This window comes from Chenopodium album, chromosome 8 (genome assembly GCF_948465745.1).
Source record: "Chenopodium album chromosome 8, dcCheAlbu1.1, whole genome shotgun sequence".
NCBI classification, from domain to species: Eukaryota; Viridiplantae; Streptophyta; class Magnoliopsida; order Caryophyllales; family Amaranthaceae; genus Chenopodium; species Chenopodium album.
Window position 1 is genome coordinate 63,642,758 of NC_137841.1, and position 72,089 is coordinate 63,714,846.

Sequence of the window (72,089 nt, forward strand, 5' to 3'; positions counted from 1 at the left end):
TGAGTCGTGGTTAGGGGTGTACATAAACAGGACCGGACCTGAAAACCGACCTGACCCGGACCTGTTTGGACCGGACCTGACCCGGACCTGTAGATTCAGGTCCGGTCCCGGTCCTTGAAAATCAAGGTTCCCGGTCCCGGTCCGGATCAGGTCCAAACCCGGGGTTTTCAGGTCTGGACCTGAAACCCGGTAAAAATGCCTTTTTTATTAAAAAAAAAAAAAAAAAAAAAAAAAAAAAAAAAAAAAAATCCAAATTTCAAAACAAGTCTGTTCATTTTTGTAACCCACTTACCCACTAACCCTAACTCACTCCTCACTCACGCACTCTCTCTCTCAGCCGACACCACACCAACACTCACTCCCTCACGCAGCAGATCTGCACAGACACCAGTCGCCACCGCCCAGACACCAGTCGCCACCGCCCACCAGACCAGCAGCACGGAAACCTCTACACGCTGCATCAGCCAGACTACCATCTTCGTCCACCTGCACGAACTCCTTCACGGTGGGATTTGTAACTTCTTTTTTTTTTTTAATTAAATCGAATTATATTTGAATTGGGTATTTTGTATTTGAAATGTTGAATTAAATGTGAGGCATTCATATGTTTATTCATGTTTCAATTGCTTATAATGATTGTTTGATGTTTGCATGTTGAATTTCTGTTTTTTAGTTCATTTTTTTCGAATTCATGTTTTTTTTTTAGTTTTTTATTTATTTAAAGTAACTGTTTTTGAATTTTTTTAGTTCAATTGTTTCGAATTCATGTTGAATTTTGGTTTCTTTTGATTTGTGAGTTTAAAATCTGTTTATATTGTGAATTTGCTGGGAGTAGATTGATAAATCAGGGATAGGCTACTCTACTTGTTGTATAACTTATGGAACAGTTTAAAATCTGTTTATATTTTCAGAATATATGCAGTGTAGTATTCTGTGAATTTGTTGTAAATTTGTTGGACAGTGTACTAATCAAATGGTGTATTGCACGGTTTATACCACATGCTAGTGTATTGTATATTTTGTATGTATTCTGTTTATTTTATGAATTCAATTTGAATTGTAATTGAATTCTATCATTTTATATGTTTAGGATCAACAAGAACCACGGATTATACTCATTAGTGTGAATCACGCAATCAAAGGGAAAGCAACTCGCCAAAATTCAAGTTGTCTTTGGATAATTAATGTATTTCTAGTATTTGAGACTTAGAGACTTTATGTAATTTAATGAATTAATTGTTATATTTGAGACTTAGAGATTTTATGTAGTTTTTGTTATTGATATTTTCAGATTTTATGTAAACAGGTCCATAAATAGGTCTATAATCAGGTCCAACAGATTATTTATTTTCTTTTAAAAAAAAAAAAAAAAAAACACACAAAACAGGTCTGTTCAGGTCTGGACCTGACCCGGACCTGATTGCTCAGGTCTGGACCTGACCCGGACCTGCTAAATCAGGTCCGGTCCCCGGTCCTCAAAATTGGCTGATTCAGGTCCCGGTCCTAACAGGTCCGGTCCAGGTCCGGTCCGGTTTTGGACCGGTGTACAGCCCTAGTCGTGGTAGGGCACACCAGGGAAAAAAAAAGTTAGTTAAATTATATTTAATTAAAAAACAAAGTGCATTATTGTGTTGGTTGGAGCGTTTCCTCGTGCATCAAAAATCATGGGTTCTAATCTATTACCCAACCATTTATTTTATATTTATCTCTCTCTCTCTCTTTGTTTTTTTTTGGTTTTTTTTTTTTTGGGTCCTTTTTAATTTTTTTTTTATTTCTTTCTCTCTTTTCTTTATTTATTTTTTACTCTTAATGTCCTATTCCAAATAACAATAAAGCTTGAAGAATCATTAAGGCCCTGTTCAGATTGACTGAACTGAGCTAACTGAACTGAACTGAACTGAACTTATTAGAGTTCAACTGAACTAAAGTAAATATTTTATAGGAGAAGGGAATTAGGAGCTGAATTGAACTGAACTGAACTGAACTGAAGTTATTAAAGCTAAACTGAACTGAACTTATGAGAGCTGAATTGAAATGAAAATAATCGTATCAGAACAGACCCTAAGTTTAATTGTAATATTTCTTTTAACATGCTAAGTGCACACCTGGATTAGTAGTTACAAATCCTTGTAACGGTATTTTGGATCATGCTATTTAATTTAATACGCAAAATCTATCTAGTGATTTTGAACCAAACCTATAATATTTTAAAAGATCTTAAAAAAATGAACAGGGTCATTGGTTTAAATATAATCCTTGAATTGGGGGGTAATGTTTAATGGATTTTGGAATAAAAAAGGTTTGATAAACACGATTATTAAGTAATAATTTTGAATCTTAGTCATAGAAAAAATTTAAGACTTGATAAAAGGGTTTCAATGGTACAGTGCCCTACCATTGTCAAAATCTTGGCTTCGCCACTGGTATGTTATATCATCAAATTAAAATATGGAAGAAATTGTCCTATCAATCATAATAAGCTAATTAACAAAGCTCCTTAACACCCCTACATCAAACAACATAACCCCTAGTATCGTAATCCCCTTCTATCCTAAACTCTAGTTTTAGAATTGAATTAATAATTTGGATTATAATTAAAGTGATTGGATTTTATTAAAGTCCCAAAAAATAAATTAGAAGTGCAAAAAAGTAGGGCTCGGACATTTTTGAATATCGGATCGGATCCGATCTGAGAATTCGAAAATTTTGGATCGAAATTTTTGCGATCCATACCCGATCCGAAGAAACGGGTATTCGAAATTTTCTGATCAGATATTTTCGGATATCTGGTCTGTCTAATTTTAATTATTTTTAAAAGAAAAATTGAAAATATAGTATATTTTCGGATATCCGTATTCGATTTTTTTCCCGAATATCTGAATTATCCGAAACAAAAAAAAACTGGACTTAAAATTTAAGAAAATTGACTTAAAATAATAAAAATTACTCCATCCGTCACAAATTACTCGTAACATTTTGACATTTTGCACTATTCACACATTTCACTTTGACCATATTTTGTAATATGAAAGACAATGTAATCATGTAATATGTGGTTGGGTCTATTTAAAATTTTAATGTATAGTTTTTTAATATAAATTTTTTATAAGTATATAATAAAAGATATTAACAGCCAAAATGTGTATCGGTAAGCGTATTTATTCCAAATATTGCAAGTAAATTGGGAAGAAAAATTTCTTATTCATTGTGCCATTATTACCTAGCTGACCTACTTCGTATATTCAAAATTTCTCTGACTCTTCTCTCTGTCGAAAAAGGAGTTCAACACTTCAACTACATGCATTAACTCAACTACATGGCTCTCAAGAGAAAAATAGAATAGAAGAAGGAAGTAGCAGCAGCTCTGCCGATTCAATTGTTTTTTTTTTTTTTTCTGCGAATTTTTATAAGTTTATTACTCCGTATTATTTATAATTCGATTTTGATAACGAGCGCCCCGGGGCGTTAGATAACGATAAATTATATTGGTTGAAATAGTATTAGATTAGGAATTCAGGACAAAATCACGCGTCATTCGGTGTAATTAATGTTAATTTTACTCTAAAATTTGCACTTTAATTCTCTTATCTAACACCCGGGGGCGCTCATTAGCTTTTACCTTTATAATTTATGTTTTTGTTTGTTGGTGACTTGGTGTAGATTGTAACAGTGAATCACTTCGTCTAAATTGTTTAAGTAAATTTAGGTTGTGTTTGGGATTATGAATTTCAGAATATTATTTATGTTTGATTCATTCAACTTCTCCATCATGTTAATTATGAAGTAATGTTCGATTCAATTCTTGCAATCTTGGGCTTTTAATAAAGTAATGTTCGATTTTACTGCTAGGTTTCATTCATTGCTGAATTGAAAGGAATTCTCCATGCACAGAAGGTGTTCGGTGAAATGGCTGAACGAAATGTTGCACTTTTTTGTGTGTTCTTCTAATTTCTGGGTCTGAACTTTTCTGGGCATTTTTCTTGTCCACAAAATTTGTTCAACTATGTCTGATTCTTCTCCTTTTCTCACAAAATTCATTCAATTTTCTAAGATTTAGCTCAATCACTTTCTGGGTTGCTCGTTTTGTTGATTTCGTGGGTTCCCATCTTCTGGGTTTTTCTGGGTTTTTTGGGTCTTTAATTCTTCAACTACATTCTGGGTTTCTTAGACTATTGTTAAATGCGTTTAATGTAGCTAAGAAGGTTTGCTGTCTTTTGTCAAGAACATCTAAAAAGCAAGTATTCATCTCTGATTTTCGGTGGCTGTATGTTAATTTGTGATTTTCCTTGTTAGGCCTTGTGTACAACTAATTTGTAAGAGTACTACTTGTTGTATTCTCCATGATATGTTACATCAATTTAAAGAATGACTTAGCTTCGGTAAATGAGTTTAAGAAAACAGTCCTAAGCGCAAGAAGAGAGACCAGAACTCTCTGCCTTTCACTCTTAGGGCCTGTTCTCATTGACTGAACTCAGCTGAGCTGAACTGAACTGAAATGAAATGAATATTTTATAAGAGAAGGAAATTAGGAGCTGAGCTGAACTGAACTGAATTTCAACGTAAGAGAACAAGCCCTTAGAGGGAACGTGCCCCTATCCCCCCCGCCCATCGTCCTGATCTAGCAAACTCAATTTAAGGAAGCAAGACCTATTATGCAACTCGAAAGGTAGCTCCTGACTCGAGGGGGTATATAATGACTTACTACATCCGTTAACTTTTATTTGCAACTTTAGGGTATTATTTGTGAGATATAAAATATTCCAAAGTTGCAAATAAAAGTTAACGGAGGTAATATATTAGATAGCTCACTCCCTTCACCACGTGGGCTAGAGGCCTCGTCCTATTGATATTGATACCAAGAAGACTACACCTATAGTTGATCACGTCTCTTTTAAGTGTTTCAAAACCCCCGTCCAACGAATACATATGATCAAGGTTTGCAATGGTTGCGTTCCGATTTTAATTCCCTATTGCTCTGCTTCACAATGCTTACATGGCTTAGAATGAAAACTCATCAAAATGTTTAGAACATTGCAGACATGTAAGAGTACTACTTGTTGTATTCTAAGAATTTTGATGATGACAAATTGTAGTTGTTCCTTTGTTCAACAATACTCATATATCTTTTGTGCTTGGCAGGGTGCTACTCAACTCAAACACCTGAGGATGTTAAGATTGCTTCCGTATTTCAACAGGATCCTGTTCCCAAAACGCCTAAGGCCCCTGCAGACTTTGGGGCTAGCAGCGAAGCCAGTTCTAGTAGACAGTGGTGGAGCCAGGATTTTAACAATGGTAGGGCACCTACTACTAGAACACTTTTATCATGCTCTTAAATACATTTTTAGTAACTTTTTTTTAAGAGAAAAAATTCTAGTAGGGCACATGACCTATAGTGGCTCCGCCACTGCTAGTAGGTCATGCAGTAGGGCACGTACAGTCCAGAAAGACCTAAATAGTATCACATCCTAACCTTGTAAAGTGCGAATCTAATCAAGTCTTGCTTTTAGACAATATATATATATATATATATATATATATATATATATATATATATTTATTTATAGTGCAAATTCAAAGCAATGATAAAATTATGTAATTATTAATGTCTAGGAAGAAACAAATGAATTTGAACAAAGAGAACCATCATATAACAAGTCTAAATCATCACTTAGCCAACTATACACATAAAGTTTCAAACTTTCTACACAAATCACACTATGCCACTCCAGTTAATAGGGGAAAAAATCAATACAAAACCAATAATTAACATCACACCTATAGTTGGTTTTACATAACAAATTTATAACTAAATGCCAAGGTTTTAATATATGGTGAGTAATAATAATAGTAGCTAAATTGTAATATACTTATACTATAATATTTATGCTTTTAAGAAATGGAAAACCTTCTTCTCCTAGGCTTTGTAAGATCAACTTCATCTTCCAAATGAGAAGTATCTTTAGACCCATGTTTGAAAGGGTTAAACTTCCCTAGTGTCTTAGACATCGACGAAAAGAACGTTTTCTTTGGCATACCGGCGCTAGTACTTGTTTTAGAGGTTGTTGCTTTATTTTTTTGTATGTCCGAAATGTACATCTTCATCTTCATCAACTCCGACTTTAAGGCCTCATTCTCCTTGGCTAAGGAGACATCAGCTTGTAATTGGCCTCGTGTTGCTACTGCTTCAGGTAATCCCCCGTCATTGGCTCCACTCCTTAGTTTTAGCTGATCGTAGTAGAGAGCGTGCAGGACCATTTGGACTGGGAGTCGCTTGTTCTGTGAGGCGTGTACTCGGGCATCATAGGAGAGCTTTAGAGGGTCCATTGAGCTACACACTTTCTCTCGTTCAATCTCGTCTAGATTTGGATGAGACTACATTGAACAACAACCATAATCAAAATACATACACAGGTAATAGTTTAAATCAATAAAAATTAACAAAAGGTGAAGAGAATAAGGCCGAAAGATGATGTGATGGAAAATAAGTTTCAGCATTATCTATGAAAATCGTAACATGTTATGGTTCTTAGCATTTAGATCCAAGGATAATTACCTTTAAATAGATGTCAATTGCTCTATAAAGGTCATCATCATTTCTCCTAGCCTCCTTAGGAACAAGATTAGCAATGGCATTAAACTTGGAAATACTAAGTGCTGCATAAGTTGCAATTTCACCAAGATAAGAATCCACTGTCCTAGCAACTCTCTGCATGGAAGCAGAGCAAGCCTCTCTGAAGTTACCCCCATTGAAGACATCCACACTCTTCTCCCTCGAAACGAATCCCGAGATCACCTTCCTTACACTCTCAAGGTCAAAAAGGCTCTCCCCATCATAAGTGAAGGACAACACCAGAAGATCATCCACTGTTACATGTTCTAAGATAGCTGATATCCTCTTTTCGAGCTCGTTCTTGCAGATTGTAGATGCTTTAAGGTAAATCGCGCATCTAAGAAGAGAACACAGGAAGTGGACAGGGAATGCTGCTTTCTCAGAGGGGAAGAGGGAGATGATAGACTCAAGGAGTTCGCGCTGTTGGATTCTCAACTCAGAGTTTGCAGGGTCTGAGAATTTGATCCCGTTTCCTGAGTGATCTCTGACTAAGTCCCTAAGAGATTTCTCGGCGTATGTGATGATTGCACTTGATATGGTTAGAGATTTTGCCCCGCGTAATCTCATAGCTGTAATAACTTTCTGAAATGAGGCTACATCGAGGATTGATAACTCGTCTGTCCACCAATTTGGTGGTGTACGGCTAGGAAAGTTAGCCTCATTGCACGCCTGAAATCACACAAAACAAAACAAAAATATACAGATTTAATCATGGATTTAAGTAAATGAACAACAAATTTAGGTAATATCAGATAATAACACATAACCTATGAGCCTGATCCGACTAAATTTGACATAATTTAAGTAAAGATCGCGAAAGTCTACTAAAGTAGATACTCGTACACATTAAGAAACACACTTTAAACTCGAGAAATTAGACTAACAGACGACCAATCTGTATGACATGTTATGATATGATGGTGCAGATCTTATACTTTTCTATCCAATATTATACCGCGATAGAAATACTATAAATATAGTTCTTAATCAAGCTAACTGAGGTTATTGTTCTTGACAACATAGTCTACTAATACGAAGTATAATTTAACACGACTAAGTAGGGGAAGTTATGTCGAACCTTAGCACTGATAACATCGACACTTCTCTGAACGATATTGAGGTCGAGAGCCATAGGAAGAAGATCTTCACAAGACTTCAGAACAATGACAGCTCCAGAGAGGTTAGTCAAGGCTACTTGACAAAGGAAGTCCTCAGTTCGACTAGCAAGGTTGTTCTCACAAGACTTGTCTGTCATCTGCAGATACTCTGCAGCACACCTGAGTGATGCTACATTGTGAACTGTTATCTCAAAATTTACGCCGTAACAGAATTTTGCAGCCTTCTCAAACGCCTCAGCTCCTCCAGGGATATTCGACAAATCGATTCTTCCTAGGTCTGACTCCTTAGACTCCAATATTAGTTTTCGTACGTAGTTGCTCTTTGCTACTAACATGAACTGTCATCCCACAAAAACATAGGCAATTAGACCTTGTTATATATTTCTATAATAAGCTTATTTATTATGATCTGAACAGAACAAAAGCAGAGATCAGAGAATATAATCATTTAGAATTTAAAGCAGTATCAACTATTGACCTTTCTAGTTTGTTTAACTGCACAAAATATATTATGTCAGATTCGAAATTTTTTGTTGATTGTTCTCGTATGGCTTTGCAACGGACAACAATATTTTTTATTCGAAACCATCTAAGCAATCAGATTAAGTCTATATGATTAATCTGTACAATAGATTGTGCAAATTATTAGTAAATGAAACAAATTGGAAATTATTGTAAAATTGTTTAGCTAATTTAATATTCTTACACTTTAAAATCTTATATAGGCGTATAGCGTATCAATAACAACATAGCTAATCACACTATGTTCATACACCTTAAACTCTTGTAGCCTATCAATCAGAAGTTATTTTACTCGAGAATTTAGTAAGGCGAAAAGAACAAAGTATATGATCGATCAGAAGTACTTCTATGATCCGCCTATTAGTACCTTGTGAAGAGAAAAAGAAGCTTCTCCAACATCAACAACGATATCAGTAGGAATATCTTGAGAGAATACCCTGTCATCACAGTAAATCAAAGCCAATTAGCCTAAGTTATAAAAAAACAACCCTACACATGTATTTTTTTTTTTTTTTTGGAGGAGATCAAAATACCATTGGCCAGTCCTTTGCATAGCAGGAGAGACCGTCCTCTCCATAGTAAGAGAACGTCGTCGAGGATTACTTGAGGATGGCGTACTCATGATTTTGTTTCACACTTGATGATTAGCTGAAAATGAAATTACATCAGAAGATTTAGGCATCATCTATGTTAACAAGGAAATACACCATTAATCATATAATTGTTACATAATATCCTACGAACATAGGTTACAAGATGCTGCCTTAAATACTTGCATAAATACACCGTTAGTAACCAAATTTGTTATAGGAAAACATAACGAGGAACTCTATGAAACAGTACATTTTACAAAAAGTTACTCGAATGGCCGAAATTCTAACCTTAAAACATCGATTTAAACCTATCTAGCACAGATCTTAACTAAAGGCTTATTAAACTCTAGCAATTATACATAGATTTTCAAGTATGCATTGAGTCCCAAAAGTTGAGCTTTTACAAATGAAGGGTTATATAATTACCTAAATCTTTAGCATAAACTTGTACAAATGAATGGGAAGAAACATATTTGTCAACTACTAAATAAAAAAAATGTAAATTATCTACTACAATGGGTACAAACATAAAACATAATCAAATATGATTACATTATTAATGTATGAACAATGAGCTAAAAAATGATAAATTAGCATAATATAAACAAGATTAAAACATAAATTACAAAAAAGAGGGAGAAGTTCACCTTGATAAGATGATTAGCTGGAATTTGCAAAGGATGAAGAATAGATGGAAGCTTGGAATTTAGGAGGAAAGGGAGAGTAGCACACTAGTTTTTATGCAAGTTAATTGAATAGTACTCCGTATTTATTTTTATTTGGTGGGGGCAATTCTTGTGTGGACGATATACGTTCTTGCATGGACCAACCTACGTATCCAATCTATATTTACAAACTCACAAAGTCACAATACTAAATTACTAAGTTAATTACACACTACTCATTTATTTTATTTGTAAATAATATTATACATCTTTCATTTTTTAAATTTTTTTTATTTAAGCTAACAATATAAGAAGTAGAGGAACCTACCTTAGGCAAAAATCTATTGTAGATAATTTAAGAAGTATAGTTAACACTCCGTGTAGTTGGTTTATTTAAATAAATAAATTACTCAGTGTGGTTGGTAGGAGATTTATATATGATATGATAAGAAGGTCATGAATCGAGATCTATTATGAAAAACTGTATCTAACTATACTTCCTTTGAATATTCAAGTGCATTGCAAATTTATGCCATAGTCCTATGTTCAGTTTCAAATAAGAGAAATAGACATTATATGAGATGATCTAATAATGAAACAATCACCATTCAAATTTCAATTAAAGTACTTAATTTTGAATCCAACAAAAAACTATCTTCATCTTATTTCTTATATAAACTATCTTCCCAATGTTATAACTTATAAGGAAATACTTAGAAAGTTAGAATATTACTGGTAATTTAGTAAGATAGTTTATCAAATTAAAGTTCATATTTGTTTTTATATTAATATTAGAAATTGATAAACATAAAAAACGATCACAATCACAGTGGTTCATTTTCCATCAATACTACAACAAATATGAAATTTTGTTTCTTAAATTTAACAAGGGGTACATGCGTTCGTCAAGAGAAATATAACAATGTTTAGGGCTTTAGGCTATGAAAATGCCACGTCATAATTCCAGCATAAGAGTAGAAAACAATCATCCTCAGGACAAGTCACATGTTAAGCTGACAATGGGACCCATTTTTAATATTTAGGAGAGTGGCTTTCTTAAGAAAGAAACTGGTTTAAGGGAGTAGCTTAATCTAAGTAAGCAAAACAAATATGACACGTGGCATAAATTTTAGCCAATCAACTAAGATATCCATCCAATCATTTTTATCTTGAAGATATCCTAAATTGTTTGCTTAATTTTTTATTTAGGGTACATAGATCTATTTGGAATAGAAACAAAATAAACTATACAAAAAAAATTTTGTATGCGGCTGGCCACATGGTGCAACAAAGGTTACTTGTTGGGTGTTACTTGTTTTGTCAGGGGTTACTGGTTTTGTCAGGGTTACTTGTAGGTATTACTTGTATTATAGGGTTACTTGTATGTGTGGTACTGGTTTTAGTCATGAGTTACGTTATTTGTAGGTGTTACTGGTTTTGTCAGGGGTACTTGTAGGTGTTACTTGTATTCTAGGGTTACTTGTATGAGTGTTACTGGTTTTGGTCAAGGTTACTTATAGGGTGTTACTGGTTTGGTATGGGGTTTTGGTATGGAGTTACTTGTAGGAGTTACTCAGAATACAAGTAACCCCACGATATAAGTAACACATACAAATAACCTCATAATACAAGTAACCCCTACAAGTAACCCATATAAGTAATCCTAAAATACTAGTAACTCTAAAATACAAGTAACCCCTGTCGCACTGAAAATCCTCTTAATAAACTAATACGCAGTATTACTTATATGACTTATGAGTAAAATAAGCATTTGTGGAGTTATGCGTTTTTTAATTAGTAATAATTTAAAAATATATGACAAAATTGTGGTGTAGCACTTTGGAATTTAAAGATTTGGCATGGATTTCATAACATCGATCATAGGTGATAACTGATAAGGCGAGAGCCGCATCATTGATATCCCCAACTAATTTAAGAATATAATTTTAGGTCAGACCTCGTACTCTAATATACATCCGGCCACTCTTTAGTCTTTACTACTCTATTTATAAGCGTATAGAACCATGCATTTCCGACTTACCATTGGAGCAAGTTTTCTCAAACTACCTAAAAGGGTGTTAACGTATTTTACTGAGTAGGAATACATACTAAGATAGGAGACCATGGCCATGTTTGGTAATTGGCTTTTTAATGGCTTTTTGGTTAGCTTTTGGCTTTTTTAGGTGGTCAAATAGCAAAAAAATGTGTTTGGTAATTGACTTTTTAGTCAGCGAAAAAGCTGGCTTTTAAGCCAAAATGAAAAAGCTGTTTTGAGTAGCTTTTTTTGTTGACTTTTGGCTTGTTGGCCCACAAATTATCTAATAAACAGCCAACAACCAACAATTAATTTACCAAACACTTTTATAAAACAGCCAATTTCAAAAGCCATTATAAACAGCCAAACATTTCAGCTGGCCAAACAAGCCAAGTGAACCAGCCAACAGCCAACAGCCAACCGCCAACAGCCATTTGCCAAACAAGGCCATAACTAGCCCAAAATATGCTATCTCCCAAACTAATGCCTAGAAAAATATCGTATTAAATTATGTAACAATTCACTAGTAATGGGGTCAAACCTTATTAGGTTACTTATGACTTGGTACTCTTATAAGCTAATCTACACTATTCAAACATTCATACTTTCTCCGTTCTTTTTTTATTCCACCATGAGAGATTTCACGCTTGTCAATGCATTACTTTAGCTATTAATATCTTCATAAAAATTTGATAATTAAAAAGTAGATTTCGAGACGAATCTAACTAGATCTTACATGACTATGTTTTTCCCGATGGATAAATCACAAATGATAAGATGGTCAAAGAAGAATAAGTGAATAGTGTAAAAGTCCTAATGGTGCAATAAAATAAATACGGAGGAAGTATATAAATTTACTAGACCAACCCACACTAATCTACCCTACTTTCTTTTTCTTGTTTAATGTAGTGAAAATGAAACATGACTATTTCTTGTTATTTTCCATTCTTATCTAAATTCCTCTAATTGACAAACAATGGACCATTTGCTAGCTAATTTTGACAATTCCTAAAATGCATGGACTTAAAGAATAATTGGAGGCTTGCAAATTGCATTAAATTGCATGATTACGATTGTTATCCAATGAACGAGTCAAATATGTTGGGGTTGATTGATACATACATTGTAGTTTATACTCTCTTGTGCTTTTCAGGTAAATCCCCTTAATAAATTAAAAGTCAATATAACTGTATAATTATTATTGGTTTATCCACTTGGTTATGGAGTAATTGGAATTGTGTGTTCTTATTTAATTATTATGGTTATTTTAGTAAAGAAAATGACTTTATTAAACCGATACCCGCACTAGCTAGTCAACTAACCCAACTATATAAGAAACGTAATTTAAAGCCAAAGTATTATTTTGAAAGTAGCATAGCTTTTTTACACTTAACAAAGAAAAACGAAGGACAAATAAAAGTAGAGTTGTCAAAAAAAAAAAAAAAAAAAAAAAAAAAAAAAGAAAAAAGAGTGGATTATAATGGCCCAAACTTGATCTAAAATTGCCTGGCTTGAACATAAAATTCTGTGTCCAACTCCGTGGTTAGGAGAAAAGTAACTTTAAAGAAAAAAAAGAAAAAAAATATTTTTAAGCTATATTGGCCTAAAAGATCTGTTTCAAAAATCAATCATATTACTTCCTCTGTTTTTTTAGTTGTATTACTTTTGATTTTACGAACTCATACACAATTTCGGGATAAAGAGAGGTCGAGAGAACAAAATAAATGAGATATATGTGGTAAGATAAAGATAAGAGTGAATTTATTAGTTAAAAAAGAAAGTGATGCAACTAATTTAAAACTTTCTTTTTGAGAAAATGATGCAACTCATAAGAAAAAAAAAGAAGGAAGTATATTGTTGTTTTATATCATATTGTTGCTAATTTTTTGATAAGCTAATAATCACTTATATAATACTTCCTTCGTCTCACAATACATGAAAAGTTAAACTTTTTATTTATTTTTTTTTATTATTATTTATCTATTAGATTTAACTATAATTTTTTTTTTGACAAAGGATAAAAGGACAGAACCTAAAACAAATTACTGTTAAAGCAAATGAGATGGACAGCAGCTTCCCCTGCAATTTGGTGCGCCCTGTAAACGCGTGCCCGATCAGCTTTATAAATACTACACTAGTGGAAGGTAGACCCTACCCGTTGGATTCGTTGCACCAGCCATAAATACCGGATATCCCCTCGTCCATCGCCGCGCAGAAGAGTGACCAGATTGTAAGAATCTGTAAACAGATGAAATGATTGAATGCCTGCATTTAAAGCCCATTGCAAGGCATAGTAACAGGCTAAGGCTTCCGAGTGAAGAGAAGAGGAGCAAAACCCAAAATTACTCCCACCAACAATCCTATCATCCAGAGGATCTGTATTGTCGAGACACCAACCCATTCTTGCTTGTTGTGTGTCTTTGAACCAAAAACCATCTACCTGAATCGTTAAGAATGATGAGCCTGAGTGGTTGTGCCCTAAATGGGCTACATGAAACCCAGGCGGGGGCAAACTCGGGAGATTAGCAGGAGAGAGAGAAAGCTCCCTCCCTGTGTCCACGTCCATATAGATAGTATGAGAGTGAAGAATATCCACTAGTTGCAGATCAAAGGGTCTTGTGACAGAAGTGTCAGGATTGAAAACCCTGTTATTTCTAAATAACAAAAGACCCCATAGAGTACCAACAAAGGTGATAATACTGGGACTGAAAAGTCCATCCTGACTAATGAAAAGTCGGATATAGTCTTGGATCCAATCTGAAAGAGAAAGATGTCCATGTAATTCTGAATGGATGCCCAAGACACCACTCCTCCAAGCTGTTCTTGCAATAGTGCAATCTCGAAACAGATGGTTGAAATCTTCCTGTTGTGTACTGCATTGATAACAGGACGCATCCTGTATGGGAACCCCCCTGCGTTGAAGCTCACTTTTGACCGCTAGACCGTTGTGGAATAACTTCCATAAAAATAGTTTCCACTTTGGCTGTAACTGCAGGGACCAAAGGATTTTCCAAAACGGACTTACTGAATAAGAAGTAAGCGGCTGAGAAGGTCAGAGGGAGTAAACGGACTATAATTTTTTTACTAATATAATAAAAATATAAATATGTGCATATGCGTGTAATATTTGACGATATTTACAGGAGAGAAGGTCAGAGGGAGTAATGAAACAAGATCAATTAGCCTAGAGCGAGGAAGCACATACTAGTACTATCTACACCTTTTGCGGCAAATAAATTATGAGTACTTTGTATTTACAACAAACGACAAATCCTATAATAGCCCAATAATCTTATCCTAAATAGTCTTGCTTAAATAGTATAGTATCTGCATTGCCAGAGTGGAAAATTGTCATAAGTTCTTAGCCAAGTAAAATAAGGAGCAAAATTGCAAATTGCCCGACCATGCAAAACTTAGATGTGTGATCTTTTGTTCCCCTCGTGTCTACTTCATTCGTTCCCCATTTTTCAAGTAATATAACTGACGACCCCTTAAAATTGATGCTTATTATTATGTTGAACCAATTAATTTACCTTTGCATGTGGTATTCGAGATTTAATTTCAAATTTAACTTTGTTCAACAAAATTAGTGGTGACAGCGGAAAAAGCTTTTAACATTTGAGTAGCGTTTAATGTCAATTTAGATGTTGAATGTCATTATTAAATGTCTACTTTTGGAGTTGGAACATTAAAATTAATAATGCTTGTCAAAAGCTAATACTTTAACTGCTAGCTCATCAAACGCTTTTACAACTTTCAACCAGCGATTTGAATTGGTCAAACACTAACCTTTACTGACCTCAAGAGCTAGTGCGGACTAAACCTAATTTACATCATAGTCTTTTATATATATACGTTAATAAGAAATGTTCAAGCTCTAATTGCTTCTTTGTATACTTGTAGCAATAGGACTCGACCATCATTAGACACTTTTTCTTCCCCTATTTATCATTGATAGAAAAGAAATAGGATGATGTGAGTAGAGCTATGCACAACACCACAAAATTATATGGTTAGTTGGTCCCATAATATTATTGCTAAAATGTTACCATAACTTCAATTTCAATTCATAATCTCTATATAAGACTTGTCGGAAAATAAACAAGCAATAGTAATTTTACAACTAAACTAGCTAGCTTTATGGCTTTCAATACCTAACAACATTATTAGTTGAAACTCATTATTGGAGATAATGGTGGTTTGGAGTCTAGCTATTGTCACTAATATAATGGCCTCACAACTCAAAAAATTATTTGGAAAAAGGAGATTTCAATGTTTTAATGGTTGTTCTTTTATGTAATTTGCATCTAAAATCAACTTTCATCATATTTTGCTTTATGTAGTGAGATCTAATGATCTATCATTGTTTGTGATAAAGTTTCCACCATGGTATCAATAATGTGTGTAACATTAAGGTGACTTGGATGCGACAGAATAGTAAGTATTTGTGGAAAATTTAAAAACGTGACTAATTAGCAAATCTCTTTAATTGGTAGATTCTAGAGCTAAATAATTACAAATAAATATTAGAATATATAGTTAAGAAATTTCATAAAATTTGCTCCAAACTACATTACTCACATCACTTTTCATATAAAGCCCTCCTAAATTAGATGACATACTAGTTAATGCTGGAATTTTTAAGTAAACCATAAAAATTTGATGACTGGTATCATCTTGCAAAAAATTTCCTGATAAGTTGAAATTGAAATATTAGCTTATTACTCCTTTCGTCCCTTAATTAGATGCATAGTTTCCTTTTTAAGAGTTTCAAAATTAGATGTATATTTCCTTTTTTAGAAAGTGATTTTTAACAAATTATCCTTATTCTCTAACTTTATTCTCCAAAATATCCTTAAATTGTCCCTAAATCAGTGTGATGTGGCACTATTGTATTTACTTTTGGTTTTGGCATTTAATGGTTGCACATAAACATTTAATTCTCTCTCCTCCGCATTCCCCATTTAAACACATGCAATTCATGTGCAGCTGTAGGCGTCGCTCAAAGTGCGCCTACGTTAAAGCATGTGTGAATATGCTTGACACTCATAGGAAGTGAGAATTGACATATACGATTAGGGACAAGGAAAGTAGGAAGCCGCCAACAAGTTTTTAAGGAACTTGTAAACCGTTCACGGATCATAAAAGGCAACCACGAATAAGGGACAACGATAGGCAACAAAGATTGACCCGTGAAGGTTACACCCCATTCATAATCCATGAGATTACTAACTCCATATGGTTCGGAACCACGAAAGGAGGATCAGGGATGATGGTACGAAGTGAGCCATGGAGTCACATTCGCCCGTATTGGCCTCTACTCGATTCTTATAGTGAAAAGTGATTCCTGCGATCTCAAAGGCAAGCAAATAAAATACTCAATTTGCTCCAACTATTATTAAGCTAAATTGGTTTAATATTAATGCAACATATTATTCTAAAATATAAGTGATCACTTGATTAAACAACAAGATTAAAGGGAACCTAAACCGGTTGTCCAAATTATCTTATTAGGCGTTATTTTCAATTACATATTCCCTTTAAAATGCAATATGGTGATCAAATAGAATAAACATCAATATCGGAAGCAATTTAACAATAATAGCGTTAGTAAAATCAAATATAAAATAACCTAATCATGATATTAGCAATATAAAAATAAAATAAGTAATTAAATTAATTAATTACTCACATTCCGCGCGTTCCTTTAAATTGCTACATCATGAATAAACTGTTAGTAACTTCAATAAAATAATATAAAGCGAATGAAAATTAAATTAAATTAATATAGATTTTATTTGGTCCAAACCCTCAGTTATTTGTACCTTTCACGCCTTGATTTAAGGACGGAAACTCGGGTTAAGTATAGAATCCTTGGAGTGCTTAAGGGAAGAATGGTGTAATTAGGAATATAGGTTTAAGGCTTAGAATATGAGAGAAAAAGAAGAGAATGATTTTTTGTGTAAAAGAGAGAAAGAGGGAAGGATTTGATGCCCCGAACTGCAGAAAGGAGGGGGGTATTTGTAGGGAAAATGAGTAGAGGGAACACGCGGAACCCTAAAAAGATTAAAACCCTAAAAAATAACACCGTGACACGGAAAAGAGCACCGTGACACTGCCTGGCACCGTAAGACGGGGGAAGGCACCGTCAGAAGGGGGAAAATCCCATGACGCGGGGAAGATTGGAGTGACGCAGGACATATTTGACTTACGGGAAGTGAAAACGCGTGAAGGGTTTACGCGGAAAAGACACGAGAAAATTCCGTGAAACGGCACACGTATCGTGACACGACAGTGTACACCGTGGCACGGTACAGTACACCGTGTCACGGTATGGGAAAACGCGGAAATTACACGGAAAAAGCACCGTGACATGGTGAGAAATACCGTGTCACGACAGCAGGTACCGTGTCACGGCAAAAGGTACCGTTCCACTGTGGAATTTGACGCGAAAAAGATTCAAAAATGGCACTGTGACACGATGTACAGTACCGAGTTACGGCACCAGGCACCGTCAGACGAGGCACAATCCTGTGACACGGTGCTTTTACACTGTGCGCGGTGATTCCAATTTTTTACCCGTTTTTAAAATCATCATAACTTTTGATCCATAACTTGGAATAAGGCACATAATATATCATTGGAAATATTATCAAGTATACTTTCCAACCCAATTGGAATAAGGTCAAAATTATTTGTAGATTGTAAGAGATGGTCGTTTTAGTGGAAGGGTGTCGGTTTTGAGCCGAGTTTAGTGTTTTGCTCATATCTTTTTCGTTATAGCTCGGAATTGGGCTTATGATATATATTTGGAAAGTTTATTAAAAGGACTATCCAATCAAATAACAATTGGATCAAAATTATAAGACAAAAAATCAGTTTCTCTCGGTTTTGCGATGTGGACACGAAAAGTGGATAACAAGCTATGGTTTAGGGAAATGAGCTAGGAAATGGATTGGTTTATGAAATATATTGGATAGAAAATGGATTTAAGCACTCCAAAGATTAAATACTCAACCCGACCAATAATGGCGGTGAAAGGTGTTCATCATCGGGTTTGGTTTTGGGGAGACATTTTTAGGTGTCTACAGCAGCATATTAAATGAATTTGATTGATTATTTTATTTTTCATAAACAAATGTCATTGATCCTTTTTTTTTTCCTTAAAGGATTGCTGACATGTACAAGTATTTAATTTATTTTTGTTTAATTTTCTTTTATTCAAAGAAATCTACAAATGTCTTTTAATATCCTTTGTACTTCCCAGTCATGGGTTTTAAGAATACTCCAAATTCCTTAATTTTCGTGTAATATTAGAAGTAGCTAGGTATCTAATTAATTGACAGATGGAGTAAGAAATAATTTGTCAAGAAACATAAAAACATGAAATAATCTAGGTGTTGTTTGTTTGATATAAAAATTTGAGAATTTGTATTTCATAGGAATTCATTACCTCCAACCAATTCCTAAGAATTGCCTAAAATTTTTTTGTTGGTATGTAGGAAGTTCTAAATCATGAGAATATCGAGGGGGAGGTTGAGTAATTAACTTCCCATGCTTTGTGGGAAGTCACAATTCCCATGAATGTGCAATTATCACATCTACAATTTTTATTGTCAACCAAACAACTTATCCATTTTTCAAATTTCCATGATTTTTCCCTTCCCTTATTTTCTTTGTGTAACCAAACAAGCCCCTAGGGGCTAGGGATGCCTCGGCTATCCTCTACATAATTCCATGATAAAAAAAAGGTATGTTAAGATTCTAAACTAAATTACAAACCTAATCTTTACCTGAATACAAAATAAGCCATGCTCGAGTTTTGATTAAAAAAATGAGCTTATTTGACCAAGTTTGAGGTTTGACTACATAAAATATCTATTCTGTTTATTTGGTAAAAAAATATTTTTAAATGAGTTGATTGAGTCAAATAAGATAATTGGAAAAAGCTAAGAAAATGGAGCTTTTTAGATTAGTTTATTAAGTAATCGATGTCAAATGACAATTTTATATTAATATGTTACTCTAATTCACATTCTTGCCCTCCCACTTTTTTACCCTAGTCAAGTAAAAACAAATTGCTTATGTCCTAAATTGTCTTTTCATGTGTTCAAGTAACATACAACTATAACTAATAAGGTAATTTTATCAAACAACTTTACATAATACGGAGCGCAAACTTTTATATGCGACTGGTCGTACCGTGCGGCCAACCACAATATATATATTTTTTATTTTACTTCTTTCTTTTCTCTGTCTCCTCTTTTCTTCTTCTCCTCCTCTAAGATCTATCCTCTCCTCTCATCTCTCCTTTAATATTCCCTTTCAAACTTTCTCTCTCTAACGTGGTTCGTTCGTCAGTGGTTCATTCGTTGGTAGTGGTGGTTTTTGGTGGTTTCGTGAGTGGTGTTTTTAAGGCCAAATTCAACCATGAAAACTCTAGCTCTAGACAATTTTTCAAGGTCGAATTGGCCTTTTTCAGCCATATTTGAAGTGAAATTCGAAGTCATTGTTAATTTTTAAGGTATTTGTTCGATTTTTTTTTTATTTTACGGTTGGTAGTGGTGGTTTTTGGTGGTTTGGTTGGATCTGGATTTGTGTTGTGGTTTCGGTGAATTGTAGTGGTGGCTTAGAGTTTAAGACTTTGTTGATTAGAGGTTACTTAAGGGGTTACTAGATGAATTACTTGAGGGGTTACTTAAGTGGGGTTACTAGAGGGGTTATTTTAGGGGTTACTTATAAGTGGGGTTCCTAGAGGGGTTACTGATGTGGCACCTTGCCACACCGTGTGGCAGGGGGCACCCAAAACCCGCTAAATACGGAGTAAGCTCTTACCAATTAGTTATTAGTTAAAACAGTTAATGTAACCAGCTAGTTTACTAGCTAATGCTAACAGATCAAACTAATCAGCTAATTGTTAATTATCAAACAAAGCCTTAGAGTAATTATAAACATGCAATGTATGTATCCTGCTCTTTTATAGCAAGGATAGTATACACAGTGACCATATTGAGATTTTCATCGCAGTCTTATGGAGTCTTTGGATCACAAGGAATACAAGGGTGTTCAAGTTTGAAGTTGGAGGTTTACTAGCATTTTTGAGAAATTTTGAGTCTTCTTGTAATTCTCGAAAAATATTCCAGAAGCCGGGAGGAATTTATGAGGGGGAGGAGAACCTTGGGAATAGGCATACAGGACCCCCACTAGGCTTTCTACGATTTGAGTTGGGCTTCGAAGGGAGTATAGGGTGGAATAGGAATGAGGATGTGCTGATTGAGATAGACGGGTCCTGACAGAAGCATACGGGAAATGCAGGGTTTAGATGGAGCTACTCTGTAGATGGTTCAAATTTTGAGGATGGGGGTGGGTCGTATGGAAAAACTAATTCAGTGGTGCAGTTAGAATTCCAAGCATGCGAGCAAGCGCTCACTTGGGCACGTCAGAAGAATTTTGAGAAGGTAAAGATCTACACTGACTCTGCAACACTAGTACAGAGATTGAAGAGTCCTGATCATAAGGATATTGGACTCATGTGGATAGTAAAGGAAATATGAAGACTATGAAGCAGTTTAGGGGGTGTCTCATTTGGAAGGTCGGGAAAGAACAAGTGGCAAAGCCCACTTGCTAGCCAACGGGTGCAGAACCAATTTGTTATCCCTTTGTAATCTTTAGTTTTAGTTTCTTCTTGTCAAAAAAAAAAAAAAAAAAAAAAAATTCAACGAATGATATTCTTGAGTGTGTTGTGTGAGTGTGTGACAATAAGTTAATAAGTCGAAAGCAGGACTACGGGAAATCTTGAAGCAAGAAAATTCTATAAAGATCAATCTGTAAACTAAGTATACCATAAAAATCCTGAAAAGGAACAATATCAAGGAGAGACCTGAAGATCTGGCACAAGAACTTCATTAAAGTCCTTTTTTTTTTAAACATTCATTAAAGTCTTTTTTATCTTGGGATTTGTAATTATGCAGAAATCTCAAAAAATACTTTAAACTAGTAGGAAACTTACCGAAGCTAGGAACTCTAAAGGGCCGTTTGGTTGGGGGTAATCATCAAACGGAAAGGGAATCAATTTGTTGCTGTTTGTTACCCCTATTTTTTCATTCCCTTTCCCCCTTCCATTCCCCCAAATCCTTCTAAGTCCATTCCCCACCCCCCTAGGTATTCCCATTCCCATTCCCTACCACCACCACATCACCACCTTCCTACCTACCCAACCACCGTCCTACCCGATCGTCGCCGCCTCTCGCCGACTCTCCCCTGCATCGAAATTGTCAATCTATTCGCACGTCACCGATCTCTCGATAAACTTCATCGCTGCCCCTTTCGCACCTCCCTCAACCCTCGTAGGAGGTTGTCGCACCTCAAACGGCGAGGGAGAATGGTTTCTAGGGTTTATTCGGGGCTGAGGGTAGTTTTTCAGGGTTGAGGGAGGTTTTGCGAGGGGCGGGGTTCAACCGGTAAAGGGGGAGGGAGGTGCGGCGAGTGGTTTGGTGGCTGGAAACGGTGGAGAGTGAAGGTTTGAGGTGGATGTGTGGTGGTGGGACTGGTGGTCCTTAATCCCCTTGTTTTTAAAGACCAAACAACATAGAAAATTTTGGGTATCTTCATTTCATTCTTTGTCTTTCCCTTTGTTCACTCCATTCCGATTACCCCGTGTGAACCAAACAGCCCCTAAGTTCATATCCGTTTCCCACTAATTTTTTCCATTTCATGTACTCGTACCACTTTATTTTATTGGTTTATGTTAACTATATTTTAAATCATTTTCATGCTTGAATATAAATTTAAATATTGGCAGAAATACAATCATATTCCTTTCATGAACTTAGGGCTTGTTCGCATTTATTGAACTGAACTGAACAGATTAGAGCTGAAATGAATGTTTTATGAGAGAAGGAAATTAGGAGTTGAATTGAATTGAACTAAAATGAACTGAACTAATTGAAGCTGAAATGAAAATAAATTAAGCTAAAGTGAATATGCCTTTAATTTTCTAGTTTTCATGCTTTCTTATCAAGAGCAAATCAAAAATTTAAATTTAAGGATTTTTTGTAAATAACCACCCCTAAATGTACTCTATGTTAAATTAACCACCCATTTTTTTTAAAATTAAAAAAATACCACCCCTAATTTACAAAACCTTTAGATTTTACCACCCCTCTTATATTCCGGCCGGTTTTATGATTGAGGGTCCATGTGTACCTATCCTATTGGTCTAAAATAACAAAATTTAAACTTTTTTTTTTTTAAAAAAAAAAGCAACCATCCTCTCTCCTGCCACCGGGACAACCACCCTCCTGTTGGACCACCCACATCAACCAGCACCACCCTCGTTCTCCCCCTCCGCCTTCACTACATCTGTCCAACACAACCTCCTTGTCGGCAACCAATCTTCCCCCAATTGTTGGCAAACTAAATCGCCTAAAAACCCCAGCCTCGGGCCCTCCTCCACCCTTTCACTCGCCTGAAAACCGTAACATATCCCTAATCCCTCGCCTAAAACTCGTATCCCCACCCTTCGCCTGAAAAAGAAACCCTAAGCCACCCTCCACAGCCCTGTAATCCCCTAATAGCCTGAAACTCCTCACCTGAAACCCTAACTCCGAAACTATCCTAAAACAAGGAGGGGGTTGAAATTGTTGAGGGGGAAAGGAAGGGGGCCGAAAATAAGGTCGGAAAAAGAAAGGAGTGCTAGAGACGGGAAAAGAAGGGAGTGCTAGAGACGGGAAAGGGAAGAGAGGTGCCGGAGATGGCAGGGCTGCTGCGCCACCGGAGGTGGCATGGATGAGTTTCATTTTTTTTTTGTAGCTTTTTTTTTTTTATTATAAAATACTAACTCAAAAATTGGCCGGAAAACTGGTCGGAATAGTGGTAGGGGTGGTAAAACCTACTGGTTTTGTAAATTAGGGGTGGTATTTTTTAATTTAAAAAAAAATGGGTGGTTAAATCAACATAGGGTACAATTAGGGGTGGTTATTTACAAAAAATCCTAAATTTAAATAAAAAGTGAAATATCAAATTTGTGGTTAGTTTCTCATATTTTCTTTTGCCTAGGCATCTTAAGAAATATTTAATTTACTATAATATCTTCCAAATCTTAGATATTAAGAACAAAATTAATTTTAAAAATACAATATTTCCCTCTCAATATCAATAAGACATGCATTTAGCAACTAGATATAGAAAATTAAGCAACTTAATTATTAAAAAGATATTATTGTATATCATATAAGTAAGACATGCATTTAGCAACTAGATATAGAAAATTAAGCAACTTAATTATTAAAAAGATATTATTGTATATCATATAAGTAGTCAGGTACAATCTAAATTAATTATACTTACATTAAAATTTTAAAAAATATGGACTTTTATCACACTTTTTTAGAGAATAAATTGTAAAAATACTATTGAATTATAAATTATTGTAATTTTTTTTAAAAAAATACTTCTTTCATTATTTAAATATTGCACTACTTGTCTTTTAAGGAAATATCACAAATATTGCACCACATGTCTTTTAAGGAAATATCACCTTTAAAAAAAAATAATAATTTGTGTTCACAAATTAAATACTAAATATAACTTTACTTTTAACAATTTTGTATTTTTAATTTTCTCTCTTATTCTTTTTTCCACTAGTACTAAAAAAAATTGTACTCAACCCTTATGGTGCATTAAAAAATGAATAGAAATACTCCCTCCATTTTTAAATACTCCCTTTCCTTCCATGACTCTCTCACTCACTTCTTAATTATTTATTCAACTCAAGCTTTTTTCTTTTTTTATTTTAAAAAAAATGGATGAAGAAATGAGATGAAAATGAAAATTGAAGATGATTTTAAAGATTGATGATGAAGCAACCTTTCACTGCATCGGAAAAAAACACCCTTTCACCTTCAGTCCTATCACTCTGTCACAGTGTCATGCTTTTAGGAGATGTCCACGGTACTGCTTGAGGAGTATCAGGGTCTGTCCACGTACTGCTTTAACGTGGACGAAGCTGGAGTCGTAGATGCACTGTAGGAGAGTCATAGATGCACTTTAGGAGATTTGTCGAGGTGTCAGGTGGCCAAAGAAGTCGGTTGCCTTGAAGCTGAAGGAGGTAGCCTTTAGGAGATGTCCACGTACTGCTTTAGGAGTATCAGGGTCTGTCCACGTACTGCTTTAACGTGGACGAAGCTGGAGTCGTAGATGCACTATAGGAGAGTCGTAGATGCACTTTAGGAGATTTGTCGAGGTAAATGCTGACTCCGACGAGAACAGTCGTCCAACGTTTAGATGCAATGTAGGAGAGTCGTAGATGCACTTTAGGAGATTTGCCGAGGTGTCTAGTGGCTAAAGAAGTCGGTTTCCTGGAAGTTGAAGGAGGTTGCCTTTAGGAGATGTCCATGTACAGCTTTAGGAGTATCAGGGTCTGTCCATGTACTGCTTTAACGTGGACGAAGCTGGAGTCGTAGATGCACTGTAGGAGAGTCGTAGATGCACTTTAGGAGATTTGTCGAGGTGTCAGGTGGCCAAAGGAGGTTGATTTGAAGAAGGAGGTTGCCTGAAAGCTGAAGAATGTAATGCTTTCGTGGGTTTTTTGCTTTTATTGTTTTCGTCGCTCCCTTTCGGCCGACACGGTACTCCTTGGAAGACGGAGACTCGGATTGGGCAAATGCCGAGCAAATGTTGAATCCGACGAGAACAGTCGTCCGACGTTTAGATGCACTGTAGGAGAGTCGTAGATGCACTTTAGGAGATTTATCGAGGTGTCAAGTGGCTAAAGACGAGAACAGTCGTCCGACGTTTAGATGCATTGTAGGAGAGTTGTAGATGCACTTTAGGAGATTTGTCGAGGTGTTAGGTGGCCAAAGAAGTCGGTTGTCTGGAAGTTGAAGGAGGTTGCCTTTAGGAGATGTCCACGTACTGCTTTAGGAGTATCAGGGTATGTCCATGTACTGCTGGAGTCGTAGCCAGGTCTGGTGGTTGAGTTGATCGCATGACAGATGGTTCGTTGTCGAGGTGTCAGGTGGCCAAAGAAGTCGGAGCGCCCTAATGAAGCGAAAGATAAGTCCAAGTGGTGTAGATACCACAATGACTATGTGAAGGAGTTATGTCTTCGATAAGTGCAATTACTAGATATATCAAGGATCACTATTATGGAGATAATAAGTTTATTCTATAGGGTCGTCAATGTTTGGTGCTAGATATGACAATTGATCTTTGGGCTAGCTTAATGGCCCAAAGGCTTATAGAATGGATCCTACAAGGTCACACATAAGAGTATTGGGTTAAACAAGTTAGAGGCCCATTATTGGGCCTCATGAGTACATGACATACCATGTTGATAATTGGGCTTGGATAGTTAGAAGAGTCTAATGGGTTTTGGACTTGACATGGTTTTATTTCTTAATATGATCTACAAATATAAACTATGCCTAGGGTTGCATGATACAACAATTGACATACAGTGAATTGTCACACAAGCAACCAATTTTCCTAAAAACCCTAACTCTCTCTCTCTCTACTCGGCCCTCTCTCTATCCTCCCTGTCCGTACAACCCTCCTCCCCGGGTGGCGCGTGTGGTGGCGCGTGGGTGGTGTTGTGGTGTGTTCATGGCTCAAATCTCCGTTGAAGGTTGATTGAAGTGTTCAGTCACAACTAGCTAGCATTAGTGGAGGTTTAATCCATGCTCGTAAACTAAGTAGAGGAATCACGCTTGGGGTTCTTTATCTCCCATTGTTCTTGCTCGATCGCATGTGAAATCACGCTTCAAAGGTACGATTATATGTTCTTATGTGTTATGCATTAGATCTTGGGATTAGGTACTGTATGAATATGATTCATGTTTATTTCCGCTGCGTAGTACCTATAATTCCCTACAGTGGTATCAGTTAGCCTATTGCATTTACGCATATTGACTATAATTCTTTGATAGTCCACAATTTTAATTCAATTAAGAGGGAGATTAATTTAATTATGGTTCAATTATTATATTTAATGTGATTAAACTTTTGGAATCGATTAAATGTGATTTAATTATGCTCAAAATAGCCATGAAGAGACCGAATTTTAGCCCTAATATGTTCGAAATTTTCGAACACCCTAACCCTAAATTTCGAATTTTTCGAAAATCCTAGCCCTAAAATATGATTTTTGTGCTTGATTTTGATTTAATTCGATTTATTTTATGATTCATAATTTTAATTGGATTGATTTATTCATAAAAGCGTTTTGTGTATGATCATCAATTTAATTTTAAAAGTTAGAATTAAATTGGGATTAATTTTATGAAGAACTCTAATTTTAAGATTGAATGTGATTTAATTTTAATCTTTTGGACTGATTTAATTTAATTATGATAAATGTTATTTTAATTAAATTAAAACACAAAAAAAATGTTTTAGGTGTCGGCAACCGCGGCTGGGTGGCGCAGCCATGGCGGCTGCCGACCAGGTGGCAGTCCGAGAGGGAGGGAGGAAGGGCAGGTGGTCTGGGGCGGCTGTGGGCGGCAGCGTGCAAGCGTTGCACGACTGCTGCCACGGCTGCCAGAGCAGCTGCTCGTTACTGCCTTACGGCAGTGGCTGCTGTTATGGAAGCCAGCCACCGTGGCTAGCTTCGGCTGGCCAACCACGGTGGCCGATGGTGGTGGCTTGCGGTATTTTTTCAAAAAAAAAATTTTAATTATCTTATTTTAAAAATTATTTCAAGATAATTGTGAATTATTTTGGGATAAAATCAGTTTTATTTTGGATAAGATAGAATATTTTGAAAATATGATTTTTTATTTTAAAAGATAAAATTGGTTTTATTTGGATAAAATCTTTTATTTTAGGATAAAATCAAATATTCAAGAGTTGTTATATTTGATATTATCCATATTTAAAGTTGTTAAATTGGTAATTATCCTAATTAAAGTGGTTAATTATGGATAATATTGACTAGGATATTCTGAGCATATTCCAAAAGGATAATAATTGATTTAAATAATGTGATTATCCCATAATTATTTTCGGATAATAATTGATTTAAAATTTTGTGATTGGCTAGTAATTAGGATAGAATTTCCTAACATTGTTAGGATAATCTTTGAGGATAAATATGATTTATCTTTTAAGATTAAAATAAGATTTGATTCTATCTCATGACTAATTTAGAATATATGATATTTTATTGATGGTCATGAATAATATATGATATTATCTAATTGCATTAATTAAAATATGAGATATTTTGGTGCCATGTTTCCTTAATTATGAACATTCGATGTTGTAGTTTAGGAAAGCATGATGAGTGATTTATTATGTGGCAATTTTATAATATATGATGTTATTTATTGCTATATAATGACTAGTATGGCCTAGTAGATTACTAAATACGATCTGCGCATCGTGATGTATTTTTGTAATCTTAATACGGTCTACGTACCGATAAAGTATTTTTGTAATTTTGTTTCATTTTATCTAAGTAGTAGATAGAATAGAGTAAAATTACAGGTTGTAGTTAATCCAAGAAACCCATGAAGTGAAGGCCCAAAGGAGCAAGGTGGATGAGATCCATGAAGGTTCAAGTGGGAGTTTTTTGCTTTATTAGTTTTCTTAGGATTATTAGGGGCCATGCTATGTCTTGTTTATGCATTCAGTATTTTATGCATGTTAGATTTTATTGATGTTTTGTGATGATGCGCTAGAGTTCACTATTTAATCATAACATAATGAATCTAGGTCCCAGAAGTATTGAGGTAGCTTTTCCAATCAAAAACCCGATGAAATCTTTGATATTTATGATGGGTCATGCCAAAGCAGGGTGTCATATTATATCTTAGGGGAGTGGGGGTAAAACAAATTTTACACTTTTGATTGGTTATACTCAACAAGGTTACCTAAAGAGTTTAGAAACTTGAAGCTAAGGGTAATAATTAAACATGTGATGGTTAATTATTCAATCAAGAATTACAAAGAGTTGTAATCAGTAAAGAGTTTACTCACCTTGAAAATGTAATGGTTGATGGTAGGGCCAAAGTCCGGTCAATTATTGCACAAATAAAGGATCTTGGAATCATTCTATTCAATAGGGATCAATTAAATTGAATGAATGTTTTAAAGTTACCAGTTTTATAATCGTTTATGGTACTTTAAAATTTTTATTAAACATAATTGAATTTTGCGTTTACTTACAAGTAACATGTCGTTCTAATTTTATTATTATATATTATCTCCTCGATTGAAAATAAAGTTGAGAAACGTTCTCAAAAGTTTAAAAGATAATCCATAAACCTATATTTCAATTTTGCTAAGATGGTTCTAAAAGGCAAGTTTTAGAAATCCATGTCACATGTCTAAGGTTGGTTTTATTCAAAATGTTTGAGTAAAATGCCAACACATCTTCATTTTGAAAAGCGTTTCAAGGGATATAATGAGATGGGAGGTACAAACCTTCTAAAAGACAAGTATAAAAGTCCAATAACATCTCTTATCTTCAATATGATTGAATATAAGAAAGTGATTGGAAACCTCTATGATCAAAAGTTGATCAAATGACACTATTCTTCATCCACTTTATATAAGAGTTAAATAGTTGATTAAACTCTATTATAAATAATGATTGAATAGACTTAGCAAAATCATGAAAAACGCTTAAAGTAGTTAAGCAAAGCATCATTTTGAACCAAAGAGAAGTGTTCTAAGTTGCTCAAATGGAAAGGTTTAGGAATATATGAGGATTGCATTAAGAAGTTATGGGCCAAGAAATGCTAACAAGTTGCTACTTCTCAAACCTAGAACTACTTACATGCTAAAAGTTGTTATGAACAACAAATGTTTCAAATTAAATGGACTAATTCCAATTGATTAGAAACTACCTCATATAGTTGGAAGGTAAAAGAATGGAAATGTTCCAATTTAAGAAGTATATTATAGAAATTGATTTAGCACATTGCTACTTCTTGGACATATGATGTCTTGTTTAATTCTCTCTCATTGAGAATGAGGTTGAACTAAATGAAAAAGTATGGCTAAAGGAGAAATAAATCTACAAGTTTAGAAGCAAATGTTGCTACTTCACAAGTAGAATCTACGAGTCTGGAAGCAAAAGTTGCAACTTTACAAGTAGAACCTATATTTCACCTTACCTTGTTATTGGCTAGAATTAAATAAATGTTATTCATTCTTGCCATTATCAAAACACCATTCAATGTTAGTAATGACTATGCATCGAAGATTCAAAAACGTGGAATAAATGTTATTATATGCTTCATTGAGTCATAATGTGTTTTGAGATTGCTAAATAGGTTCAAAGTTCTATATGATAGAAATTATTAAACCATTTCTATATATAAATTGTCTCTAATATGTCAATTAATTCGAATGAAAAATGAACATTGCATGCGAAAGATCCAAAGGGATGGACTTTCAATATCATTGGATTATGAATCCATTGATATATGTAAATATCATTCTAATTTGAAAGTATTGACAAAGTCACCATTTAGAGAAATGATGATGAGAGCTCAAGGTCGAATACATATCGATGTAAGAAAACCAAAGGTTCAAAGGTTAGAGATGGACAATGAAACTTCATTTGTGATATGATCACATGTGCTTAGTTGAAGCATAAGAGTGAAAATTTTGAAAATGTTCAAAACGTTCAGTATGAAGTTCAGTGATACTTGACAAGATAATGATTACATTACAATGTGATTGTAATTGTGAAAATTTAAGTCAAGACATATACTTGGAAACACATTCAAAGTATTGCGATATGATCGTAATAATGAAAATTTAAGCCAAGACCTTGATCAACATCCAAGAGTTGTGAAATCGTTTTACAACATACTCCGAAAGAAAACCTTGTGAAGTGTTTATGAAGGGAGCTATCAATCTATATAAGATATATTTTGATAATGGATGAAAATTACCTATCTTCCAACCATTGTTCAAGGGATATACTTTTAAGATAAGCTACAAAACTAAACAAACTATATATGTCAAATCAAGTGTAGCAAAGACTCCATATATGATATGGATAAGAAGAGTTATCATAAAGTCTTTCTACAAAGCAAGGAATAAATATTGTATTAAAGCGTTTAATGCACGATCTATTCCTACACAAATCATACTTAGCACAAAATGTTTGTTGCTCAAGTAGATGCCCTTATGGAAATTGTTCCAAAAGGTCAAGTGGGAGTAGTATAAATATCAAAAGAGTTTGAGAAAAGCAACAAACAAACATGGTTCAAACCATGATTGGTTCACCCTATGCTAAAAATGTCTCCTGAAAAAGGCAAGTGGGAGTACAAGAATCTCGAAAAGTTCGAGAGCCTTGAAAGAGTTCAAGAAAAATGATTTCGAAAATCTTGAAGAAATTCAAGAAGTAATCGAATAAAAGCAACAATATGAGCATGATTCACCTCATGTTACAAATGAGAACGCGTGGTCTCATTAAGTGTAATGGGAACAATAACCATGTGTCAAAGGTAGTACATTCCAAGTGCACATCCTCAAATTGTCGTTTCTCATTGAAACTAAACAAAGTTATTGTATAAGTTTCAATTGTTGCATCGAAACCCACAATGATGACTAGCATACGTAAAACTTAGCCAAAGAAATATGATTTCCTATTGACTAAGAGTTCTAAAATATTCATTTTGGAACATGATGATTATGCAAGTAACAAATATGATTTGACAAGTTATGACTCCAAGTGGTTTAAAAACCAGGAAATCTGAAATAGATTCTAAGTCTGTAAGCAAGTGTATGACACTTGAATAATTTGCCTAATTGGGTGAGACCCATTATAAGCAAAACAGACAAGAAAGAAAAATGGTTTCTAAGTAAGCAAAGACTTGTTAAAGGATTCAACTAATTCATAGTATGACTATGACTACGATGAAAACTTTACATTAGTCAGTCATGATGCAAAGATCTATTAAAGATATTTTAGTGATTACTACCTTATAAGATTTGGTAGATGGACTTCAAAACACTTTCTTGAAATTTTTCATGAAAGAAGATTTGTATATGATACAATCAAAAGTTTGAAGATCCAATAATCCTAGGGATGCATAGCATCATGGAGTTAGTGTTCTTAATTTTGTGAGTAAATCAAATCGTTTGATGTTCTCGTAAAATGAAGAAAAGGTCTTGTGTGTACAAGATGTTTAGTGGGAGCTATGAAGTCTTCCTGGTCTAATATAAAGAGCAAGTTATTCATTGCTTGAAGAGTCAAGTGGTGGGTAGCGCATTTTGTATGAAAAACCTTGAAGAGAATGATGAGTACATTTGGGATTCAAAATCTATAGAGATAGGTTTTGATTGATGTTTGAGTTTGGTTAAGAAACTTATATTGATAAGATTCTTATAAGGTTCAACATTATATTGAAGGGAGTTTCAATCCCATGTAACATGGCACATTGCTTAATGATTCAATACTTTGAGAAAGGTTGATGAGACTAAGGTTTTGAGTGATGATCCTTATGCAATACGCAAAGGATGCATAATGCATGCCATAGACTATACTCGTCTATTTGATTCACGTGTTTTTAGAACAAGTGATAATAGGTTTCAATCGAAATCCAATGTGATGTTGGAATACAAATTAGAAATTCCAAAATTCCTAGTAAAGGGATTAAAGAAGATTCTTAGTGTATGGAGATGAATATTATTAAAATTTAGAAATTGCAAAATTCATGTTTATGAGAATGCCTCATGAACTCTTCTTACAAAACCCCTTCCATTTCCAAAGCATGAGAAACATGCTAATGAAACTGGATTGAGGCAAATGATGTAATTAGAAGTTGTATTTGTTTTTGGAGAAAAACAAGTTACATATGTAATACATTCATTTGCAGAATTATGTTTATCAATTGAAACAAAGTTTCAATCTTATTTAATCGTGGTTTCAAGATTAAATAAAATGTCCAAAATAAGTATGAATTGATGGGCTCATCAGGTTGATGACCTGTTGAATGAAACCCCACAGGTGAACTAAATTCATATATTATTTAAGTTCCTAGTTCGGAATCATTAAACTGGACATAAATGATTTCAATTCATGGACTAGCATGTAAGATTGATTGGATAGCGCAGTTTCATGGGCTATAGGAGCGTAGTGAAGCTTGGTCAATCACATGGATATGCATGATCGAACTATTAACCTACTTTGAAGTTCAAGTATAGAACTTCCGGATATATTAGTGGATTCCTTTGACATGAGTGGAATATTGATTTCATTTAATGGATGTTATGGCTGTGGTACACTCAAACGTCTGCCCGTAACTGGAGATTATAAAGGGTGTTTCCCGGTTATTTCAGAAGTTAAGTGGGAGCTTTGGTTGCCACAAGATTGGATAGAGTCTACCTATTTAATTAGGAATGTGTCTTGGCCCCTTGAAGAGGGAGAATTCAGAAAATGCATGGCCGTGATCAAATGGATTACATAGTAACCATTTGTTTTGTGATTCTCACTCAGTTTTCAAGAAAAGATTTGTAGACTAATATGATCACGACATGAGATGCAATCATATTATCAAATCGACACACATTGACTAAAGGAATTTGAATATTGCGCACTTGTCTCAGACAAGTGGGAGATTGAAGGAGTTATGACTTCAATAAGTGCAATTACTAGATATATCAAGGATCACTATTATGGAGATAATAAGTTCATTCTATAGTGTCGTCAATGTTTGGTGCTAGATATGACAATTGATCTTTGGGCTAGCTTAATGGCCCAAAGCCTTATAGAATGGATCCTACAAGGTCACACATAAGAGTATTGGGTTAAACAAGTTAGAGGCCCATTATTAGGCCTCATGAGTACATGACATACCATGTTGATAATTGGGCTTGGATAGTTAGAAGAGTCTAATGGGTTTTGGACTTGACATTGTTTTATTTCTAGATATGATCTACAAATATAAACTATGCCTAGGGTTGCATGATACAACAATTGACATACAGTGAATTGTCACACAAGCAACCAGTTTTCCTAAAAACCCTAACTCTCTCTCTCTCTACTCGGCCCTCTCTCTATCCTCCCTGTCCGTACGGCCCTCCTCCCCGGGTGGCGCGTGTGGTGGCGCGTGGGTGGTGTTGTGGTGTGTTCGTGGCTCAAATCTCCGTTGAAGGTTGATTGAAGTGTTCAGTCACAACTAACTAGCATTAGTGGAGGTTTAATCCATGCTCGTGGACTAAGTAGAGGAATCACGCTTGGGGTTCTTTATCTCCCATTGTTCTTGCTCGATCGCATGTGGAATCACGCTTCAAAGGTACAATTATATGTTCTTTATGTGTTATGCATTAGATATTGGGATTAGGTACTGTATGAATATGATTCATGTTTATTTCCACTACGTAGTACCTATAATTCCCTACACTATGGCCACTTGACGGAAGAATGTAATGCTCTGAAGAAGGAGGTTGCCTGGCAGCTCAAGAATGTAATGCTTTCGTGGCTTTTTTGCTTTTATTGTTTTCGTCGCTCCCATTCGGCCGACACGGTACTCTTTGGAAGACGGAGACTCGGATTGGGCAAATGTCGGGAAAATGCTGACTCCGACGAGAACAGTCGTTCGACGTTTAGATGCACCGTAGGAGAGTCGTAGATGGTGCAGATACCACACCGACTATGGCCACATGACGGAAGAATGTAATGCTCTGAAGAAGGAGGTTTCCTGGCAGCTCAAGAATGTAATGCTTTCTTGGCTTTTTTGCTTTTATTGTTGCCTGGCAGGAGATGTCCACGTATTGCTTTAGGAGTATCAGGGTCTTTCCACGTACTGCTTTAACGTGGACGAAGCTGGAGTTGTAGATGCACTGTAAGAGAGTCGTAGATGCACTTTAGGAGATTTGTCGAGGTAAATGCCGACTACGACGAGAACAATCGTCCGACGTTTAGATGTACTGTAGGAGAGTCGTAGATGCACTTTAGGAGATTTGTCGAGGTGTCTAGTGGCCAAAGAAGTCGGTTGCCTGGAAGTTGAAGGAGGTTGCCTTTAGGAGATGTCAACGTACTGCTTTAGGAGTATCAGGGTCTGTCCATGTACTGCTTTAACGTGGACGAAGCTGGAGTCGTAGATGCACTGTAGGAGAGTCGTAGATGCACTTTAGGAGCTTTGTCGAGGTGTCAGGTGGCCAAAGGAGGTTGCTTTGAAGAAGGAGGTTGCCTGAAAGCTGAAGAATGTAATGCTTTCGTGGCTTTTTTGCTTTTATTGTTTTTGCGCTCCCTTTCTGCCGACACGATACTCCTTGGAAGACGGAGACTCGGATTGGGCAAATGTCGAGCAAATGCTGACTCCGACGAGAACAGTCGTCCGACGTTTAGATGCACTGTAGGAGATTCGTAAATGCACTTTAGGAGATTTGTCGAGGTGTCAGGTGGCTAAAGACGAGAACAGTCGTCCGACGTTTAGATGCACTGTAGGAGAGTCGTAGATGCACTTTAGGAGATTTGTTGAGGTGTTAGGTGGCCAAAGAAGTCGGTTGCCTGGAAGTTGAAGTAGGTTGCGTTTAGGAGATGTCCACGTACTGCTTTAGGAGTATCAGGGTCTGTCCATGTACTGCTGGAGTCGTAGCCAGGTCTGGTGGTTGAGTTGATCGCATGACAAATGGTTCGTTGTCGAGGTGTCAGGTGGCCAAAGATTTCGGAGCGCCCTAATGAAGCGAAAGATAAGTCCAAGTGGTGCAGATACCACAACGACTATGGCCACTTGATGGAAGAATGTAATGCTCTGAAGAAGGAGGTTGACTGGCAGCTCAAGAATGTAATGCTTTCGTGGCTTTTTTGCTTTTATTGTTTTCGTCGCTCCCTTTCGGCCGACACGATACTCTTTGGAAGACGGAGATTCGGATTGGGCAAATGTCGGGCAAATGCTGACTCCGACGAGAACAGTCGTCCGACGTTTAGATGCACTGTAGGAGAGTCGTAGATGGTGCAGATACCACAACGACTATGGCCACTTGACGGAAGAATGTAATGCTCTGAAGAAGGAGGTTGCGTGGCAGCTCAAGAATGTAATGCTTTCGTAGCTTTTTTGCTTTTATTGTTTTCGTCGCTCCCTTTCGGCCGACACGGTACTCTTTGGAAGACGGAGACTCGGATTGGGCAAATGTCGGGCAAATGTTGACTCCGACGAGAGCAGTCGTCCGACGTTTAGATGCACTGTAGGAGAGTTGTAGATGCACTTTAGGAGATTTGTCGAGGTGTCTAGTGACCAAAGAAGTCGGTTGCCTGGAATTTGAAGGAGGTTGCCTTTAGGAGATGTCCACGTACTACTTTAGGAGTATCAGGGTCTGTCCACGTACTGCTTTAACGTGGAAGACGGAGACTCGGATTAGGCAAATGTCGGGCAAATGCTGACTTCGACGAGAATAGTCGTCCGACGTTTAGATGCACTGTAGGAGAGTCGTAGATGCACTTTAGGAGATTTGTCGAGGTGTCTAGTTGTCCGACGTTTTCCCTCAATCACCCCTTCCGAAAACGTCGGACAACTGTTCTCGTCGGGCAAATATCAAATGGCGGTACGGTGAGCCCTTTTGGGTAAGCGCGGGTACTCGTTGAGCCCTTTTAGGTTCCGCTCACCAAGTACCGCCGTTGGACATTTGCTCGACAAGAACAGTCGTCTGACGTTTTCCCTAAAGCAGCCAGGTCTGGTGGTTGAGTTGATCGCATGACAGATGGTTCGCATGGAAATTGGAGGCATCATCCCTACCAGAATGGTTCGCATGGAAATTTAGAGTATTTGTTTAGTTAGTTATGATAGGATATATTTTGGGTTAAATATATTTTTTTACTAGATTATATGATATATCATAAGATATAGTTCGTTGGAGATTTGGGAAGATTGCCATGTATTATAAATATTCATGTGAGTAGCTAATAATATTGTGAGCTTGATTTCTAGAAATTCTACAGGTTGAAAGCAACACAAGACGGCGTCGTATGGTTGCCTTGGTCGTTTGTTATGATCTCCACGGTGCCGTGCCGCCAAACAGCCACGCATGAGTAGGTGGTCCCCAAGTCTATTCCGACGGCCGGATGCTTTCCCTTTCCTTCCATGACTTTCTCACTCACTTCCTAATTATTTATTCAACTCAAGCTTTTTTCTTTTTTTTTTAATTTTAAAAAAAATGGATGAAGAAATGAGATGAAAATGAAAATTGAAGATGATTTTAAAGATTGATGATGAAGCAACCTTTCACTGCATCGAAAAAAAACACCCTTTCACCTTCAGTCCTATCACTCTGTCACAGTGTCACTTAATTCTTTAATTTTGTTTTTTCTTTGATTATTTCATTTTCCCTCTTTTTAACATGTACTGTACAGTGTAGTAGTGTACCGTTTTTTCTACATTTAGCATTACTCCCTCTAATTTAAAATACAAGTAGTTGTTACATACTTACATCACTTAAATACTAGCGTTTTGAGCACACGATGCGTGCTTACATGTAAGTCAATTCAGCATCAAGAAACTCACTATTAGTTTCATGCTATGACATTGATTTTTTAAAGTACCTTAATTAATATTCAACAATTTTGACATTAGATCACAAATTAAATGAACTATTTAAAAAAATCTGTATTTTTATCTTGATCACAAAAAATTATTTTGTAACAAAAAAAAAACTTGATCAATCATTAACAATAAGAAAATATTTTATTTTTAATGATGTTTTCTTAAAATATTTTTTAGCACTTTTAAACGTTTATTTTTTTTTAAAAAAAAAAAACATCTATTGTAATTTTTTAAAAAAGAAATTGGAATCTATTGATCAATCTTTGGAAGATATTTTTAATTTTTGAAGTAAATTTTAAATATAGCTCTATTTCTTTTTTTTGTCTTCATTTTTTATTTTAATTTGGAACTACAAATTATTTTCTCATAAAAAAACTTGCAAATTATTTCTAACAAAAAAATCATACAAGTTATTTAATGAAATTCAAGTATTATACTAAATTTATAATATCGGTCTCTTTTGCACCCTCCCGATACAGGTAAACACAGTCATAGAGTGAATACTGAACACCTCTATACGTAAAAGACTTGTAAGCTACAAGATCCGAGTCAAGTGTGTTATTAGCAATCTTGACTCCCCGTTTAAATTTTTCTTGATTTTCCTCAAGTTTTGACATAGTTGCTCACCTCACTGAAAACACATTTCTACAAACATTTGACAAGTTAAAAAAAAATAAAAAAAAATCAATATCACATTATAAACACAAAAGTCCAACAGTTCAACTAAAATATGCACAATATTACAGTCATTAACTTCTATTCCTAACCTACTTATTGCATTTAACTGAAACCATTTTACATATACTAGCTAACCTACAACTGCATTCCAAAAGGTGATTGAGGTAGTAAAATTCAATGCTTGCACTACATTTGCAAAAAAAGGACAAATAAGGCAACACTAATGTTTATTTACTAATATCATACACCAATAAACTCTAAGCAAGCAATTTGTACAAAATGTTGCTAATAACAGAACATTCCTACTCACCATATTCTGATGCAAGGATCCCACCACTTCTAATTCTATCTTATTGTTTCCAATTGCTAGTTGCTACTGCTCTAAGTTACGAGTTAAACAATTATAAATGCAAAAACTTAATACCTTTTCTTGATTTAAAGGCCAATAAAAAACTCTTGTGTACTGAGTTTTGAAGGCAAAGTATTTCCCTAACAGCAATGTCTTTAAGGAGGAATATGTTTGGAGTTAATTACAGAGAAGGTATTAAGATGGCTGATGGGAAGACTTAAAATGTATGACTGAGTGCTGTTTCTAAACTGAGAATGTTTGACTACTTTAGCTATAATAAAATACACTCAACAAGAGAACACTATGGCACTACCTGATATCATGTTTGGGTTTGTGGTTTAGGATATATAATAATAAGGGAAGAAGTCTAAGTTATGTTTTAACCCATGTTATTGCTAAGATTGATCTTATGTATTTTGGTATGTTTTAACAGAATTTTTTTCCTCAATAATGTTAATTAGATAAAAAATTACGGATATGCTTTGGTATTGAAACATAATACCAAACTACCGTCCACGTAGGATCGGTAGTTTGGTTTAATTTTTTTTTCATTTCTCGTTCATAGAACGCTATTTAAAATAGCGTTTTATCGAAATAAAACGCTATTTAAAATAGCGAAGTACAAAAACGTGACACAATTGAAAAATTGGGGAGTCGCTGTTTAAAATAGCGACTTATGGTAGGAAAACGCTATTTACAATAGCGTTGTTCCTTTTAATGATATACGAAGTAATTAAGAATATTGAAAAAAAACACGTGACAAATCTCTTCCTCACTCTTCTCACTTCATTCGCACTCTTCCTCACTGCCTTCGCACTTCCCAATCTTCCTCACTCTTCCATCGCCGCCGCCCCTCCGTCGACGCCGCCCCTCCCTCGCCGCCGCCTCTTCGTCGCCGCCGCCCCTGTGCTGCACTTCAGTCGAAAATCGTGGAGGTTAGTTCCCCTTGGAACCCTGATTTTCGTTTTTTTTTTTACCAATTTTGTTGATTGTTGGTTGTTTAATTACTGGTTTGATTGTTCATTGTTGATTGTTGAATAAACTTCTTTGTTAATTGTTGAATAAAACAAGCGAAGTATTTGTTGATTATTGCTTTGATTGTTGTTTAATCAAATTCCTAATTTTCCGAAAAACCGAAAACAAGAAATACATAATTGCTTACCCTAAGAAAAAGCAAAAGAAAAACCAAAAGAAAGTTTTGTTGTTTTAATCAAATTGCTTACCCTAAGAAAAAGCTTTCTTTTGCTTACCCTAACAAAACAAAGAAATACATAATTGTCATTCTAATCAAATTGATTGTTTCTTTCTTTTACTATCAACAACCAATTATATGTTGATATCATGAACATAAAATTTGTTTGTAGTTGATTAAAATTAGATTTAGTTTTAGAATGAGTTTCTAAAATTAATTTTTTGTTGTCGAATGTGTTTATTTAGAACATGGAAAATCCAAATTTTCCCATTTTGTGTTGTTGGGGTGGGAAGCTTATTCATAGCAATGGAGATGTCGAGTATAGGGATGGCGAGAGAAAGTTCATCTTTATCAACTCTAGAACGAGTTATTTGCAAGTGTTAGAGGAGATTTACGTAGTCATTGGTTGTGATCGCACTCTTTTGGACTTAAAAATTCTAATGAGATATCCCTTGGACGTTAATTCCTTTGCACCCATGCCACTAAATGATGATAACGCACTAAAGGCTATGTGGATGGCAATTTCTCAAATTTCTGCTAATGTAGTGCAGTTGTTTGTTGAATTGGTACCAATGAACCCAACCACCCAAACCATTACGGGTTCCATGCCTCATGTAGAATCAACCATGCTCTCTGAAATGCCTCTTACCAATACTAGTCTTGGAGTAGGTTCTTTTACAAGAATGCTTGTTGATAATGACTATGGATTGGAAAACTTGGAGTTGGAGGAGTTAGAGCATAATAATGTAGATCATTTTGGATATGATGAGGTGTTTGATTTTGGTGGTCTGTACTGTGGTGGTTGTATGGTGGTTGCAATTGTGGTGGTTGTATGGTGGTTGAAAAAGAAAATAGATTTATATGTGTCAAGGCCTTCTGAATTGAGCATGGGAAATTGCCTTAAGCTTTAATTGCTAAAGGACTATCATGCACTTTCACTAACAAATTGCTATAAAGGTGCACTTTCACTAACAAATTGCTATAAAGGAATAATCAAAAGGTTAATGCAGTCATTGGCTCTTATCTTTCATTAGATCCAACATAAAATAAAAAATAAATTAACAAACATGCAAGATTGTATCGGTGTGGATTCAATTTTCTGATTTTATGTTCCTGAAAGCAACCTATGTGCATGTTGATTTGATTGAATTTTCCTTTGATTGCAGAATAATGGAGCTTATGTGTCCATTTATGTGTCCATGTGGAAATGGAGAACTAATCAGGTGAGTAACAACCAAAGGGCCTAATAAAGGTCGTGCTTATTACGTATGCCCTGATACAGACAAGGCAAGTTTTTTTTGCTATGTAAATAAAATTTCATTAAAGCTCAGAAAATAATACAACCTAACAACATCCTTCCTAGGCAACTTAGAAGGTAAAACCCCCCTTAATTCTGCCTATCACTGTCTCCCTAATCTGTGTATATAAAACATTACAATTAACAGCTACATTTGACCATAATAAGCAATTCCTAGCTCTCCAATTTAAGTACATTGCAGCATTGATGACAACATAATAGAAAGCTTTCTGAAATTTAGTTTTAGAACTCCTTTGCACCTTCCTAAAGCTGTGAACATAGGTATTACAGAAGCAGCCCGGCAACCAGCTTCTTACCTTGCCCCAGATTAGCTTGATAACAGAACAACCAAAGAACAAATGAGTCAAAGACTCACTTTCAGTCCTGCACAACACACAACACACAGATATCAGTATCAGAAATGCTCATCTGTTTTGGAATGATATTTGTTTATTTTTCCCTAATGTTATATCTTATTAAATGTTATGTGACAGAGAAATAACATCAAAAGTTGCGAGTTCTACTCGTTTGAAGACGAGCTTAGGTTATGTCCTTGTGGTCGTGGCTTCTGTCGCAACATCTTTGTAAGAGAGAGAAATTTTGGAGTTGCTGTGTTGAGGTGTGATTTTTTTTTTTTATGTTTGTATGAAATGTAATTTGTGTAATTATACCATCTTTTCACATTTGTGGGTGCTGCAGGGTGCATGTAGTTGCGGTTTCTTTTTGAAGGTCATGTCAACCTGCGAAGCAGCTTCGAGTTCCACTCGATCTCCTACCAATCCCTTGGTTGTGACGCAGACTTCTCCTCCTCCTCTCAGTACCCAAGCTTTGACTTCCACTCCAAGGACAAAATTTCAAGCTTCGACTTCCACTCCATCTACCAATTCCTCAGCTCTCCCTCAGTCTTCTCCGTCTTCTCCTCCTTCCAGCCAAGTTGCGGTGATGAGGAAAAATGAGCTGCTTGTGGAAGCTCTCGAAGTGGCTTAATCGATGTCTGCTACCTATCTTAATATAATTAAGAAATTTGCTGATTGTGAATTAAATGCTCATGAATCAAATGATGAGTAGCTTGTAAAATGGAGTCTGCTTATTTTGGGGAACATTAGCTAGCTATCTTAATCATGTTTAGGAGGACCTCTATGAACTTTTATTATTATTATTATGAACTTCTCTTATTATTATTATTATTATTATTATTATTATTATTATTATTATTATTATTATTATTATTATTATTATTATTATTATTATTATTATTATTATTATTATTATTATTATTATTATTATTATTATTATTATTATTATTATTATTATTATTATTATTATTATTATTATTATTATTATTATTATTATTATTATTATTATTATTATTATTATTATTATTATTATTATTATTATTATTATTATTATTATTATTATTATTATTATTATTATTATTATTATTATTATTATTATTATTATTATTATTATTATTATTATTATTATTATTATTATTATTATTATTATTATTATTATTATTATTATTATTATTATTATTATTATTATTATTATTATTATTATTATTATTATTATTATTATTATTATTATTATTATTATTATTATTATTATTATTATTATTATTATTATTATTATTATTATTATTATTATTATTATTATTATTATTATTATTATTATTATTATTATTATTATTATTATTATTATTATTATTATTATTATTATTATTATTATTATTATTATTATTATTATTATTATTATTATTATTATTATTATTATTATTATTATTATTATTATTATTATTATTATTATTATTATTATTATTATTATTATTATTATTATTATTATTATTATTATTATTATTATTATTATTATTATTATTATTATTATTATTATTATTATTATTATTATTATTATTATTATTATTATTATTATTATTATTATTATTATTATTATTATTATTATTATTATTATTATTATTATTATTATTATTATTATTATTATTATTATTATTATTATTATTATTATTATTATTATTATTATTATTATTATTATTATTATTATTATTATTATTATTATTATTATTATTATTATTATTATTATTATTATTATTATTATTATTATTATTATTATTATTATTATTATTATTATTATTATTATTATTATTATTATTATTATTATTATTATTATTATTATTATTATTATTATTATTATTATTATTATTATTATTATTATTATTATTATTATTATTATTATTATTATTATTATTATTATTATTATTATTATTATTATTATTATTATTATTATTATTATTATTATTATTATTATTATTATTATTATTATTATTATTATTATTATTATTATTATTATTATTATTATTATTATTATTATTATTATTATTATTATTATTATTATTATTATTATTATTATTATTATTATTATTATTATTATTATTATTATTATTATTATTATTATTATTATTATTATTATTATTATTATTATTATTATTATTATTATTATTATTATTATTATTATTATTATTATTATTATTATTATTATTATTATTATTATTATTATTATTATTATTATTATTATTATTATTATTATTATTATTATTATTATTATTATTATTATTATTATTATTATTATTATTATTATTATTATTATTATTATTATTATTATTATTATTATTATTATTATTATTATTATTATTATTATTATTATTATTATTATTATTATTATTATTATTATTATTATTATTATTATTATTATTATTATTATTATTATTATTATTATTATTATTATTATTATTATTATTATTATTATTATTATTATTATTATTATTATTATTATTATTATTATTATTATTATTATTATTATTATTATTATTATTATTATTATTATTATTATTATTATTATTATTATTATTATTATTATTATTATTATTATTATTATTATTATTATTATTATTATTATTATTATTATTATTATTATTATTATTATTATTATTATTATTATTATTATTATTATTATTATTATTATTATTATTATTATTATTATTATTATTATTATTATTATTATTATTATTATTATTATTATTATTATTATTATTATTATTATTATTATTATTATTATTATTATTATTATTATTATTATTATTATTATTATTATTATTATTATTAGTAGTAGTAGTAGTAGTAGTAGTAGTAGTAGTAGTAGTAGTAGTAGTAGTAGTAGTAGTAGTAGTAGTAGTAGTAGTAGTAGTAGTAGTAGTAGTAGTAGTATGAAGTCTATGTATGAACTTGTGTTATTAGCATGAACTTTCTGTGTAAGAAGCAAAACTTTTGAATCTTATTGTGATTATATGTAAAGGATTATATCTTTATATTGCATAGAGTTAAGCCATAGCAGCCTGGCAGGTCACTTGAAAAAATATTCATCAATGCATATGTGCAGGGTAACAACCCAAATGCATATCTACTTGAGGATCCACGCTTTCAAATTTGTTAGGGATCATCGAGTATGAACTTGTGTTAACTGATTGAGATTTCAATAGGATGGGAACCTTCACCCTAAAATTTGATTATGATATGTCTTGAAGTAAATTGGTTTAAATATATTTAAAATTTGTTGTTCATTAATATATTTAACATCGGACTCGCAAGTAGCCAATAATTGTACGTAAATGGTCAAGCTAAGGTTAATGAAGAGAAAAAAGAAACCGTATTAATAAAGCAAAGAATCGATTCCTACAAAGAAAGAAAAGTTATTCACAACTACAAAAAAGGGCTAACGGGGTTTGATATTTCTTCTTAGATCAGTAATTGGTAATTTCTTCTTAGATTAGTAATTGGTAAAACATAATTCAAGCCAACTAAAGGTGGTTTATCTTGTGAGGCAAACATCGAACGACGGAATCCGTCACCCCTCTTGGGGTAACACAAATTGATGATTTGCATTATAGGTTTAATTAATGTTTGTCTACCAAATGGTATGACTGTGTTGGGATTAGAAATCTGGTTAAATAGATAATTTCACTTGAAAAATTTGCATTATAGATTTTCTGAAACAACAAGGAATTTTGTTTGAAAGATTGTCGTTAATTAAATTTCTCACGGCTAACCATCCCTATAACATATGGAAAATCTGATCCATTGAGCCGGGCACAAGCACAAGTCTTTGGGTTAGTGCATATTAGTTAATCGAAACCATTCACTTTAATTTTTTGTTTGGAAACACAATCTCAAATAGATGCGTGCATGTAAGACTAGTAGATTATATATGAACAGTGATAAAGTATTTTTTATTTCTTATTAAGATACCACATCAAAACAAAAACAAAAACAAAAACAGACACCAAAATAAGATAATCTTGTGTAAGATACCTAGTAGCCATCTGTTTTTCAATGAGTCAATTTTATAATTGTAATTATTGATTGATAATCGAACAATTCACTTTAGTTTTTTGTTTGAAGTTTCAATATCAAATAGATGCGTGCATGTAAGACTAGTGGATTATATATGAACAGTGATGAAGTATTTCTTTTTAAAAAAAAAATTGTAGTTGATTTGTCAAATATATGTAACATTTAATCAATAATAATTTATTAAACTAAATTAATTGTTGTACATTATTTCTTTTAAAAAAGATTGTTATTGATTTGTCAAATATATGTAACATAAAATTTGTCTTATCGGCCTTATAAATAGAGAATGTAGTAACATATAAAATGTTGCATAAAACATCCCAAATACACATAAAATCACACATACAGAAGTATAAGAAAACATCTCAAGTACACGAAAAACGTCAACCATAGGGAGACTTTATTTATTTACATATTTTCAACACCAATGAATTGACGTTGGTCAGATACAAATTTCTGAAAAGAAACTTTATACATCAAGTAGTGAGATGGCTTAAATTTATCAAACTTGATATTACAAAAAGTGTGAAACAGTTTAGAAAAAAACAAAAAAAAAAAAAACAAAAAAAAAGTGTGAAACAGTTTCAAAAAAAAAAAAAAAAATTGCTCCACTTACAAACCATTACAAAGCAAAAACATGCTCTTAGAGGTGGGAAGGTACCATCTTCATAGAGTGACATGCTTCACTACAAGTTATAGATTTCGTTTTTTGATCTAGGACGGTGTATACAATGGCTTTTCTAAAGCAATTGAAGCAGATTTCTCGCGGTCAAAACCCCTTGTACATATATAGCCTACACCAATCAACATGTTAATATATGCACTCAAGTGCTCAACCCATTAATCATAACCTTGTGGCTTTAAGATGAGAAAGGGGAAAAAACATGAAGAAATGCACCTTCATTGAAAAGTCTTTTCACCTCACTGGCGGATAAACCTGACAAGACAAAAATCGCTAAGTCACTTGAATTATTTCAAACAACAAATTTTACGTCCATACATAGTTGCACCACTTAGTCCTATACTATATTTTGAAATTTTTAGTAATAGGTAGTAAAAAATAATCATTTTCTTCTAAATCATGGATTAAACTATATTTATTTGTTACTAAACATGACTCCATTAAGAATATGAAAAACTATCCAAGGACAAAGAGCTCAGGTTCTTAGCGCTCTTGTAAACAAAAAACAAGCATTTGTAACCTGTAACTATTTTGGATAAGTTGCTTCCACAGTACAGCGTCGTCTTATGTAGTTGTTGTAAAGTTTTGCAACGAACATCAATTGGCACTTGGCTGGTCTTCTGAGCAGCAAAAACCTAAACAGTGGAATCTTCCGGTTAGGTTAGAATTCTTTAAGCATTGATAGCATCCTGAAAAATACAATGGTGTACCTCATTTGTCTGAAAATAAGTTCCATTTAGTGGAAAGTTCCCCTTCAAAGCTGTCCTAAAGGGAATCTGTAGATTTTTATTTAAGTTTAGAAATGGACATCTTTTTACATATTTATTGCATATAAATCAAAAGATTTAGCTTGCATCTTTCACACCATAACTGTCCCAGGAACTGTCTCAGACCATTTTCTGTTACAAAGACCTGAAGGCGGTGTGATTTCCACCGATGGATCTCCTGAACAAATGGCATGCGATTAGTAAAAAAATAAATTAAAATAAATTATGTCTTAACATTGAACAAATGACTACCTGATTCCCATACCAGAAGAAGATATGGGGATGGATCATCACACATTCGGTCATCAAACTACACGAGCAATAAACAGTCATGATAGATTTGACTAAGCGTAGATAAGTTTCAAATAGATACAAAATTAGCACAGTCACCGTTTCTAGAATCGGATGCCAATCTGGAAGCTCATAACTGCATTGGCAATTACACGAGTTATTAGAAATATCAACATTTAACAATCTTTTTCTAGCTTTTCTATATTGGTGCTAAAATATTGACAAGACTTGTATAGAAGTTTTTACTGTCCATGGATCAACAACAAAGTATCGATATACTCATTAAGCAAAATGTCAGTAAAATGGTTGAAAACTAAATCATTTTTTCTTTTAAGACTCCATACCTATGTTTGGGACGCATTTTCACAACAAATATAAGATACACCAAAACAAGGGCTTCAAATTATGGACTCTTTCATGCTTATTTGGACTAAAATTATTGAGCATTGCTTCAAATATTTGAGTGTCAAACTTAGACTTGACACTTGCAACAATGCCTAATATGAAATGCTGAGTATGAGTAATAAGGTTTACAAGCAACTCACACACAGTGTTGTGTCCTTGTCTGGCTTTTTTTAGGTTTCCTTCCTATTGAAGAAGAAACATGTGTGTTCTTTTCTTTGTGACTTCTCGGTTTCTGGTGTGATTCATCTTTTGCTGGTGTTTTTGGAGCTTCAGTACCACAAAGAGTGAAATGTATCTGATCCTTCTTTACTGGACCTTCTTGTCCTCTCAGTTTTGATTTCGATGATCCCCCTTTAGCTCTTGTCAACATTCTTTGAGTGATAAGCCGACCCATGCCATCAGAGTCTTCTATGTCAATATCAGCATAACTTTTGCACTCCTTTCTCATGGGACATTCGGCACAACTAGGTTTCTTCTTTGTACAGAAGACCTGTAATTAAAAATAACAAGCCACTATTACTTGTCTATAAGAAAATAAGATTATAACTCTGAAAGTTAGATAATAAACTTACCTTCCCAAATGTAATCATCTGATAATGCAGCTCATACCTAAATACTCAAAAGAATTAACCATTGAAGATATATAACATTATTTAGGCAAATGAAACAAGTCTTTTCGCAATTCTTCAATTTTATATATTAATTAAATGAAGAGTAGGTAGGATTATTTATATTTATATATTCATATAATTGTATTTTAATTTTGAGACAAAGATCAGATACGTATCCAATGACTTAAATGAAGAGAGCACCTCACCTTTCGTACAAAAACATGAATGGAGTATAACGAAACTCATATTACTTAATGAATTGAAATATCATTCATTCTAAAAAAGAAATATATTCATCTTTTCGACTAAAATATTCATTCTGTCATATCAAATGTTCACTTGTATATATATATATCCTCTAAGCATGCTGTACATACAAGCATTATATTGAATCTAAGATGATTTTAATGCCTTTACATCTAGCATTTCGATTCAAAATGTTTTTCCATATATTGTATAAAAAAATTACATAACATTTTTGTTTAATCTCATATTCCAAAAAATTACATAACATTTTTGTTTAATCTCATATTACATTTTCTAAGTTCAACCTCCTCCTCCTTCTTCTTTACACGGATTGAATGAAGAGAGCACCTCACCTTTACATCAAGCATTTTTGTGATTTCATATTTGTTAGACCGAGTTGTTCAATCATTTGATTAGCTTCAAAGCATTTTTGGGATCTAATATTCATGGAATATACGAATAAAATTATCAATGTTCCTCTATAAAAAGAGGACTGTGGTCACTAAAATATACTAAATTAGTCTTTAAACTACCTTTAAACCAGAACAATAACAATAATAATAATAACCAAATGGCTCTGAAACAGAAGAACCAATTGGTTCTAAAACTATAAAAGTTTTTTTTAAAAAAAACCCACAGAACCAATTAGTTCTAAAACTATACAAGTTCTTAAAAAAAAAACCCAGAGAACCAATTGGTTCTAAAACTATAAAAGTTCTTAAAAAAAAACCCCAGCTCACCCGGGGGGTGAGTACACCCTAGGCAGATTTCGTGGACGATTGCTTCTCCGAGCATCCTCCACATTTCCATAAAACCGACGCTGACGACGACGAGGAGGAGGAGGAGGAGGAGAATGAGGAGCATCATCGCCATCACTATCATCGACTTCATTAATACACACTTTTTTATTCCACAATATAAGCTCCTTCTCATACGACTTGCAATAATCGTGCCCGTTAGAGCCACGATTATCAACAAATCGTATATTATGATCAAATATGGTGATCTTTTCACGATCCATGACTTGGTCGAGTTCGAAACATCCCAATTGTTTTGTAACAAGATGTGGTTTATGATGAACCACATAGTTGTTACAAAAAATCGGGCCAAGTCTTGTTACGAACTGTTTATCTTTTTTCAGCTCATCAGGAAGCACCCAATTTGTATAGGGTGTCCAGCAAATTTCCTATCATGAAAACATCAAATATATATCATCAGGGGACAGAACATCCTATAGTAAATATTCAGGTGAAAAATGAAAAGAGAAAAAGAATTGAAAGAAAAGAGATTAAAAGCATATCATATTATCATGCTCTGTAACAAAAGAATCAGAGTTTTCCCAGCTATAGTTCCCAGCTATAGTTCTGTATTCTCAAAAACATGATGTTTATTATCAGAAGCTTGATTAACTACTCAACTAACACCTTTTTTAAAATCTTTGTCTCATTAAACATCATCATTCCATCTCATTACGCCACTGCTAAATTTTGTGACATTAGTCGGTCAGACTTATGGTAGAAATTTGAGTTTCAGTGTAGATTACAAATGTTGCCTTCGAGTACTAGCATAAGTGAATTGTATAATTGAAATTGACATGCTTTATCCTTTCAAGTTTTACAAGTCGGTGATAAGTCCTAGCATTGGTGATAAGTCGGTGATATGTCAATTCTAAAACAGATAGTATAATCACCCTTAATATGATTTGATATGTTTGGTTAAAAAAATATGAACACCCAATTGATTAAGCTTGCTTTTGATACCAATCTGCATGCATTCAAAATGGGTATATTTGACTGAAGATTAAAATAAAAATATAAAATTCAGAAATGTCAAAGTATATGAAATCATAAGATAGTATTCTTACAAAGTAACTTGTATTCTTTTTTTTTCCTTCTAGCATATTATACTAGGATAGTATTTTTGCAATGTTTAGATAACTTTTACTATTGTTATATATAGTAAGTGACAGGGTAAAGTCGTATCCCCTAATAAAAAATAATTACCTAAATCACTAACTAAGGTAGATAGGGAAGTAGGGTCGACCTCCACAGGGAAACTAGTCTTTTTACTCCTAATTTATTTATATAATCTAAACTATTTAAATAACCAATATTTATAGTTGAATAAAAAACTAAACTAAAAAGAGTAGGAATAGGGAGAAAATAATATATATAGGATCTAGGGCGTAGATTCACCAATAAATAATACTCCGGGGTAGAATAGGGTAATCAATCATTGACATTGCATAAATAATATGATTAACAGGCTCTCGCAATTTATTAATAAACATAGATCTAATAGGCTCTCGCAATTTACTAGATTTAAGTTCTTATTGAAAATAGCCTTTAATATCAAATTAACATCTGCTCGATTCATCAATTTAATATTGCTATACTTTTACAAGCCGCAATTGTAAAACATTAAAACAATCCAATAAGAAATTATCATGCAATACCAATAATCAATAATAGTCAATCATCAATGCATCAATTAACCAGATTGTAAAGGGGTCTCGCTACTTATTACAATCACACAATTAATTTATCGGTATTAAATCTCATCTCTCGAGTCTTGACTTAACCATTTATAAATTAACTTGCCTATTGAAACTAGACCTAAACATTAATTCTCATCTCTCGATTCTTGAATCAATATTGTCAAACTCATGCATAAAAGATAGGCCTAATCTAGTCACAGAGCATTAAATCAATCAATAGGAAATTAATCTAGCATTGATAATCAACAACAATAATTTACCCCTTCATATTATTTATTAGATCCCCATAAACCCTAGAAATTAAAAACTAAACTAATCAAAGTAATAAAATAAATCATGGTGAGGGGAATAAAATAGATAAATAAGATTAAGGGAAGAGAAATCGTTACCAAAATAAATCTGGAATTAAAGAAAGAATTAAGAACAAAGGTTTAGAGAGAGATTAAGAGAGAGAAAACTAAGTAGAGAGAGAAAGTCTAAGAGAGAAGATTAAGAGAAGAAGAAGTAGTGAAGAAGAGATGATCTAAAAACGTATTATGGAGGAGTATTTATACTCCGTACAAAAATCCTAAACTAAAACAAATTAAAACGACGCTAATCGTCCCCTAAAAATACATGCGCCCGATCGGGCGAGGCACCGCCCGATCGGGTGCGCCTTTTTATCTCTAATAACAATCTCGCGCCCGGCCGGGCGCGTCACCGGGCGCTTCTCCCGCCCGGCCGGGCGGGGCGCCTCCGAGCGCCAGCTTTTTTGGCCGGGCGGATCATTTGGGCCACTATTTGGACTTCGATTGGGCTCCAATTCTTCGGGCCAATCTGGGTTTCCTCTTTGGGTCTTGAATACTCGGTCCAAATGCCCCTGTATCACCTATACCGAGCCCTTAATCACCGGTTCGATGTCTCTAACCGGCCCTGGGCTATAAACTCCGGTCGTGCTTCTCCAATGCTCGTGATTGCTCCAAAATAACTCGGGAAAATACTCCAAAAGCATAAATCCCTGCAATAGTCAACCAAATCTACGAAAACATTGGAAAACACCAATTAGTAATAAAAGTGGCTCTAAAGAGCCAAAAACACTACTAATTATGACCAAGGGACGGGGGTAAAATACTATATAAAACGGACACATCAAACTCCCCCAAGCCAAACCTTTGCTTGTCCCTAAGCAAAGATCTCATCAATGAATCAACAAATATGCTTCACCCCAAAAGTAAAATCAAGCACAAACGATCCAGGGTAAATCAAATAAACACACTTCAGAGTCAACCAATCAAATCCATCCAATTACCTTTCTTCCCTAACAATTGTCAAACAGAGCAAACCACAAGAGCATATAGAATTCAAGACTAGTGCTCACACACTCGACTCTCATTTATGTGGCGAGTAAAAGATGTACTCGATCGCTCTCCAACCACCCCTTTTATGTGAACAATGCCCTCCCAACTCACACTCTCGTGTGTGTAAAACAATGAACGCTCCACCTACTAGTCGACTCGAAATATGCCAAATCATAACTTGCATTGATAAACAACACTTTCACATTCATACAATTCTATGCACAAAGGTCAGAAGGTCTTTAAAGCTTGTAATGTAAGGCTAGGGTAAAGGGTAGGATAAATAGGGAATAAGTGAGAGAGAAGCTATGCTTAAAGGAGCCATAACCTAACAAAACCCATGACCAACATAAATAATGATCATACACCTCCTACATAACCAACTCTAACATCAACCAAATAAACTCCAATCATAATAAATAATCCCAACACTTACAATTTCACTCATAAGATATAATAATGAAGAAGTAGAGTGAATAAACAAACTTTATTTTCCAAACTTGAATATTTCATTGAGGCTCAAAATTATTTTTCTTTTGATCACACACCAACTAGAACATTTGAACATTTTTTCTCTTGAAGTTCACTTATTTTTTCACATTTTTTTTTTCTTCTTTGAACTTCTTTTTTTTTTTTCATAATATCATGCTATATTTTTTTCAAGAAAATATAACTCTCATACTCATCAAAAATAAACATGAATAAGAACAAAACAACTTCTCAAACCCCACCCAAATTGTGCAAATAATAAGCACACTACAAACTCCCTCACCTCACTCACTAATAGCTCCCCCAAGCCAAGCTTGGGACTAGTAACCAATGGGGCAAAATAGGCTTGTAATATGGCTAATAAACAACAAAAAGTCAAGGCAACAACATGGGTAGCAAGAAGGGAACAAATGTATCTACAATGCCTGGAGGCTTCCTAAAAGAACAAATACCTTCGTCCTCCACAATGTGCATAATTATGAATCATATAAATATTACTAATAGTTGCAAACCAATACTCAAATTCATTGACATACCAGGAACTATGGAACTATCACACATTCCTTACCAAATCAACTAGTCAAGCACTATATTCACAAGTAGTTGGACAAAATTGACGCAAGTTAAGGTTTCAAGGCAATCAAACATCAAATCATGATCAACTAATCCACAAAATTTATCATCAAATACCAAGAATCAAAACAATTTCGAAAAATTTTAATCAAGGGGCACAGAGAAGCATGATTCATAATTCATTGGAACATATTTTTGGATTTTTTTATTTTTCAATTTTTTTGTATTTTTTTTTTATATATAAAGAAAGCAATAAAACTAACCTAGAAAGCGAAAAATCTAACCTAAGAAAACACACCAAAAATAAAATAAAAGAGAAAATAGAAATACCAAACCAAAATCTCTCCCAAGCCAGAATCAGACAATGTCCTCATTGGCTCGGAAACTAGCCCAACATAGCTAGTCCTCATCATCCTCGTCCATCGAGCCGAAGCCCGCACCTCCACTGCCACCTGCACCACCTGCACCAGAAGAGCTACCACCAAAATAGTCAGCGTGAAAACTCCCCCCCGCCGGTCCCCCGAAAGGAATGTCCTGCCCGTACCCGAAAAAGGAAGAATAGTCAGAGTAAATGCCACGGGCAGTGGGATCCCTATCGTATCCCTGGGGTGGAGGCTGAAACCAGTCAGGGTGAATAACATCATCGGGAATGTTGCCCCGACGAGCATAATCATCGTACATAGGGTAGAGAGCTCTACCCTGGTTCCTCTCCAGGTACCCTAACCTCTGGTCAATAGAGCCTACCATCCTCCTAAGGTTAGTCTGCGAATGCTCAATACGTCCTAGGGTCTGACCTATACTCTGAAAATCCCAAACTGGGTCACAGTCAACATGAGGGACGGAATGGGACATACGAGGTGGAGAGAAAGCCACCTTGGGCTGAGGCTGGGGTGGTGGAACTGGTGGTGGTGGTGCCTGTCCCCTAGCGTTGGCAACTAAAGCATCATAGGTGTAAGAAAGTTGCCCTGGGGGAAAGGCGGTCAAGTCTGGACTAGGAAGGGGAAAAATGGGCAAAGGTTGCTCGTTCCCAGTCCGAATACACCAAAAGGGTGTCTGCTCGCTATCCGGCCTAACCCACCCCACATCCTCAAAATACCTAGCAGTCATGTAGGTATCTGGTCCACAGTTAGTCAGCTGGTGGGGCCCGTCTACTACAAAACCGGCCTTTTTCACCGCTAATCGAGTGATAAGGCCACCTAAACGGATAGGGGACTTGGAAGTGGTGCTGGTTGTGGCATGCCGACTCAGGTGGTGAACTATAAACCTGCCTATGTTCAATTTCCCGAACCCGTATACATAGTGTCCTATGATAGCTAGTTCGTTGGTTTGAGCATTATGAGGCTCGGCCCTACCCAAAAAACACAATCCCGCAAATCTTTGCCAGATTTTCGGGACGGGGTGGTGAATGGGTTTGGTACTAGCATGTTGGGGGTCGGGGGCAGGTAAACCAGTCAAAGAATAATATAAATCACCCATTTTATAATCTGCATGCCACTGGTGAGATAATTCAGAATTTAGTTCAAAAATTTTACAAAATTCAACAAAAGTTAAACTAATATTTCTATTTTTTAACCTGAAAAATAAATTAGGCCCATTCCTACTACTAACAACATGAAAAGTGGACAAAAATTCACAGGTAAGTTCTCGGTATGTAGGATAATGCATGTCAACAAATTTTCTCATGCCAATATCATTCAAAAATCGTTTAACATAATCAAACAAACCATATGATTCTAGGGTAGGGCGGTGTAACCACCGAGAAGGGATTACCTCACGACCGACCAAATGCTCCAATCGTTCTTTCTGTTCCCGGCTCACAATCCGGATCGTCGGCCAATACGGGAGCTGCAAGTCTGGGTCGTACTCCTCCCTCGAGCTGGAGCTCCTACCAAAAATGGATCTTGCCCTCTTTGAAGCCATGTAGACGAAATGGGTCAAAAATATTTTGAATTAAAACTGAAAAATTTTTGTATGAGAGTGAAGAGAATGAAGAGAGGATCACAAATATATAAAAAGTTTTGAATTTGGATTGGTAATGGAGGAGAAATCTTAGAGACAAGTTAGAGAAAATTTGAGTTTTTAGAGAGAGAAAGTAATGGAGGAAAGAAGAAATGAAGAAAGAAGAAGAAAAGACGGAATAAAGACGCGGAACCTTGCTCGCGCCCGGTCGGGCGATCTGGAGAAATGTTGGGCTGATTCTCGCGCCCGGTCGGGCGGGCTTTGCCCGATCGGGCGAAATTTCGCCCAGAATTTCTTCACTTCTCGCGCCCGGTCGGGCGAGGCTTGCCCGATCGGGCGGAAAAATTAGTCCGTAAACGTCAAAATTCGCGCCCGGTCGGGCGAAATTTCTTATTTTTAGAACCCTGCTCTCGAGCCCGATCGGGCGAGCTTCGCCCGGTCGGGCCCGAGACTAAATCGGGGAATGCTAATTTCCTTCTGTTCTCAAAAAGTTGTCTAACTCTTTTCCTTCGAACCTGTACAAATACTCATAAAACTCATTAAATTCCCTCATCTCTCCTCACATAAGAAAACGAAAAGAAAAACTAGTCTAAAAAGCTTTAAAAATACGGGTTGCCTTCCGCAAAGCGCTGGTTTATCTAGGTCCCGCACGACCTTCTTACCAAGTACAATTCCTAGGACCCTTGGCCTAACGCTTGATCGGGTGGTTTCTCACCCGGTCTAGCGATGTTTAGGCTGCGATGCGGCTTCCTGACATAACCTGTGGGACGCCAAGTTGCCTTATCTGGTGGATCCTCCTTGACTTGGAATGGGGGATCTTCAATGCTACGCACTAAAAACCCTTCTTCGATCGAATGTTGCTTCAAATTGTCATTGCGTTCAACACTTGCAACTTGATCTGGCGGAACACATACTGTAGGCTCGATTCGCACAACTTGCTCGATCGGTTCCAGTTGTTCATCCTCGAAACCAAGACCAACATTGTAGAGTGCTCTTTCTATTGCATCGACTTCCTTTTGCCATCTTTCTATCTTATCTGAAAAGGATGCAACACAAGATACCGCCTCCAAGGGATCTTTTTCAAGAGCTTGGGGCTTGTTAGAATAATTTACAACCACATTGACACTGAAACATTTCTCCTCAGTCATGGAGCATTTGGGGGCATTATTCAGATTAAAAACCACTTTATCATCCCCTACTGATAGTGTTAGCTTACCACTTCTTACGTCTATGACTGCTCCTGCGGTGTTAAGGAATGGTCTACCCAAAATAATTGGGGTTTGCCTATCTTCAGCCATATCAAGAACAACAAAATCTACAGGTATATAAAATTTACCTACTCTAACGGGGACATCCTCTAAAACACCTAGGGGGTATTTGAAAGAACGGTCGGCCATTTGCAGAGTTATATTGGTAGCTTTTAATTTACCCATATTCAACTTAGAACACATAGATAATGGCATGACGCTAACACTAGCACCCAAATCACATAATGCATTATCAATCAAGAGATTACCAATATGACAAGGGATAGAAAAACTACCCGGATCTTTTAACTTAGGTGGAGACTTATTTTGAAGTACGGCACTACACTCTGCAGTTAAAGCTACTGTCTCTACCTCACTAATAGACCTTTTTCTCGTCAATATTTCCTTCATAAATTTTGCATATGAGGGGATTTGTGTGATCAATTCAGTAAAAGGAACTGTTACCTTCAAATCTTTTACCACCTCCAGAAACTTACCAAACTGCTTATCCAAGTTTGTCTTCAATTGACGATTGGGGAAAGGAAGTTTGATAATTGGCTTTTGAGCATTCTTCTCTTTGTCTGGAGTATCCACCTTCTCTGGAGTTTTACCCTGCAATGTAGAATTAGATGTGTTAGTATTATCCTCTAGCCCTGCAGAGCTAGCAACTACATTGTTTGGTTTAATGGAATCAAGATTAGCATTATTTAATAAAATAGGTTCATCAACTCTGGGCATAGAGGGCCCTTCATAGTTTGAACCACTCCTTAGAGTAATTGCAAATGCTTGATCCGTAGGCCTAGTCGGCTGTGCCGGCAGGGCTCTCTGTTGGCGTGCTTGTAGAGTGGCGGAGAGTTGCGCAATTTGATTATCTACAATTTTATTATGCGCTAAAATTTGATCAATTGTCGCATCTCTGCTCTCCATGTGCTTTTGCATATTGACCAACATTGCTCTAATTTCCCCCAAAGAAGGGTCGGAAGATAAGGGGAGTTGTTGTGGTTGATTCTTATGGCTAGCATTTGGGTGATAATACTTCTGCTGCTGTTGCTGTGGCACCTGTGGTTCTTGTGGTGGTGGATTTTGAACATTAGTGCTCCGGTAGGAAAGGTATGGATGATTCCGATACCCAGGATTGTAGGTGTTGGAGTATGGGTTATTCTGCCTATAAGCTTGGAAGGCATTAACTTGCTCCACGGAAATCCTGCAATCCTGCTCCCAATGACCTACAATACCACAATTTTCACAGAAGGCCTCATTAGAATTGTTATTAATTACAGAAACATTAGCTACATTAGCAGTGCTCAGATTATCTAATTTTTGGCAAATTGAGGTCAGTTGAGCTTGCAAAAAGGATACAGAGTCAACACTATGTTTCCCTTTGTTAGCGAATCCTCTGGGATTCCCATATTGGGAATTGTGTATCGCCATATCTTCAATAACCTGACCTGCATCATCAACATTAAGATTCATAAATCTCTCACTAGCTGCAGAGTCTAAAATTATTCTGGAAGAATTTCCAATGCCATTATAAAAGGCTTGGATTAACTGCCATTGTGCTAAATTATGGTGGGGGCATTCTCTTTGTAATTCCTTGAACCTCTCCCAAGCCTCATATAAGGACTCGTCGGCTTCTTGGGCGAAGTTCTGAATCGCACTCCGTAGTACTGCTGTTCTCTCTGCAGGATAATATTTGTTATAAAAATTCAAAACAAGAGTTTTCCAGTCAGTTATACAAAGTGTAGTTCTATTTAAGCCATTGAACCACAATTTAGCTTTTCCAGTTAAAGAAAAGGGAAAGAGAATCTCCCTGATTTGGTCTTGAGTGACCCCGGCTTGCCTGATGGTGTTGCAATATTGACAATAGTCGGCAATGTGAAGATTCGGGTCTTCACCCTTGGCTCCACTGAATTGCTTCCTCTCTATCATCGTTATAAATTGGGGTTTGATTTCAAATTGAACCCCATCAAGAGCCGGAGTAGGGGTGAGATGTGGAAAATCCGTAAGCTTTGGTTGTGAATAATCACTAAGCTTCTTTGGAGCCGCCATCTCTGATTCTGTGTCTAATGATACCTCTAAATCGCTAGAATCAGTTGTAGGATCGCGGTGATTATTATTAGTATCACCAGAATCCGCCAGGATTTGCTTGTAGAAGTTTTTCTGTCTATGGAAGGAACGTTCGATCTCAGGATCGAATGGGATATAACCTGATCTGGAACACCTGGGCATAAACAAAAACTAGAAGCAAATATGAGATTTGTCTCAGAGAACTAACGCTCTCTGAGACAAAAGAGAAATAATCTAGACTACAAAAACAATCAGAAATAAAAATAAAACCGTTTCCCCGGCAACGGCGCCAAATTTTGACAGGGTAAAGTCGTATCCCCTAATAAAAAATAATTACCTAAATCACTAACTAAGGTAGATAGGGAAGTAGGGTCGATCTCCACAGGGAAACTAGTCTTTTTACTCCTAATTTATTTATATAATCTAAACTATTTAAATAACCAATATTTATAGTTGAATAAGAAACTAAACTAAAAAGAGTAGGAATAGGGAGAAAATAAAATATATAGGATCTAGGGCGTAGGTTCACCAATAAATAATACTCCGGGGTAGAATAGGGTAATCAATCATTGACATTGCATAAATAATATGATTAACAGGCTCTCGCAATTTATTAATCAACATAGATCTAACAGGCTCTCGCAATTTACTAGATTTAAGTTCTTATTGAAAATAGCCTTTAATATCAAATTAACATCTGCTCGATTCATCAATTTAATATTGCTATACTTTTACAAGCCGCAATTGTAAAACATTAAAACAGTCCAATAAGAAATTATCATGCAATACCAATAATCAATAATAGTCAATCATCAATGCATCAATTAACCATATTGTAAAGGGGTCTCGCTACTTATTACAATCACACAATTAATTTATCGGTATTAAATCTCATCTCTCGAGTCTTGACTTAACCATTTATAAATTAACTTGCCTATTGAAACTAGACCTAAACATTAATTCTCATCTCTCGATTCTTGAATCAGTATTGTCAAACTCATGCATAAAAGATAGGCCTAATCTAGTCACAGAGCATTAAATCAATCAATAGGAAATTAATCTAGCATTGATAATCAACAACAATAATTTACCCCTTCATATTATTTATTAGATCCCCATAAACTCTAGAAATTAAACTACTCACACATATTAAAAACTAAACTAATCAAAGTAATAAAATAAATCATGGTGAGGGGAATAAAATAGATAATTAAGATTAAGGGAAGAGAAATCGTTACCAAAATAAATCTGGAATTAAAGAAAGAATTAAGAACAAAGGTTTAGAGAGAGATTAAGAGAGAGAAAACTAAGTAGAGAGAGAAAGTCTAAAAGAGAAGATTAAGAGAAGAAGAAGTAGTGAAGAAGAGATGATCTAAAAACGTATTACGGAGGAGTATTTATACTCCGTACAAAAATCCTAAACTAAAACAAATTAAAACGACGCTAATCGTCCCCTAAAAATACACGCGCCCGATCGGGCGCGCCTTTTTATCTCTAATAACAATCTCGCGCCCGGCCGGGCGCGTCACCGGGCGCTTCTCCCGCCCGGCCGGGCGCGCCTCCGGGCGCTAGCCTTTTTGGCCGGGCGGATCATTTGGGCCACTATTTGGACTTCGATTGGGCTCCAATTCTTCGGGCCAACCTGGGTTTCCTCTTTGGGTCTTGAATACTCGGTCCAAATGCCCCGGTATCACCTATACCGAGCCCTTAATCACCGGTTCGATGTCTCTAACCGGCCCTGGGCTATAAACTCTGGTCGTGCTTCTCCAATGCTCGTGATTGCTCCAAAATAACTCAGATAAATACTCCAAAAGCATAAATCCCTGCAAAAGTCAACCAAATCTACGAAAACACTGGAAAACACCAATTAGTAATAAAAGTGGCTCTAAAGAGCTTAAAACACTACTAATTATGACCAAGGGACGGGGTAAAATACTATATAAAACGGACACATCGGTAAGAATACTCATAAGCATGGCCAATACTATATAGATTTCCAGTACAAATCTGTGTCGGGTGATAATATCTAATGAATTATTATTTTACAAAAGAATAGTAATTTTAATTTTTTTTCCCCACTTTCCTTTTCAGGATTCTTCCAAGGGTGAAATATCGAATAAGAATAAGAATAAGAAGAAGTATGTGGATTGGTGGTTTACAAATTTTTTTAAAAATTTTTGCCCCTTATTTTAAATGCCCATGATGCATATTATACCGTCCATATTTGCTATATGGGAAGGTGATTATACCGTTCATATTTGCTATATGGTTATTTGTTATTTGAGCTCGCTCATTTGTTGATTATTTACTATTTCTATATTGACTGAAATTTGTTGCGTTTTTGTTTGAAATTCTTAATTGATGTTGTTGTAAGGTTATAGTTCCATATACAAGTTATAGTGTCTCATACCCTCATATACAAGGATATCTTATAAAGTTGTTTATTCTTTGAATGGTACTATGTAGGATTCTCGTGTACCAAACTACCAACTACATGTACCCACTACATATACTATTTGTATTACCTTCACAGTAACAATATATATGAATTAGTTTCCATATAAAGTATACGTGTCGTGTATGAAAGATAGCAAGCACTACTTAATATTATTTTTGGTAAAAATTAAAACTTTGATACTATTTCTTTTAGCATGAGAAGAGTTTATCTTCAGAGGTTAATGTACGGGAAAGACAAATGACATGTTTTTATTTTTGGTCTGATTGATGAAATGTGCTTATTTGTTGAAATAATTGACTTTAGAATGTTTAGATAATTATCTGGTAGTTAGTATGAATGTGAAATTTGTGCTTGTAGTTAGCATTACATTGCTTGAACACAATGAATTCAGTCTTCTTAGGTTGAGAAATAATGAAGTTGATTTGAGAGAGAATGAGTAGGAGGGGATGAAAGGAAGAGTGGAGAAACACATGATTTTTTTTATTCTTAGAGAAAATAATGGATGAGGATTATAGCTTCCAGAAGTAATCAGAAAGGAATGAAGTCAGTCAGATATAAACAAAGATGATGGTTAGTGAAGAATATTTTGGATAATTTATGTTATTTTTCTTATGACAGAGTGAACTACATCAAACTTTCAACTTCATAGGATATCAAAATTATGTTACCCTTTTACGTATTTTACTTAGATTTTAAATGCCTAAATGTTCCTTTTATGCTATTTTTATATTATAATTTGGGTGATAAGTGGTAATGGACTAACTAAACAAACTAATTTGTCTCTGTCTGGGTTGTACCAAATGACAATGCAGTGAGCACAAAACAAAGTGGTCCATGCACCGGAAATTGGTAATGGAATCTAATTGTGCAAGACTTCAAGAAGTCATACTTTGGTGGCAATTACTGTAACACTGTAAAAATAGGTACAAGGCTAGCTCTACTATGAGGGTTGCTGACAAAGTGGGCTACATTGAGTACTACAAGCAAGCAGGGGAAAGTTACAAGGAAGAACTATGACAAGAGTAGCAGTGACAAGTGGATATGAACTATGATAAGGGTTACATTCGTTACAACAACAACTAGCTAGGGTGGTGTCAAGGAGTATCTTTACTAGAGATCTCGGGGTCTTGCATCGATATGAAGTTCAACCAATGATGATGTTATTTAGTTTGATCTATTTCTTATAGCTATGGTTTGTTTTAAACACTGAATAAACATTGGTGGTTTAAACTTTGCAAAAATAGAATGTTTTGTGTGACCTTGTGTCATTGTTAGGTCGTAGACTCTTTGAAGCTCATGGTATATGGAGAGGGATGTATAGAATAATTGAGATTGTGATCAATGGATTTGGTTTTTCACAATATTGGTTTGCTACTCCTATTCTACAACATGTTGCAAGTATATATTGTTATTGTCGTAATGTCATATATCACTTGGTATTTATATATTAAGGTATGATTTTTAATGGAAAAGGACAGAGTCAAGCACAAACATAAGCAAGCTTAATTAAGATAATATGAAATTTTATCCTAATAACCACTTCAAATGTATTGTAAACATGATAATTAAGCAAATAAAACATCACCGGGCAAAGCCGGGTAAAAAACTAGTTAGTACCTAATCTTCAAGATTGTTGAAAATAGGGTCCATCTTCTTCAGGTAACCCCCCCCCCCCGTTGATCTTTGCCAAGGGTGGAGACTGCCAGCTTCTCCAGTATCCACCTCATTGGGAATGGGTGTTGAGCTAATTGCCCTGCCTCCATCTCTTCCCTCACAGATGTGAGGCCTATAGAATCCCACAACTTCGGGATTCGTACGAAGAAGAAACATTGTACAGCGACAATCACATTAATTTTTAAATAATAAATTTCATAAAATAAAGATTGATTAAAAAAAAAAAAGAAGCTTACCAGTATTAGTCAACCACAACCATTTATTTTTATATCTGTTTTCTCGGAAGTATTCTCCACAAATAACTTCTCCAAATGATGTTGGAGGAAGGCAAGCATGCCGGCCCCCCATGCATAAGTCCCACATGTCCCATCTGGATCGCTGAGGACCTCGAAAAATGCGGGATAAAAGTGATTCCCATGGTGAGACGACATTATAGCGCATTGCACTATTAACATCAATAGTGCTGCCTTGCGCTTGTCTTCATCCAAACTTGTGTCGCCGATAATCTCCTGGAGGTGGTCAAAATCGTTGACAGCCTCACCAAAAATAGCATGACAATGCTTGTCGCTGTAATCTTCAAGTGTTATTCCTAGAACATTCCCTCGAATGTTGAATGTGTTGGAAATGGGATTGTAATATTTCACAGCTTTGACAAAAGTGGTGTTGGAATCGTTGATTTGGGTAGGGTTAATAGGTTGTACAAACCTCCTTTTGACAAGCAATCCTTGAGAAAAGGATGAGAAGTTTCACGTAATAGATTTTCCGTATCACTAAGGGTAGTGAGCTTGCCGATGAATTTATAGTTGTGCTCCATTCCCTGGTAAATGACAAACACATACAAAGCCCATTAGGCCAAATAAAAATCTTCAGTATATGATTTAACATAGTAAAATAAAGAGAAGCATAACAGCAGTGAATAAAACTGTATGCATGAACTGCATCAATAATGAACTTGCATCAATAACCGAGAAGTTGGAATTTGTAAATTTTAAAGGTGTCATCTTTATGATGTATTTGGTTAATGAATGTCAAAGTTGAATTTCTTTATGTTAAAAAACTAGCAATCTTATGTGGAGGAAATTGAGAACAAGGGACAAATTGTTTGATTTTGGAGTTGTGGAATCTGCAGATTGCCCTCTTTGTGGTTAAAAAACTAGCAATCTATGGATCATTTGTTTTTTGCTTGTCCTTATAGTCAGAAGTGTTGTGCTATAACTGCAGCTTCTACTACTAAGCCTGTTGATCTGTCTAATCAGGATGCTTGTCTTTCTAGCTTGAATGCAGTAAGGGGGAGATTTAAAGCGATAATCGGAATTCATATTTTAGTACAATAGTAAAGATGGCCACTACTACTTACAAGTGCAGGTTAACTTCATTTTTTGTATTTGAAACTAAAACTTTTTTTTGTTAAATCTTAATCAATTACACTAACTCCCTTGAATCTAGGTGAAGGCTGCAGGACTTGGAAATCAACCCATAAGGTAATTCCAAAGCTGTTTTCAAAATTTAACAAAACTCAACTACAAGTACCTACAAACATAAAGCTGTTTTCAAAATTTAACAAAACTCAACTACAACTACAAGTACCTACAAAGCAAATGTGATCAACTTAATTTGGGTAAGACATAACTCGGCCAAGACAACTCCCTAACCACAAGGACATAACCTAAGCTCGTCTTCAAACGAGTAGAACTCGCAACTTTTAATGTTATTTCTTTGTCACATAACATTTAATAAGATATAACATTAAAAAAAGGGAAAAATAAACAAATATCATTCCAAAACAGATGAGCATTTCTGATACTGATATCTGTGTGTTGTGCAGGACTGAAAGTGAGTCTTTAACTCATTTGTTCTTTGGTTTTTCTGTTATCAAGCTAATCTGGGACAAGGTCAGAAGCTGGTTGCCTAGTTGCTTCTGTAATACCTATGTTCACAGCTTTAGGAAGGTGCAAAGGAGTTCTAAAACTAAATTTCAGAAAGCTTTCTGTTATGCTGTCATCAATGCTGCAATGTACTTAATTTAGAGAGCTAGGAATTGCTTATTATGGGACATTATTAACTTTGCTCAAGTTTAAGCCAAATTGTCATACATATGTGAGAAAATTCAAGCATGTTTTGACAACAATAAACAAGCAAGATAGAGCAAAATTAGTCAATCTTAAAGCAAGATAGAACAATAAACATGCTTGAACTTGAATTTTCAATCTTAGTTGAGCTGCTTTGAAATTTTGTAGAACTAATCATTGTTACAGAATAGGTCAAGTTTAAGCATGAATTCATGCTTGTTTGTGTGTTCAAGCATGAATCTTTCATCAATTTCAAGCTTAATTCCAAGCTAAGACAAGAAAAAATGGGTGGTCTTTTTTTTTACTACTATAAACTGAACAATACAACCAACAACAATCCAACCCAATAACAAGAATCTAACAAACTGGTCTTTCCGCTTCAATTTCATCTTGAATAAATAACACATTGAAAGTAGGAAGGAATTTCAGCAATTACTGCAATCATTGTAATTGTAATTGTCATATTTGTGCTCATTTGTTCATAATCACTGTTGAATAAATAACAAATTGAAAGTTTGATTTCACATTTTAACAAATTGAAAGTTTGAATAAATAACAAATTGAAAGGTTGAATAAATAATAAAACTCAGAAATAAATAAATTACCTTGAAAAAGTTACAAAAGTGGAGTTGAGCGGTGTGAGTTGAGCGGCGTGAGTTGAGCGGTGGCCGACGAATCGGGGGTGTGTTTTGAGGGTGTTGATTGAGAATCGGCGTGAGTAGTGGAGTTGATTGAGGGTGTTGATTGAGAATCGGCGTGAGTAGTGGAGTTGACTGAGGGTGTTGATTGAGAATCGGCGTGAGTAGTGGAGTTGAGAATTGAAATGTTTGAAAATTGTTAGAAAATTGAATTATTTTGTAAACTAGATAATACCCGAGCAAATGCTCGACTTTTAAATAAAATACGAAATACCGTAAATAAAGTCAAAACTTATTTTTTTAAATGTTATTATTTCATAATAATGTTTCATTTGTGATAATAAATAGAATTATATATGTATATCAATTAATAAATGTTTAAAGTTTTATCCAAAGTACAATTATTAACCTAATTAAATTTTTCTCAAAATTTCTATGCAATAATAAATATAAATAATATAATAATAATAATAATAATAAATATATATATAGTTAATAGGGTGGGAATGGGAGGGAAAATATGAAGGGGTGGGGATTGCTTTAGTATAGGTTATTAGATTATTAGATTGTTTGACGAGAATTGAATTATCTTTTGACGAGACAGAATATTATTATGCATTTATGCTAAACCGTTAATTACATGCGGAAGGGCCAAATTGGGTACTTTTTCTAGAGTTGATCAAACTTGGTTCGGCCCGACCCAAATTTTGGGCGGACTTTGGGAATGAAATTTCATGTAATTTAGTTAATTTTCTAGGCCCGGCCCGAAAAAACCCGCTCAAATATTTTAGGACTCTGGACAACCTCAAGCCCGGCCCGCCCCGAATATAGGGTCTTATTTTTTTGTGTCAAGACTGGCCCGACCGGACCCATGGCCTCAAAGGCTGTGGGCAGATCCAGGTTTCGGAATGTGGATCATCTCCTTGGTGAACCAGTCAAGGTAGTACTGGGTAGATTCTTCGGGCTTCTGGGTGGTCCTGTACAGATCGCTAGACTACTTCTTCAAGGTTTAGCTATTGGCAAACTGCTGGTAGAACTTGTTCACCAATCCGGAGAAATTGGCAATGGAACGAGGCTTCAAGTTACAATTCGCTGCTTCCGTTTTGGGAAGAAATTCAAATTTAAATGTTCTATCTGATTATGTTCTACATTCTTTTACTGCTCGAAGTTGTACGATGGGACTCCCAACCTGGTTGACCATGTAGCCCAATATAAGCAGAGGATGTGGCAGTTATCTATTCAACCTGTAATATAATTGGTATTTGTTTCAAATCTATGAAATCAAATGTGCAAAACAGACACCATCATGTGGAAGTTTCGATTAATAGAATTATACACACACTAATATAAATGCTATTACAAGTCTACAAGTAGATATATAAAGCCAAGTGAAACAGAAACTACAATACTAATCTTAGTATTGAATAAAGACCAAAGCTTGAATGAAGCTAAGACAATAAAATTGTGAAGGTAATGACAAACCATATATGGTATTGGCCGGGTTCCTAGCAACTTGGTTCTGTGCAGACTCGCCAGCTTGGGTGGCCTAATCCGAGTCTCCGTCTTCCAAAGAGTACCGTGTCGGCCGAAATAATAAAACATTGAAATGACGAAAACAATAAAAGCAAAAAAGCCACGAAAGCATTACATTCTTCAGCTGCCAGACAACCTCCTTCTTCAGAGCGTTACATTCTTCCGTCAAGTGGCCATAGTCGTTGTGGTATAATAGAATATCACTTGATTATCTATTCCATGGCCAGCACAATATGCATTTTATCTCCAAAATAATTATAATAGAATTTCAAATGAAAAAACACACATGATTTGAAGTAGCGACATCAGTGGATGATTGGTCATGGAAAAAGGGCTAACTCCAAGAAGGCTACGTTGCTCTATCGGTACCTGCGTTACCCCACGACAGTCACTTCGAGCGAATCTCTTAGCAGCAGAATATGTGAGACCACAAATTTTAGATCCGCCACATATCACGTGGATCACCTTGGCATTAGCTAGGGGAGGTGGTGGACCACTTGACTCAGCTAAAATCGTATCGGATCCTAAAAAAACATACTCCTATATTTATAACTTCCCTTTGAATATGTGAGACCACAAATTTCAGATCCGCCACATATCACGTGGATCACCTTGGCATTAGCTAGGGGAGGTGGTGGACCACCTGACTCAGCTAAAATCGTATCGGATCCTAAAAAAACATACTCCTATATTTATAACTTCCCTTTGAGATTTGTCTCGTTCAACTATAAAGATGCCTGTCTTTGCTCCTCCTTATCGAGTCCTCGATATTGCTCCTCCTTATCGAGTCCTCGACATTGAGGCTCTATGTATTAAGTATCAAGGCAGTCACTTCTAGCGAATCTCTTAGCAGCAGAATATGTGAGACCACAAATTTCAGATCCGACACATATCACGTGGATCACCTTGGCATTAGCTAGGGGAGGTGGTGGAACACCTGACTCAGCTTCTTTCGGTTGCTCTGCTCCTTTACCCTTCTTGTCCAACAGATGATTAATTAAGGAGACCTTTCTTCATCTTCTAGGCAACCTCCTTCTTTAGAGCATTACATTCTTCCGTTAAATGGCCATGGTCGTTGTGGTATCTGCACCACTTGGACTTATCTTTCACTTCATCAGGGCGCTCTGAATTCTTAAGCCACCTGACACCTCGACCAATCTCCTATAGTGCATCTAGGACTCCAGCTTCGTCCACATTAAAGATGAAAAAGAGAAGAGTGTTATTATGCTTTAGGTAAAAGAGATATTATGCTTTAGGATTTTCTTTATAAACTTGTACGGAGTACTTCGTAGAAATATAGTAGTGGGCCTTCTTTTTATTTGGGCCACTACACACTAACACACACGTCATATGAACAAAAATGTTAATACAAACTGTATAATTACATAAAAAACGCAAGCATATATGGAATACCCGGGCATGAAACTTGTATAACCGGGTACCCGCCGGGTACCGGGTCCTAAAAATTTCTACCCGCAACCGGAACTAGTCACAACCGGTTCCTATTATTACCGGTTCCGGTTCTGGACCCGCCGGTTCCAAGCCGGTTCCAGGTACCAGACCGGGTACCCAGTTTTTTTGCTCATCCTTAATTTTAGTACGGTTTTAATACGATTTTAACAATTCTTTTAATACTTTTTTTGCTCATCCCTAATTTTTGTTTTTTTATAGTCAGTCAGGGATTTTGGGGAAGTTTCCCGAAAAGGGTGACTTAGGGCGATTGACTTAGGACCAATCTTCATTCGAGAAATCTCTCGCTTCCTAATTACATTTTCTCAATGAAGATTGAATAAGAAAATTAAGTGTTTATTATCTATTCCATGGCCAGCACCATCTGCATTTTATCTCCAAAATAATTATAATAGAATTTCAAATGAAAAAACACACATGATTTGAAGTTGAAATTTGTTTGAAAGATTAGAGTAAGAAACTCGTTTGAGAGGAATAAATTAAAATGCCGGTATTTCTTGTTTTTAGAATGGATTGTTATCAATATCACTTGATTATCTATTCCATGGCCAGCACCATCTTCATTTTATCTCCAAAATAATTATAATAGAATTTCAAATGAAAAAACACACATGATTTGAAGTAGCGACATTAGTGGATGATTGGTCACACTAGTCGAGGTGTTTTCCCTCAATCACCCCTTCCGAAAACGTCGGACAACTGTTTTCTCTGCAGCCTCTTCTGATGGAAAAATTGTATTCGGAGGGGTTTTAGTGTTGGGTTGAATGATTTTTACTTCCCCAAATTTGAGCTGCAGAATATTCAATCTAATATAGAAGACCTATCTGAGTTTGGACTTGTGAAGAGCTGTTTCTTCCATGGATTAGATCCCTATGAAGAAATTGTTCACTCCATTGCGACCAGGGAGGTGATCATGAGATCATCAAAGGGACTAGCTGAGCCTGGGACACTATCAGAATTCCTGAGAAGACTCAGACAAACTTGATGGCTGTTCTTACAGATGTTGTCATATGCTATGACGGAACAGTTAGAAACATTAGTTTAACTCCATTATTCAGTTTGAGTATAGGGTTGGCGGGCCAGCTTCTCAGAGTTTGTTTCCAATTCGAGAGCCTGTTGGGTTCTTGGCGGCAACTTTCATGTCGAATCCTGCATATAAGGTTGTTCTGGACTCTTCTCCTAATAGTAATTCCTCTTGGGATTTGAAACTACAACCGAAAAGAAGTGATCTTAGAGACAAGCCATGTCATTTTAATCCTTTGTTTGTGGGTAACATCGGACGACAATACTCGGTGATCCCTTTTGGACGACACGGTACTCTTTGGAAGACGGAGACTCGGATGGGGCAAATGCCGGGAAAATGCTGACTCCGACGAGAACAGTCACCCAGGTGTTTTCCCTCAATCACCCCTTCCGAAAACGTCGGACAACTGTTCTCTCTGCAGCCTCTTCTGATGGAAAAATTGTATTCGGAGGGGTTTTAGTGTTGGGTTGAATGAATTAGTACATCTGCAGTTTGATAGTCACATTCGACAATTGAGAGAACCTGTGCAAAATTTCATTGTGTAATATTCTAAGGTCGATAAGCCAATCGGTTTTTTGGGCTATCGATATTCGACAGTTGATTCTAGAAGTGATTCAGCTATCGACAATTTTTTGGGTTTTGGTTCGGGCGTGGGCGTGGGGTTTCAGTTTGGGTGTGGTCGGGTAGTAAAATTTGGAACCAAAACTAAAACTGATAGAATCGGTTACAACATCCTTAAAAAAATCATACTTAGAAATATTTTTTTTTTAAAAAAAAGTCTTATTATGGTTAGTTTGACTATCTAATCTAATAACTCTTACTAAAGCAATCCCCACCTTCCACATTTTCCCTCCCAAATTTCCCTCCAAAACACACTTCATTAATTAATTGCATATAAAATGTTAAAAAAACATTTAATGAATGTTAATAAATGTGTTTTTGAGTAAAATTTTATATTGGGTATATATTTATTAATTTATATGCTCCACGATAAAAGAATATTTTTTTCGAAAATAAAACCTTATTTATAAATAACTAGATTATTCCCGTGCGATGCACGGTTTGGAAAAAAAACAATTTTATAGTATACTAATTTATTTTTAGACAAAGTTAAAGTGATAATAAGATAGAATAACAGTTGTTATGTCTTTTTTTATTCAAGTTATACAATTCTTATAAATTTAAAGTTTATACTTCGTATATAAGTTGTTGATTTAATAGTACTAATATAGGATATAGTTGTTGTTTTTTTAGGTGGGATATAGTTGTTTTTTTCATATTGTTTTGATGGGATATAGTTGTTTTTTAATAGTTATTGTTATTTAGATTTAATTTAAAATAAAGTAAGATGGGATATATCCTTTTTTATAGTTTATTTAATTGAATTTAATTTTTTTCCCCGGATTTAATTTAAGACAGAGTGAGTTGGCATGTAGTTGTCGTTTTTTTTTTGAAAAAAAATAATTTTATTTACGATGTCTTCAATGCTTTTGGCGGGAAAATTTCTAATGAAAGGCCGCCACATATGCATTGATGACATCATCTGTGTTTTGCTTTATTAGTATCTATATATCCTATACTATAAGACAAGCGGGTCAACGTGGAGCTGACATTTGTCACTCCCTGATTCGCTTATCTTATAATATAATATAATTATTATTACATAATTATAAAAAATAAAAAAAGAAAGAATTTATACTCAATCTTAACTATAATAAAAATAATCAGACAAGAGAAATATTTTGTATATTATAAAGGATAGAGGATCATAAAATATTTTCTATATCTTTAATATCATAAGAGTATATGCGCTGCATAATCACTATAATATTTGCAAAGAACCCAAATATTATGTCAGAGTAAAAATATTATAGAATAAGATATTAGTATCTTTTTATTTTTATTTTATGAGAATATTAGTATCTTTTTATATCATATCATATAATAATAATATTTCTAATTTAGGTATGAGATTATTTTCCTTACCGTAAAAATCTCACCATCCTTTCATTTAAATAGTCTTCGTTTTTCATCGTTTTCACTCACATATGTTTTTTTTACGAGGATATTAGTATCTTTTATATCATATCATATAATAATAATAATAATAATAATAATAATAATAATAATAATAATAATATTTCCAATTTAGGTATGAGATTATTTTCCTTATCGTAAAAATCTCACCATCTTTACATTTAAATTGTCTTCTTTTTTCATCGTTTTCATTCACATGTATGTTAGTTTGTTAGTTTTGTCTATTTTATTGTAAGTTTGTTTTCATTTCTTTTAAGGTGTTACTTATTATTGTATATTTTATTGTTGATACGCTATAATATTGATATGTTATGATAGGTAGTAATAAAGTCAGAATATATATAAGCACTACAATATTTTTATTTTTTTAATTAATTTATTTTTATTTTTTTACAATATTTTTTTGATATGCTATGATATGGTAATGATATTTTTTTCTATATGATATGATATATTCATTGTACACTAATATTGGCTATATTCATTTTAATAATTTTGCTTACGAGTAGAATAGATAGGTTTTGGTTAATTAATTTTTTTTAATTGAAAGGTTGATATTGTTATTTTAGTGATCATTAAAATTGCAATATCTTTTAGAAATTATTATGATTATTATATATCTGGTAAAAAAAAAGTGGAGGGATTTTTTTTAAAGTAACATGTAAGATGGTTTATGAAGATATTAAAGATATTTTAAATTACACGTATAAATAAAAAGACATATTGATTGCAAGTGTAAGCCTGAAGTGCAAGCTTAATTTGGTTATCAAGTAACATTATGGACATTTTTAATAAAAAAAATTTGGTCATTCTTTGTATATTATATATTATATAAGTCTAACTTGGCCTGATATGCATTGTACGACATTTAATTGTATCATACATGTAATTATTTAATTATGTTTAATATTTTTATCCGAGTTCTTAATTTATAATTAGTACTCCCTCTATTTTATTTCATTTTAGAAAAGTGTTAAATTTATTTTATAATAAGGTACTAAAACCACAAAACACACCTTTCTGATCTATTATTACT

General features: G+C 34.4%; 2 protein-coding genes and 1 non-coding gene across 4 annotated transcripts; 1 reads left to right on the forward strand and 2 right to left on the reverse strand.

Annotated features, from left to right (window-relative positions):
• Positions 1-5,625: 5,625 nt before the first annotated feature.
• On the reverse strand, positions 5,626-9,633 carry LOC145641972 (root phototropism protein 2-like). 2 transcript variants are annotated; one of them, XM_081693009.1, is made up of 6 exons: positions 9,491-9,633; positions 8,784-8,898; positions 8,618-8,687; positions 7,689-8,066; positions 6,554-7,279; positions 5,626-6,372 (listed from the first exon to the last, which is right to left on the reverse strand). In XM_081693009.1, the coding sequence occupies exons 2-6, from the start codon at positions 8,870-8,872 to the stop codon at positions 5,890-5,892; spliced, it is 1,746 nt and encodes a 581-aa protein (XP_081549135.1). In that variant the 5' UTR covers positions 8,873-8,898; positions 9,491-9,633; the 3' UTR covers positions 5,626-5,889. The 2 variants fall into 2 exon arrangements, with proteins under 2 accessions (XP_081549135.1, XP_081549136.1); XM_081693010.1 differs by lacking the exon at positions 9,491-9,633 and adding an exon at positions 9,270-9,439.
• Positions 9,634-13,677: 4,044 nt separating this feature from the next.
• LOC145643162 (uncharacterized) lies at positions 13,678-20,053 on the reverse strand. The gene is made up of 2 exons (XM_081694318.1): positions 19,973-20,053; positions 13,678-14,532 (listed from the first exon to the last, which is right to left on the reverse strand). The coding sequence occupies exons 1-2, from the start codon at positions 20,051-20,053 to the stop codon at positions 13,678-13,680; spliced, it is 936 nt and encodes a 311-aa protein (XP_081550444.1).
• A 37,591-nt stretch (positions 20,054-57,644) lies between these two features.
• On the forward strand, positions 57,645-57,751 carry LOC145556991 (small nucleolar RNA R71). Its single transcript, XR_014092075.1, has one exon. It is a non-coding gene; the product is annotated as a small nucleolar RNA R71 (small nucleolar RNA).
• The last annotated feature ends 14,338 nt before the right edge of the window (positions 57,752-72,089 follow it).

Bases quoted from the DNA above. Each gene is read 5' to 3' on its own strand.
- LOC145643162 (XM_081694318.1), bottom strand. From the start codon at position 20,053: ATGACTTCGAATTTCACTTCAAATATGGCTGAAAAAGGCCAATTCGAC. The intron at 14,533-19,972 runs GTTGAATTTGGC...TGGTCCCTGCAG, and splicing joins CTAGAGCTAGAGTTTTCATG to TTACAGCCAAAGTGGAAACT.
- LOC145641972 (XM_081693009.1), bottom strand. From the start codon at position 8,872: ATGAGTACGCCATCCTCAAGTAATCCTCGACGACGTTCTCTTACTATG. The intron at 8,688-8,783 runs GTATTTTGATCT...CTGTGATGACAG, and splicing joins ATGCAAAGGACTGGCCAATG to GGTATTCTCTCAAGATATTC. The intron at 7,280-7,688 runs GTTCGACATAAC...GTGTGATTTCAG, and splicing joins TCGATGTTATCAGTGCTAAG to GCGTGCAATGAGGCTAACTT.